This window comes from Scyliorhinus canicula, chromosome 4 (genome assembly GCF_902713615.1).
Source record: "Scyliorhinus canicula chromosome 4, sScyCan1.1, whole genome shotgun sequence".
NCBI classification, from domain to species: domain Eukaryota; kingdom Metazoa; phylum Chordata; class Chondrichthyes; order Carcharhiniformes; family Scyliorhinidae; genus Scyliorhinus; species Scyliorhinus canicula.
Window position 1 is genome coordinate 35,702,911 of NC_052149.1, and position 72,089 is coordinate 35,774,999.

Consider the following 72,089-nt stretch of genomic DNA (forward strand, 5'->3'; position numbering starts at 1 on the left):
AAACCTTTTACCTCGTCGCCAATGTGGTGGCTCGAGAAACACTCTGGAGACTTCCAGTCGCAACACTGGGGTTATTTAAGGAAAGGAAAGGCTGGGAACAATGCAGGCACAGAGCACAATAGAACGGATCTTGTTTCTTCTGCTCTGGGGTCCACACTGCCCGGGTCCCTGCTTCCAGGGCCCCGGAGAATACCGGGTCGGGCCCCGTGAATTATATACAAACGGTGTTTACTGTACGTGCGTTCTGTACTGCATTGACACCGCTAACAAAGTGACGGAGAATAGCAATTTGGCGTCCAATTGGCGCCCGCCGCAATTTTAGTGTTGGAACCGATTTTCCGCCCAATCGCATCTTTTGCCATCTCCATTTCCACTACTTAGGCTTCCAGTGCTGCATCTTTACTCAGATTGCTCTCTCTTCCATGCTGCTCTATTTGTGAGGCTTCCACATACAGCCAGACACAGTGCAGCAGTTTGTGCATATGGGCTTTATTTAAATGAACAGATTGCCCTGTTAATACAATTGAAGTATCTGAACAGCAATTCAGATGCTCAATTACTTAGGAAAGTCTTTAAGTTAAAGAATTCAATCTATTGGAATGATTCTGTCTGTAGCTGCTATGTTTCTTTCCACTGATTACAACACCAACAATTTACATTGATAATGCCTTAATCTAGAAACACATTCAAAGATGCTCCAGAAGGTGTGACGAGAACACAGACAGAACAAATTCCTCTGTCTGCCACTTTAATGCAGCCATTAACCAGTAAAAGCAGGCAGAGAACATTCATTTGAATGTGTTAAGCATTCTAGCCTTTAATGTCCCTCCACTTGTTCCCCTCCAAATGTGATTTTGATGACAGTAATTGTATGACTCACATTCAATGGGCCAGGTTTTCTAGTTAGAGCACTCTTGAGTTGCTTGGTAAGGGTACATTGTTTCGAATGGGGAATGGACGAGAGCATGCTGATCAATGTAGGTTGGAGCTGGGTTGTTGATTAGCATAGAGAAGACTGGGGCTGCTCAATAATGTATGCTGGAGCTGGATTTGTAATTAGAATGGATGATTGGAAACACTGCTTTGAGTAAGTGCCGTGAGATGACTGGTTAGGCTGGGGGCAAGGAGAGGAGAGTGGGTGCGTAGATTAGAGGTGCTGATTAACAAGAGTGGACTGTGCTACTGATTAGAGAGGGTCGATCGCAGGATGAAAAGTAGGTTGTCATTTATGACGGATAAGTGGAGTAGTTCTTCTTTGACCACTTACCTCACTGACACAAAAATATACTATTGCATTATATATGATTGATGTTCTCTCATTTTCTCAAAAGCTAGGTCGGGATCTACAGCTGCTCTGGTGAGCCCTAAAACATTAAAATGATTAACTACGTGCTGTCCTATTTGTCGGTTTAGTCGTTCTGCTTCAATATAATAATAATAATCGCTTATTGTCACAAATAATGACTTCAATGAAGTAACTGTGAAAAGCCCCTAGTCGCCACATTCCACGCCTGTTCAGGGAGGCCGGTACAGGAATTGAACCTGCGCTGCTGGCCTTGTTCTGCATTACAAGCCAGCTGTTTAGCCCACTGTGCAAAACCAGCTCCTCATAGAACTGTTTGTTCCGTGGAAAAGGTAAAATTCTAAGTTACGGCTTCTCACAACTCTTAACCCTTATTTCCACCCCATTTCATCACAGTTACTGATCAGAGAAAGTCGACAGATTCTACAGGAATTCTGCAATTTGAAATAAAACTTTGCCAAATCGTCTGATCTCAATCTTTCAATTAGGGAAAATGCAATGATACACCCTGTGGGAAATCTACAGAGCTGGTGGATCAAAGAGTTTACGAGAATGAGGGACAGAGAGAAGAAAGAAAGGCTTGCATTTATATAGCCCCGTTCATGACCACCAGTTTTCCCCAAATGCTTTGCAGCCAATGATGTACCTGAAGAGTAGCCATTGTTGTAATATAGGAGACACGTAAGCCAATTTGAACACAGGAAACTCATATAAACAACAAATCAAAATTGACTGGATAACCTGCTTTTCAATGATGTTGGTTGAGGGATGAATGTGGGCCAGGACAACTCTCCTACTCTTCTTTAAAATAATGCCATGAGATCTTCCATATCCCACCGTCAGGGGAGATGGACCTTGATTGAACTTCCCATTTGAGCGAGTGGAAGTAAAGGAAGGAGGATTCAATGTTGCATTTAGAATCATAGAATCCCCACACTGCAGAAGGAGGCTATTCGCTCCATCAAGCCTGCACCGACCCCCCCGAAAGAGCACCCTACCCAGGGTCAGGCGCCCACCCTATCCCCATAACCCCACCTAACCTTTTGGACTCGAAGGGGTAATTTAGCATGGCCAACCAATCTAACGTGCACATCTTTGGACTGTTGGAGGAAACCGGAGCACCCGGAGGAAACCTATGCAGACCAGGGAGAAAGTGTAAACTCCATCCAGACAGTCACCTGAGGCCGGAATTGAACCCGGGTCCCTGGAGTTGTGAGGCAGCAGTGCTAACTACTCTGCCACCCCAATTTTAGAAATGGGCAAAATTTCCGAAACACCACGTATTAGATGATCTGGTTTGTTGATGAATATCATCAGGTTAATTTCAAAATAACATTGTTTAAATTAGCAAACTCGGTCTAATACAGTCTTCATTCTACAGGCCTGATCATTTCCATATTTCCCTTCATACGGACATGGCTGCAGTACAATCAGATTCTACCATTTCTGGGTAAGGTGAAACTTTAATGTAAAGAACAGCTGTGGCAATACATTTTTGTTTCCCTGTTAATTATAATTCTTTCTCATATTGGCCTGAGATGAATGGTAATAGGAATTTAGGTTTAGTTTTGTTGAAGGTGGCTCTGCCTTATAATATTTCATGCATGATTCTCTAGTGTCAAAACCACCAGGATTGCAAACACCACAGCTGCCCCAAATTATTATTTTTTTAAAATAATTAAGAATGTATTAGATTAAAAGGAATTCACTAAATAGAACCAGTTCCCTGCACCTGGATATAATCCACAGTCCAAAAATGTGCAGGTTAGGCGGTTTTTACATGCTAAATTGCCTCTTAGGGTGAGGTTGCAGGGTGGGGGATTGGGCCTAGGTAGGTGCAGACCCGATGGGCCGAATGGCCTCTTTCTGTACTACATAGATAATAGAACATACAGTGCAGAAGGAGGCCATTCGGCCCATTGAGTCTGCACCGACCCACTTAAACCCTCACTTCCACCTGATCCCCGTAACCCAATAGCCCCTCCTAATCCCCTACTGTGGGGATTCGATGATTCTATGAAATCAGGGAGGCGGTGGAGTAGTGGTATTGTCCCTGGATGAGTAAACCAGAGACCCAGGGCAAGATCTGGGGACAGATCTGGTGAAATTTGAATTTAATAAAAGTATCTGGGATTAAAAGTCATAGATTCCTACAGCACAGAGAATGCCCTTGAGCCCATCCCATCTGCATTGGCCAAAAACAGCCACTTAAATATTCTAGTCCCTGCTGCCTCATGATGCCGAGGGCTCGAGTACAATATCTGTGTGGAATTTTCACCTTCTCCCGTGTCTGTGTGGGTTTCACTCCCACAATCCAAAATGATGTGCAGAGTAGATGGATAGCATCATTTCAGATGGATCTAGACAGATATATGAACGGACGGGGAACAGAGGGATGTAGACCGTGGAAAATAGGAGACAGGTTTAGATAAAGGATCTGGATCGGCGCAGGCTGGGAGGGCCGAACGGCCTGTTCCTGTGCTGTAATTTTCTTTGTTCTTTGTTCTTTGATTGGCCACGCTAAATTGCCCCTTAATTGGAAAAAAAGAACTGGATACTCTAATTTGTAAAAAAGTGTTCTAATCCCATTTTCCATGATTTAGCCCATAGCTTTGTATGCCACGGGTCCCGACAGAATTCCATCTCGCTGGGGGTGTGACCCAGTACCAGGCTGACCTTGATGAGGTTCTGCGGGACATGTCCCGCTCTCAGATGGGAATGGCTGAGACGCTGCAGAGCTTGGCCCAGTCACTGAGGAGCACCGCCAAGGGTGTCATCATGATGACACAGGCATTGGGAGCCGCCAGGACTGACAGAGCCAGATGATGCAGGGGCAGCCGGGGCGCGAACCAGCTTCACCTCCGTCCCAAGGTGAACCCCAGGGCCCTATGGGCACTGTGTGGGAGGAGGGGCCCTGGCTGGAAATCTGGAACCGTCTCATTGAGTGGCGATGGTGGCCACAAAACCCCTCTGATGAGGCTGCGTCTCACACTCAGCATCTGGAACAAGGCGGCACGACTGTGTTTGTGCCGTCGACAACTGAGACAGAACCCTCCGGCCCCAGAGCCCCACAGAGGAAGCCCACCAGGGTCATCGAAGGCCATGGGATGAGGTCAGCAGCTGGCTGCCTCCACCTCAGATGTGCAACCTGGGGACACACCTAGATGTAGCGGTAGAACTAAGGAGGCAAAACACATTGAGGTTCACTGAGGGCACCGGGAGAGGGGTTGGGGGGGGGGGGGGGGGGGGGGGTTGAATCACAGTCCGTGTAATTCACACTGTTATTATATATGATGTACTGTGTCTATGTAAGCTCAGTATACGAGCAGTTGCGCGGCTCTGCCCATAGAGGGAGATGAGGAGTTTGTACTGGGCTCCACCCTTGGCTCCGCCCATGGCTCCTCCCACTAACCGGAAGTATAAAGCTTGGCAGTCGTGAACCTGCCTGCCAGTTCATCTCATCGCAGGCAGGCTCTGTTGTAAGACTATTAAAACCACTGTTCACTTCCAACCACGTGTCATGTGAATTGATGGTCACATCAGGGGGGAGTATGTAGGGGTAAATGAAGGGGGGTTGGGGGGGGGGGGTGACACCATCGGGAGAGTGGGACATTGTTGAACACCTGTGAAACATTAAAACCCCTTCACCACACCAGCATGATGCCTGTCACTTTCCTCCGCAATGGGGCCGACCTCCGCATTTCCCCAGCGGTGATGGGCCATCTCCCCAGGCAGTTCCCTCCCCCGGCACGCCATATGATGCAGGTAATGGGTGTGAGTGGGCACTTAGCAGACAGGCTAAGACAGGGTCAAACTATGGCATAGATTGAAGAGCACCGGCGCTCCGCACTCTGCGGGTTGCCATCATCCCCCTGCCCTCGTCAGTGACCCACTGGCAGTGCCGACACAGTCCCAATGCCCTGGTGTGATGGGACTTATACCCTGCTTCTTGCAGCATGTGCTGTCCCTCATCTGTTTGAATGGCCAACGATGCCTGTACACCCTGGGCCATCGCGAGACTCCCTTTCTGAATCCCTCCCTAGCTGGGTCCTTTGGGTGTGGGGCTGGGTTCTCCATGTGAACCACCACCTCAAGCATTTGCTGACACTGCTGCTGCCGTCGTCGTTTCTGGCTTCTAACCATCCAGCCTAGCAGCAGCACCACTAGGGCAAGTTCTGGGTCCAAATTCCCTGCCATCGCGTTCAATATCTGTAAGGAATTGTGAGTGGGTGTTAGACTGACAAATAGCAATGTCTCCCGCCCTGGGACCCTCCATTCATCCATTGTTTCCCCCACTCCAATGCACCCGGAATGCCCTACCCATGCACTCCCAGCCGTAGCACTGCCCCCCCCCCCCCCCCCCCTCACCAGACCCAGACCCTGTACCCCGGACACCCGCTCATAATGTCACCTGGATCAGGTGCTGGTCCCCTCACCGTGACACTCACCCACCCTCCAACCGTGGACATTTCCCCGAAGCTATCTCCCATCCCCTTGACGTTTGAACCTTGGCGGTTGCGTGTGTGGTGTTGCTTCCTGCAGTGTCCAGGCATTACGGTCTCATTGAGATGCTCGGCTTTTCAAAAGGAGTACTAATCAGCGCCAGCGTGACCACTTGCTGAGGAGGCCGGTGAATGACAGGAGGCCGTTGGTGATGGGGTGGCTCTCGTCAATTGTATGGAAATAGGGCTCAAGTGGTGATGATTGATTTCTCGCTACACTACGGCGAGATCCCGATTTTGCCTACGGGAGCGGGCTGGTTACATCGCAAACTGTTTGGCACCTGGGGTGGTTCTCATTTTCGGCCTCTCCCGCTATTCACCGGCCTCCTTTCACATCGGCGAGAGCGCATCAAGGCTGGAAAATCGTGCTCCGTGAGTTAAAGTTGTAATTAAATTGTCAGTTTGGTTTGAGTTTTAGTGTTGGATCTGCTGCCTGTGTGCTTATCCTTGACAGGTCCTCAGTCTATTTCAGAGAAAGATCCTTTGCCTTACTCTGATGAATGTCGGAATTTCAGATACATTGCATTATATATATTTGGGCAGTAAAGGTCAAAAGCCTGGGTTGGTGGGTGTATGACTGCTGTAATAGTGTTTTTAATAATCCTGGTTTGAAAGACAGCTAGGCTTTTTTGGAGCCAGTAGTGCAATTAAAGCATCGTAAAAGTTTGGGCTAATGGACTTTTATTTATATTAAGGGGATTACCTTGGGAGGAGATAATTAGAGTCATTGTGTTCGGCTTAAAAGGTTGATATAGTTAATGGGAGAAGCCAAGGGTTGAAGCAGTCAGCTGTTGGTTTTCATGGTAAGTTTCTTACCTGGAAGGTGAACTGAGCAGGTTTCCAAAGAAATACAGCCAGAGATTCTGTATTATTCTGACAGGGTGACAGGTCTCTTTAAGAAATCTCAAAAGATCTATTTCTCTCAAAGTGGAGTATTCAAGACATCTCAATACAGTAAGTATTCCTGAGTGCTAACTGTAATTAGAAGTGGATTGGGGTCAGAAATGATACTGTTTGAGTGGGAATAAAGATAGCAGTTAAGGGTTATTGTGCCACTGTTGATTGTCATTGTTTAAGGCGTAACTGTTAGTTATTTTCTTGTGTGATGTTAAAGAAATGTTAATACTGTGTTAATAATAAAATTTGTTTGAATTTTCTATGTCCCTATTTTGTGTGAAATCACTCCTGGAGTGAGGTATCCTTTAGTCACAGTCTTACAAAATTAAAATATTGGTGATTCTGTCCTGATCCTAGCAACTGTTGAGGTCTGGTCCGGGATCGTAATATCACTTACAGACTAAATAAATAAACAGCATAAAATCAGTTATTCACTGGTGGTCATTTGTTATGTAAATACTGTGCTTTAATTTCTCGGTAACGGTTCAATTCAATAAGAGGTGAGGCTGGTTTCATCAGTATATTTAAAATCCACTGGCGGACGACAATATAGCAAACATTGTAACGTTATAACAAAACAATGCTGATCAAAAGTCAGAAATTACTGTATCTACAGAAAGCACTGCAGGAACTCACATTGATGGCATCTCTCCATGTTGAGAGCTCTATCATTGGAAAGAACAAAAGCAGCTATTATCCCCTAGAAATCACACAACGTCTTAATTTGACCATACAGCACCAGTCCTTAATTGATAAAGGTCAGTACCCTGGAAGCCTATGCCTACCAACATTGTAAAAGCAACATCTTATGGGGCTGGTTTAGCACAGGGCTAAAGAGCTGGCTTTTAACGCAGACCAAGGCAAGCCAGCAGCAAGGTTCAATTTCCGTACCAGCCTCCCCGAACAGGCGCCGGAATGCGGCGACTAGGGGCTTTTCACAGTAACTTCATTAGAAGCCTACTTATGACAATAAGCGATTTTCATTTCACACAGATTCCATCAGTACTGAGAAAAAGCTCACTAGCCCTTTTCAAGGCAACTGAATAATAATTGTATCCTTGCTGGTGTCACCCATATCTGAGAGCAAATTAAATACAATTGAGAATTCAAATAAATGCTCCTGCATTCAAAGCAGCAGTGGCAGCGTGGATGCAGAACTGATAAAGGAAGAGGGAGGTTGGTACGGGAGGTATGCAATGGTCTGCAGCAAGATAATCTGCAGATTCAACTAGTGCCATGGCTGATATTTTGCACCAGATGTTTGTGTGGGACAAAACTGTTTCGATGGCATTGTTTACTTTGGTGGTTGAGGTACTTATGGGAATTAAGAGATAAAGGACAGTATTCTCCCAAACAATGACAAGGATTCTCCATTTTGCGACGTTGGAAGCGAGAATCGCGATCGGGTGGAGAAACACACAAAATGGATGTGATGAATGGTTACTGTACCCTTAATACCATGTAGGTGATGCCCCTTTAAGACCGGGTTTGGAACCTTGGGGGACTCCGCCTCCGGCTCCGCCCACCAGGGAGCCGTATATAAGGTGACACCCTGTTGGCGGCACTCAGTAAGCACACGTCTCTGTAGCTGGCTAGTTCTCTGCTTATTAAAGCTTTCATTTACCATTCCGCACTCTCGTGTCGTTATTGAGGGTACTACAATGGAGAAATTCCATTTTGCGCCAGGCGTTGATTCCTATTCCATGCTCCGGTCCCTCGCTGCCGGCAATATCCATGTTTGCGCGCCGGTGGATCCGTGAAAAACCCTCATCTACATGGATTTTAATACAATTTGAGGCTTGGACACTTCATGTTCCACCCACCCCCCCCCCCCCCCCCCCCCCCCCCCCCCCCCCGCCCCCCGTGATGCTCCGGCCCTCTTAGGTGAAAGTCATGTGGGCATGAATTAGTGCAAGTATTTACGAGTGGAGCCTGGGCGCCAAGGCTATGGAGGGGAGCAGGAGACTAAGAAAACCCTGAAAAAGCTTCAAAAAGCTAGCTGGGGGAGTGGCTGCCTGAGCTGGGGGGTGGGGGGGGGGGGGGGGCGTAGCAGGGAAGAACTTGGTGCCAAGTCTATGGACTTGGGAATCCTCCTCGGGATCAGCGTGACCTGGCTCAGACCACCATTGTTGCAGTCTGTCTTTTAAATGCATCCCTTTGGTGCTGCCTACAGGCTCCTGGCTGCTCACACTGCCCGTGTCCTTTAAAAGCTCAGAGAGCCTCTGGTAATCTGTGAGAGCCCACTCAGCCCACCCCTCTGGACACCCTCATGCTCCAGCTGTATCGTCAATCGGATGGGTGTCGCCAAGCTCAATCAGTGGCCCACTAGATGCTGGAACTGCTCAGAAGCACTGCTCCACTGCTCACCCTAAACTGAGCTTTGTGGCTTTTGAAACCCTCCCTGGCACACTGCCCCTCTCAGGGCAGAACGCACAACAGTGAGCACGTTAAGCCACTTGTTTCCCGGCACGCACAGTGCTGAGAAACACATGGCTATTCAACGCGACTCACTTTCAATAAAGGGGCTTGAACAGGGAACGCGTGGCTGAGGCCACACATAGCCCTATTTTTTTACAATGGGGAGCTCCACTCGCCGGAACTCCCCGTTGTAGCGAGAGATCGGGACAACATTGTTAATTGCCGTTCTGATCTCCGAAGCCCAGAAAAGAATCCCCCCCCCGCCCCCCCCACCCAGTCCGACCGCAATATGTCAGGTCCCTCCACCCCCCCAACACGTACACCAGACAACCCCAGTCAAATCACCACGTTCAAAAAATGCCAGCTTGGCAGTGCCACGGCCAGCTGGCAGTTCCACCTGAGCACCTTGGCAGTGCCAGGCTGACACCCAGGTGGCACTGCCAGGATGCTGGGTTGGCACTGCCTGATGCCAGACTGGCACTGCCAATGGTGCCCAGGTGGCACCAGTAGTGCCAGGGCACCATCCTGCCCAAAGGGCATGCAACTGGTGGCCTCCAATCCTCTTGGAGACCCCCATGAGTGCTCTTGAAAATGAAATGAAATGAAAATCGCTTATTGTCACAAGTAGGCTTCAAATTAAGTTACTGTGAAAAGCCCCTAGTTGCCACATTCTGGCACCTGTTCGTGGAGGCTGGGACAGGAATTGAACCATGCTGCTGGCCTGCTTTAAAAGCCAGCTATTTAGCCCTATGCTAAACCAGCCCGTAGGGAAAGAGTATGGCCCATTAGGGACAATGGGGGCAATGTTAGAATGTTTTAGTACCCTTTTAGTATTTTGTATCCCTCGATCAGATCCCCTCTCACCTGTCTAACCACCAGTGAATATAAGCCCAAACTGTGTAATCACATTAACCCCTTCATCCCCGGGATTAGTGTAGATTTGCCGGTGCAGTTGATGGGCTGAAGGGCCTCTTCTATACTGTATGACTCTATGATTTTTACTGAATTTATTTTCCGCCATGTCATGGTGGGACTGGAACCCATGTGCCCAGGGCATTAGCCTCTGGATTATTAGTCTAATGCTTCAAATTGATTTAAAAACAAAGGTCACACATTTTTTATTTAAACTGCAAAAAGTAATCGCAATTCTTAGCTGAAATCTAATTAAAACAAATTGCTGTCAAAAGTTCAAACTGATACTATAGCAACTGTAGCTTCAAGGCCGTATAGTGGCCGGGATTCTCCGTTGCCTGACGCCGATATCGTAATCCGTTGGAACGGCATTGTCGCATCATCGGAAGTCCCTCTTCCGAAGCTCTGCCCTCGATGGGCCGAATTCCCGAATGGTCGGGAACCCGACATGGCAGCCAGGGACTGTGTCTAGCGCCTCCGCAGTTGGCCGGGAGCCGTGCCGCTGGCCGGGGGGGGGGGGCTTCCACCATGGCAGTGGGGACTGGTGGAGGGTAGCCAGGGGTTGTCGCGTGGGGCTGTATTTGTCGGGTCGGGTCCACGTACAGCTATTGCCATGTTGTATGGCGCGACCATTGCAGGTCATTGCCCTGCGCATGCCACGGACCTGGCCATGCTCCGGCCATTTTTGGCGCAGGAGCCGTGAGTTTTACCCGGCGCTGCTGCTAGCCCCTCGCCGATCCCAGGATCGGTGAGAGGTCGGCGTCGATTTTGGCATCGTAAAACACCAGAGTTCTCACGCCGCATCGGCACTTAGCCGCAAAACCGGAGAATGCAGCCCCTTATCGTTTTGGAAAATTTCACAATTGCTCAAGCTAAGCTTAAGTCAACAGAACGACATAGGAACAATTTTTCACTTCACATCCAATTCAGAGTTTTTCTCAGTTCTGGAAGCAGAATTTTAAATTGAAATGAACATATTCAACAGCTACATTCACATTTCATGCAACTTTGAAATATAAATTCAGAACTAAAGTTCCTTGATCATGTGACCGAAGAAATCTCACACCGCTTAAATCAGTTCCAAATTAAAAACACGACGCAAAATGTCTCAAGAACAATTAGAAATGTCCATAGATGCACTGAACAATTACTATACTTGAAACAGCATGTAATAGTGGAAAACTAATTAAGATGATTAAAACACTTACAACATCAAAGACAAGACTAACTTGAGTTAAACTGCCTTTTGCACTTTGAACAGAACTGAGGTTGACTCTGCTGGTTGATAGACCGGTCTCTTCAGCTAATGTTCCTGCAAGACAAGGGGCAGAGTTTTAGTACATGGTCTGATCAAGGGTTGGATTACAAAGAACTCATTTGAGACTGATCATCTGGAGGAAGGTGCAATGGCTCCTAACTTTTCTCTCAAAGGCCCACCTCGCTCTTGGCGCAGGTTTACTCTTGCCCCTCCCCTGTGAGCTCCTTGGCTCTCTCCTTGTATGGAGTCAGGATCCTCAGCTCGGACATCCCACTGCCCTTTTTCTCTTGCTCACGGTGTTTGTGGGCAAGCTTCTCCTGCAGGAACACAAGTAGGTTAATGTGAGCTGGATGCCGGGTGGGTCAGAGGTCAATGACACCTGGGCACTGCGCCTAAGCAGGGATAGGGTTCTGATGAGAAGTGCCAGGAGGGGTTTGAAAATTTCTGGTGTGAAATCGGGTCCTGGGGCCCTGCGAGGTGGCGGCATGTGCGATCGAGGTGACATTTCGGGGAGGGGGGTGTGACAGAAGGGTGGACTGCAGAGAGGAGAGAGGGAGGCTTATCCTGGCTGATTGGAGTAGGTCATTCATCTGTTTCTGACAGGGCACATCTGTCCTCTTGGTCAGGCTGCTGGCACTGACCAGTGCTGCCATCTTCTCCCAGGTGGGATTCACCACCTTGCTGGAGGGCCTCCTGCCAGCTCGAGGGTATATTGTTGCCTGCATTTCCGCCAAGGCATCCAGCAAATGGCTGAGGGTCTCCTCTGTAAATCTCGGAGCAGGTTTCCTAGCTGCTATCTTCTGGCTTGAATAAGTGCAAATTCTATGGAGTCATTTAAATGCACCGCTCCCTTAACTGAAGAGCCCGGAGTGGGAAAATCAGATGTTTTGCGCCTCAGTTGCGGCGCTTTTCACATGGAGAAAAAAACGTGCCTGAAAATTGCGTTCTGAATCCCGCCGCCAGGGCCGGGGTGTATCGCACCGACTTTCCCATCGAAAATGACACTAATTCTTTTCAGAAAATTCCACCCCTTGTCTCAGGTTTGCTCAACACCACTTGAGTTTGCCATTGTAGGCCGGCACGGTAGTGCAGTGGTTAGCACTACTGCCTCACAGTGCTGAGGACCCGGGTTCAATCCCGGCCCTGGGTCTCTGTCCAGGTGGAAATTGCACATTGACCCCGGGTCTGCATGGGTCTCATCCCCACAACCCAAAGATGTGCAGGGTAGGTGGATTGGCCATGCTAAATTGCCCCTTAATGGGAATTAAATAAAAAAAAGATTGCCATTGTTGATGAACTGTGACTGCACATTTTCTGTCATTATACTCACAAAGGGTTCCTTCCTTAACCAACCAGATGAGCAGCCGCATTAGTCCCTCAGATTTAAAAAAAATAATTATTATTGTCACACGTAGGCTTACATTAACAACGCAATGAAGTTACTGTGAAAATCCCCTGGTCACCACACTCCAGCGCCTGTTCAGGTAGACAGAGGGAGAATTTAGAATGCCCAATTCACCTAACAAGCACGTCTTTTGGCACTGTGGGAGAAACCAGAGCACCCGGAGGAAACCCACGCAGACACGGGGAGAACGTGCAGTCAGTGACCCAAGCCGGGAATCAAACCCAGGCCCCTGGTGCTGTGAAGCAACAGTGCTAACCACTGTGCTCCTGTGCTGCCCTTTACTAAAGTATGTCAATTGCTATTTTCCAATGCCCTGTTATGGTGGGCAATTTGAAGTTCACTGGGATTCTATGATCAATTATTCAATACTGATACTTTATTGATTATATTTATGACTTTACTTGACATACACAAGACTTAATGTATTAGAATTAGTCTTTTCCTTCAACAGAAACTTCCAAGCCCCTGACTTCTAACATCTAGATTGGACAGTCAGCAGCAGATGCATGGGAACACCACCACTTGCAACTTCCCCTTCAAGGAATACGCCATCCTGGTGTGAAACTATCACCATTTGTTCACTGTCTCTGGGTCAAATCCTGGGACTTCCTTCCTTCTTTTAAAAAAATTTAGAGTACCCAATTAATTTTTTCCAATTAAGGAGCAATTTAGCGTGGCCAATTCACCTAGCCTGCACATCTTTGGGTTGTCGGGGCGAAACCCACGCAAATACGGGGAGAATGTGCAAACTGCACGTGGACAGTAACCCAGAGCCGGGATCGAACCTGGGACCTCGGCGCGGTGAGGCAGCAGGGCTAACCCACTACACCATCGTGCTGCCCTCTGGAACTTCCTTCCTAACAGCACTATACACCACATGGCCTGCAGTGGTTCACGAAGGTTCCTCACCATCGTCTTTTCAAGGCCAATTGGGGATGGGCAATGAATACTAGTCTAGCCACTCATATCCAAACAAATAATTTTTTTTTAAAATTAGGTATTCGTTTCCAAAGTACAATTGTGAACTACATTATCCCCCTATTCTTTGGGTAGAAGATGTTACCCACTCTCTCTACTGTCTATTCACATTTGCTACTTCACTATTCTCATGCCTTCCAGAAATCTTCTGCACTGACAAAAAAGTCCCAAGGCTTCGATGTTACACCCCAAGAAAGCAGAATTAATTCAGGAACATTTTCCCAATACTCCAATCCAATCACAGGGTCAACGGTTTGATGTCCAGGCCCAGCCAACATCTTATGAACCCTTGAAATAGATTTACAATTCAAGGTCAGGAACCCGATGCCTGGATAATCCCCGAGGTCCTGACCCCTCATCGTGTCAGCGTCAATGGTGCCACACGATTTCAAATGGAGCGGGGGAGTGTGACGCCCAATCCGTGATGCCAGCACTGGCATGAAAATGGGCAGTAGATACGCTCCGCAATATTTAAAAGCAGATGGCTGCCATGACTTGGATCACTGCTGCCTTGCTGAATAGTGGACAGACTGCGTAAGTTCAGGGGCAATTAATGATGGGCAAAAAATCATGGCTTTACCAGAAACACCCATAATCCAAGAAAATAATAAGAGAAGTCAGGTAGTTGAAAAATAGTTTATGTTGTTCAATAGGGCAGCATGGTAGCATAGTGGTTAGCATAATTGCTTCACAGCTCCAGGGTCCCAGGTTCGATTCCTGGCTTGGATCACTGTCTGTGCGGAGTCTGCATGTTCTCCCCGTGTGTGTGGGTTTCCTCTGGGTGCTCCGGTTTCCTCCCACAGTCCAAAGATGTGCAGGTTAGATGGATTGGCTATGCTAAATTGTCCTTAGTGTCCAAAATTGCCTTAGCGTTGGGTGGGGTTACAGGGTTATGGGGATAGGGTGGAGGTGTGGGCTTGGGTAAGGTGCTCATTCACAGAGCCAGTGCAGACTCGATGGGCCAAATGGCCTCCTTCTGCACTGTAAATTCTATGAAACAATTTCATGGAACAACTGTTCCAGCTACAATTGTAGTTTCTTAACCCTTTTGAGCCAAAACCCTCCAAATATTTTCCTATTCCCTTACTTTTTTGCTGGTTGTATAAATTATAGCCACAAAAACGATGTTTAGCCTGGGAGAGGCTCCTGAAGCAGCGTGTTAGACTGCACTAATGGGACGTTTCTGCTTTCATACCTTTTGTAATGCAAGGCTGTTGCTGCCCTCTAACACATCTAAAATCAGTATAAATATTCTCAGGAAGTAGCTGTTCAAGTTGCTAGCAATTCCTGCGACGAATACACACCTGATTCATGAAATACTTCTGAGCCTATCCCGTTCTTTTAATCAGATGCTTTGGAAACACAAATAACTGCAATGTGCCAAAATCTGAAAATTCCTGAGTTTAATGGTTTAGTTCAGAGATTGATTTACACAAATACTCTGCACAATACTCTGTGAGCACCTTTCAAACCATCCATTCACTTACCTAATTGAACACCCCAGCTTTAAAGAATACCCTCGAGCGCTAACTATCTAATTACATGCTGTTCAAAAGTTCAAGCATTTTATTAATGAAAATTATGAATAGAGTTTTACACAATTTTTTTACTGTTGTAGGAAACATGAGAATCCATCCCCAGCAAGCAAGCATTAATCCAGAGTTAGCATCTGTCAGTTACACAAGAGAAGGTAATTTGACAATTATGATGTTGTTGTTTATCTCCGTGATATTATTCTTAATAGGCTTTATAATTTACAGATATAAGGGAAACAGTTTCTCCTGTTAGGTTTTTACTGCATTATAATGCAACTCGTCATTTCCTCTGTTCAGTATTTTTACTACAATCAGAAATGCCTTTTAAATATATTTAGCTTTATTAGAAACAGCGATTAGAGGATATCTTCCCAAGTCAATTGATGTTGTTGCTGCATCAGATTCTGTCCTCTGTAATATGGTGGTGCATGAGTCTTTTGCGCTAAGCCATCTGTTGTGGTGGTTGGGACGGGACTGGCCGGAATTCTGCAACCTTTGGGATTATCTTTTCCCGCTGGTGGTGCCCTCCCCTTGCCTGTCGCATCCCCCCCCCCCCCACCCACCCCCCCCGCCCGCCTTTAGATTTCCCGGTGGCATGGGGTATCTTCAATGGGAAATCCCATTGGCAAGCAGTGAGAAGATAAAATCCCACCACCAGCAAACGGCCCACCACCGGGAAACACACGGCTGGGGGACCGTCAAATGCAGCCCACCCTATTTGGTGAACTGAAGATTACAAATGATTTACGGAAGATCACATCAGGTGCAAATGTCTTAAAATAATATCCCTGGGTGTGGTCCAGATTAACACATTTAAATTAACCGTTAGGGAGGAGAATGTGTGGGTGGGGTTATGGTTGGAAGGGTCGGGGCAGAGGGAGAGGCAGATCAGGTAGGGGAGAGGGTGAACTGGTGGGGGAGGAACGATGGGTGGAAAGAGGGGAGGGGGGGTGAGATGATGGCCTTGTCCAATGAGAAGCGGGAGAGGATGAGGGGCACCCTGGTCCTCCGGGCATGCCTGACCCTTGCTCTCGCCTGTCCTCAATCCTCCGGCTGCTCCCACTGTCCTCTCCTGGCTCGTCCTCCGGTCCCTCCTGGTCTGGCTACTTCTCTACTTCCACCCATGACTAGGCTACACGTTCCTTGTCCTCCACCTCCAGCATGTCGCCCTGCTGCTGTGTCAGGTTGTGGAAGGCACAGCAGAGCACCACAAAGCAGGTGATGCTGCAGGAGGTGTACTGCAGTCGGAGCAGCTGAGGCATCAGAATCGCATATTCAACAGACTGATGCACTGCTCAATGACAGTGCGGGTGGCCACATGGGCCTCATTAAATCGGGTCTCTAGATTGGTGGCCAGCCTCCGACTGCCATCATTAACCAGAACCTCAGCGGGCACCCCTTATCCCCCAAAGGCCAATCGGTAATTCTGGGATGTCCCTTTAAGACGTCAAGGATTTCTGACTGCCCCAGGATGTAGTTGCCGTGCACACTCCCTGGGAAGTGTGTACACAGGTGCATGGTCTTGAAGTGGTGATCATACACAAGTTGGACGTTCAGGGAGTGGAACCCCTTCCTGTTAATGAAGGGCGCTTCCGGACCGCCCGGTGTGCGCAAGGCCATCTATTACCCCCTGGATGAGGGAAATCCTGGCGATGGTGGAGAATCCTGCTGCCAGGGCATCTTGATTGGCTTAGTCCAGATCAACGTTTATATAGTCAGGGGCCCGGGCAAATAGGGCATCCGTGGCTTCATGGATGCACTGTGGGCTGTTGGCTGGGATATTCCGGAAAAGTGCCCACTCAAGCCCTGGAATGAACCTGAGGCATAAAGGTTCAGGGCTGCGGTGACCTTGATGGCTAACAGGAATGGGTATCCTCCTGCTCCACATGGTGCCAAGTCTGCAAGGACATGGCACAGGTTCCGCACCATCCCCTTGTTGAGGCGGAGCCTCCTGCGGCACATGCTGAGTGACAGCTCCTCAAACGACCAGTGAATCCTGTACACTTTGGGTCGTCGCTGGTCTCCCCCTCTGAGTCCCTCCCTGGCCTGATGGGTGGCCGAGTCCTCAGGATGGCAGGTCCCTGCACATGGGCTGCCACCTTGAGCCTCTTTCCATGCTGCTGCCACCACCTGCTCAGGCGTCAGGCCACCTGGATTGCCACCGCCACTGTGAGGACAGCTGCTGCGGGGTCAACAATATCATCCATAATGTGAGATCTGTGAGGAATTGGAGAGGGTGAGAGACCCACATTCATTTAGGGTACCCATCCCAGACCCTCGGGTCCCCCAGGCCTCCCCCACACTTACATTCGCTGCCATCTCTCAGGGTGCCATCCAATGAGTTGATTGGAGACCCCACCCTGCACCCCACCCGCCACAACAGGGGTCCCTGGACACTGGACCCCAGACCCCACCGGGAACATTACTTGGACCGGGCTCAGGTTCCCTCCCCGATCAATACACCCACCCATCGCGAGGATATCCCCAGTGCTGAGGCCAAACTCTTGGGTGTTTGATTGTTGGCTGCTGCATCTGTGGTGTTGATGCCTCCAGTGTTCAGGCAAAGTGTCCTGGCCTCACAGTCTGATCGGAATGCCAGGCGTTAACACTCACCTCCAACATAGCACAGCTACCCACGGGAATCCACTTGGGTATATTTTAGAATCATAGAATCCCTACAGTGCAGAAGGAGGCCATTTGACCCATCAAGTCTGCACCAATACTCTGAAACCCTATCCTCGTAACCCAGAAACCCAACCTAACCATTTTTGGATTCTGAGGGGCAATTTATCATGGCCAATGCACCTAACCTGCACATGTTTGGACTGTGGGAGGAACCCGGAGAACACGCACACACGGGGAGAAAGTGCAAACTCCACACAGACAGATACCCTGGTCGGAATTGAATCCGGGTTCCTGGTGCTGTGAGGCAGCAGTGCTAACCACTGTGCGATCATGCCGCCAGAATAACAATTCCTTTTTACAGGAAATAGGCGATAATGTTGCATATTACTGGTAAGCAAACATACAAAAGGATAAAAGGGGATAAGACCAAACCATATACAAACAACAATGAGGTGCCATCAGACACAGACAGAAATATCTGCAGCAGTCTATAAGAGCACATTGCCAGCAGTCTGAAAAAAAACCATACCTCCTGCACCCCCATCGGGCCACACAGTCCAAGCGGCCACCTCCAGTGCTGACAGCAGGTTGGCTCACACTCAGTTTGTAAGAGCACATCGCCAGCAATTTATAGGAGCAAGCCTCCAATGTCACCATCGCTCTTCGCAGTCCAAGTAGACTATCCCCGGCACAGGCTGGGTCGTCCTCCAGACCCCCAAGGTGGAAGCCACGATGGCAATCAACCAAGCGACCGCTTGGCATTAATACCTCCCAGCATGAGCAGGCAGCAAGGAGGACCACAACAATCTACAAAGGAGCGAAACCTTCAATCAAATAAACAAAAGTAAAGAAAATGATAAACAAACAAAAGGGCCGTCCCTGATAATCGCACTGCCCAAACTAAAACAAAGATCAACAGAAGCTTAAAAAAGATGGTCAAAGGGGTCTATAAAGGATCGCAGACCCTATGGTGCCCACCGAACACGGAAGGCAGGGAGTGCTCACATAACTGACATTGCCAATTCCCCATGAGCAATAGCCTTCTGCTGTGCAGCCAGGAGCCACCATGGTCAGAGGGGGTTAAAGTGACCTGCAGCATATTACCACAGACAGAGCTCCGTCCTGGGGGTGTTCAGTGGGACGGACAGGCAGCAGCTGAAATTGCCACTGATATGGGGATACATGATCCAGGGGGTGGCATGTTGGACCCGCGGGTGCTGAGCTCATCAATACCTAGTCTGGGGGCACCTCCCCACCGATGGTGGCTGACCCACCCTGACCCACAACCTCTGGTGGCTCCCCCACCCAGCCCTGGTGTCTCCGCGCTGATTGCTCGGTTTCAAAGAAGGCTACTCATCTCCACCAATCCCCATAGCAGCCATTGCGCTAGCCTCACGTTTTTAAAGAGGTGTGCTAAAGGGCACCCACTTGACCACTCGCCGGGGAGACGGTTAGATGATGGAAGCTTGTTCGATAGACGGTCCTTCCTATGAATGGGAAGAGGTTGACCTTAATTGGTGATTATTGGTTCCTCACGACATCACAACGGGATTCAGATCTTGTTAATGGGAGCGGGCTAGTTAGATCTGAAACTGATCCCTCATGGTAGACTGGTACAAAAGGTGAAGTCACACGGGATCAGGGGTGAGCTGGCAAGGTGGATACAGAACTGGCTAGGTCATAGAAGGCAGAGAGTAGCAATGGAAGGGTGCTTTTCTAATTGGAGGGCTGTGACTAGTGGTGTTCCACAGAGATCAGTGCTGGGACCTTTGCTGTTCGTAGTATATATAAATGATTTGGAGGAAAATGTAACTGGTCTGATTAGTAAGTTTGCAGACGGCACAAAGGTTGGTGGAATTGCGGATAGCGATGAGGACTGTCAGAGGACACAGCAGGATTTAGATCGTTTGGAGACTTGGGCGGATAGATGGCAGATGGAGTTTAATCCGGACAAATGTGAGGTAATGCATTTTGGAAGGTCTCATGAAGGTAGGGAATATACAGTGAATGGTAGAACTCTAAAGAGTATTTAAAGTCAGAGATATCTAGGTATACAGGTCCACAGGTCACTGAAAGGGGCAACACAGGTGGAGAAGGTAGTTAAGAAGGCATACGGCATGCTTGCCTTCATTGGCCGGGACATTGAGTATAAGAATTGGCAAGTCATGTTGCAGCTGTATAGAACCTTAGTTAGGCCACACTTGGAGTATAGTGTTCAATTCTTGTCGCCACACTACCAGAAGGATGTGGAGGCTTTAGAGAGGGTGCAGAAGAGATTTACCAGGATGTTGCCTGGTATGGAGGGCATTAGCTATGAGGAGCAGTTGAATAAACTCGGTTTGTTCTTACTGGAACGACGGAGGTTGAGGGGCGACCTGATAGAGGTCTACAAAATTATGAGGGGCGTAGACAGAGTGGATCGTCAGAGGCTTTTCCCCAGGATAGAGGGGTCAATTACTAGAGGGCACAGGTTTAAGGTGCGAGGGGCAAGGTTTAGAATAGATGTACGAGGCAAGTTTTTTTACACAGAGGGTAGTGGGTGCCTGGAACTCGCTGCCGGAGGAGGTGGTGGAAGCAGGGACGATAGTGACGTTTAAGGGGCATCTTGATAAATACATGAATAGAATGGGAATAGAGGGATACGGACCCAGGAAGTGTAGAAGATTGTAGTTTAGTCGGGCAACATGGTCAGCACGGGCTTGGAGGGCCGAAGGGCCTGTTCCTGTGCTGTACTTTTCTTTGTTCTTTGTTTTTTGTTCTTTGATCAGCACAGTTCCCGATCCTTCATCTAACTAGCTCGTGCGACCACTTAAGGGCCTTTTCCTACACAGTCTCAATTTCAGGCAGGCGGGCGCTGAGTACCGAGGGTAGGAAAGTTACCTGTCATAACCCCATAAGGACCATGGGTAAACTATCATGGATCTTCCAATGGGACCCGTGGAGTACGAGCTGCCCAGATAGAGAGTGGAGGCCACCCGCCTCGGGTTTCTTATGTACTGATATAAAAGCCGGCCCAAAGCAGGGCCTGGGCAGACTTGTCCTCCCAACAAGGATTGGACTGGGAGAAAGATGCTGCTTTTCACAGAACTTTCTATATAGTTAAAATAAATTAATGTTCAATTTTCACCTGCTTCCTGAAGTTACTAAATTAACATTCTCAATATTTGGTGGGTAGGTATGTGGGTGCCACCCTCATAAGCCCCCTCCTGACCGGGGACACTCACTTGGACCAGATACCTCTGGACCACCCTCACCCTGGCTTGTCCTTGATAACTTAATCGCACCCCCATCATGACCCCCCACTCATGGCAACCCCTCCCCTCTTCCCCCCCCCTTCCCCCCCCCCCCCCCCCCCCAAGGAACCCCAGTACTTACCTTCACACCAGCTCCCTGCATTTATACTATAAGACCATAAGACATAGGAGCAGAATTAGGCCACTTGGCCCATCGAGTCTGCTCCGCCATTCAATCATGACTGATATTTTTCTCATCCCCATTCTCCTGCCTTCTCCCGACAACCCATGATCACTTTATTAATTAAGAACCTATCTATCTCTGTCTGAAAGACACTCAGTGATTTGGCCTCCACAGCCTTCTGCGGCAAAGAGTTCCACAGATTCACCATCCTTTGGCTGAAGAAATTCATCTACATCTCTTTTTAAAGGGCCATCCCTGTTGTCTGAGATGGTGTCCCCTGGTTTTAGTTTTTACGACAAATAGAAATATCCTCTCCACATTCACTCTATCCAGGACTTGCAGTATCCTGTATATTTCAATAAGATTCCCCCTCACCCTCCTAAACTCCAACGAGTACAGATCCAGAATCCTCAACTGTTCCTTATACGACAAGCTATTTATTCCAGGGATCATTCTTCTGAACCTCCTCTGGACTCTTTCCAAGGCCAACACATCCTTCCTTTAGATACGGGGCCCAAAACTGCTCACAATACTCCAAATGGGATCTGACCAGAGCCTTATATAGCCTCAGAAGTACATACCTGGTCTTGTGTTCTAGCCCTCTTGACAAGAATGCTAACATTGCATTTGCCTTCTTAACTGCCGACTGAACCTGCATATTAACCTTAAGAGAATTATGAACAAGTACTCCCAAGTTTAGTTCCAGGTTCAGCACTGCAGTGCCACTTCCACCCACTGTAACTCTGTGCCTGTATGGGTTAGAGAGCTGCCAGCCAACTAGATTGTCTGGCAGTTCTCCAAGTGGGACTTCCTTCCAAATACGGACATAAGTCGTGCCTGTTGCCAATCAGTGCTTAATTGAGTGTAAAATGGCAGCCGATTGGTTGACAGGGTTACACTTCCCTCCAACTCTCCAAATAATTCAGGCCAACTCTTTTACATATACAATGTGATTAACTCTTAAATAGCCTCTGAAATGGCCTGCTAAGGACTGGGCAAATGCTGACCCACATCCCATGAATGAATTATAAAAAACACAGGACAAATGGTAAATTTACTTTAAATTGTAGCTGCATACCTGATTCATGTCTCCATGTTAAATCTGCTTGTGTTTCAAATTGAGTACGGTAGCGCAGGAGCTAATGTTTGAAGTAACATGAGCTTCATAGCTAATGGAGTTTAGGCACACTCATTCATAGTATTTGCACACTCTTTATAAATAGTGTGCAAATACCTTGGCCATGATAATTGCATTTCATCAAATTTGGCACAGAGTCCAGCCTGGCCGTCCACTTGGCTGTAACACTTGCAGCAACATGGTTCAATGGAACTTCTGCCCAGTCAAGGGCAGCATGGTAGCATTGTGGATAGCACAACGGCTTCACAGCTCCAGGGTCCCAGGTTCGATTCCGGCTTGGGTCACTGTCTGTGCGGAGTCTGCACATCCTCCCCGTGTCTGCGTGGGTTTCCTCCGGGTACTCCGGTTTCCTCCCACAGTCCAAAGATGTGCATGATAAATTGCCCTTAATGTCCAAAATTACCCTTAGTGTTGGATTGGGTTATGGGGATAGGGTGGAGGTGTTGACCTTGGGTAGGGTGCTCTTTCCAAGAGCCGGTGCAGATTCGATAGGCTGAATGGCCTCCTTCTGCACTGTAAATTCTATGATATATGCACAGTTCACCTCAGCTAATTTTCTGGATAATGTTGGAGGGGGTTCTTCTGTTAGAGTCCCACAAAGGATCGCCATTTTACAATAGGGATGGAAAACTTTGAGCTGCACCATTTCTTTAATTCACCTGTCATGGGAGCTCCTGTCCAGGGTGGCACGGTGGCACGGTGACGCTGTGTTTAGCACTGCTGCCTCAAGGTGGCAAGCACTCGGGTTCGAACCCCTCACTGGGACACTGTCTGTGTGGAGTTTGCACATTCTCTTTGTTTCTGCTTGATCTGGCTCCCACAACCCAAAGATGTGCAGGGTAGGTGGATTGGCCGCTATAAATTGCCCCTTAATTGGAAAAAAAATGTTAAAAAATTTTTTTAAATGGAAGTTCCTGTCCGTGCCTAAAAATGGACCTTCCCTTCCTCCAATAGCTTAAAGGGGCAAATTATTAGAAAGCAATGAGAGGCGATCAGAGCCATTTGTGGGCACGAGGCATTAAATTGTCATGGCAGTGGGCTAGAAGTCCTCTGTCGAGACATGGGCTGAGATACCAAAAGCAATAAGCAACATCTCACTATCTCCTAGACATGCTGAGATGGATTTAACAACTCTAGGCCGAGTGGCCACGTGATGATGAGCCTACTAAAAGAGTTATGTGACAGGAGCACAGGAGTTCTCCCCAGAGTCCAAGCATGGAGTAGTTTCTCAGCTGGTTAATAAAGTATTGTCTGTTGCATGACCTTGTTGTTAGTGTTTGAAAACCCAGCACTTTAACAGTGACCCTTATGAGAATGGTCAAGAAAGGCTGACTGTAAACTTAGTGCATTGGAACTCTGTGTCTAGATCAGAACGTTGATGAGGTACCAGAGAACTTTAGAAGGCTAGCAGCAGATGTGATGCCCATGAAATGGGAATTTCTACCTGTCTCCTAACAGGTTGATTGATAATCGTACACTTTCTTTCCCCAGAACCATCAAAGCAAACTCGACCGAAAAGCATAAAACTTCCCGACAAAAAGACTGCCGACACCAATTCACCAGACGAAGGGTAATCCAATGATTTTAATTGACATGGGTAATGTAGGAATAGTACTGTTTTCAGCATCATTAGTCCATTAGATTGACTTGTCCAAACTCCCCATCAGGTTCCAGAATCAATGAAGGGAGTTCCAATACCCTAGCAGGAAAGCAGCTTGTTGAGTGGCTGGTCTGTTCTGCAACGCAACCTGAGGCACATCTGATTTTAACAGCCTGCTTCCATTCACATGCAGCGGGCCGATTGATATTGGTAGGAAGGGGGTGTCCGGCCGTGAAAACTGAATAGTTCAGAAACTTTTGGATGGGCTCAAAATAGATGTTAGGATGGAGAGAGGGAATGAGGGAACGGGATGTTCAGAGGTTTGGGAAGGGAGGTTGGGGGGGGGGGGGGGGGGGGGGGGGGGTGGAGCACTACCCTCTTCTTTGGTGCTTAGGGGAGTAATCCTGCTCCTACTGTCCCAAAAGGAAGAAAATACACAGACCTCGGGATTCTCCTCTTCGACTAATCATCCCCCAGTCTGCTTTGGCCCAGCTGCTTCCACTCGAAGGCCAATAGTGAAAAAGCAATTGGACCTGATTTGTATCATTGGGACACATTTAGTGAATGACCCAGGGATTTTGGGGTCATCGAGCCACCTGCAACCCACCTCATAAGGGCAGGGCACCCTTGGGCCCGATCCCTGGTGTGAGCAAGATGCCACCTTGGCATCCTGGCACCCTGGCAGTGTCACCTGAGCTTTAACCTCCATTCCACCCAGTTTCTGTCAGGTGAGGGGAATTAGTCTTTTCACCAAGATCCTGAATTCCATTTATTAACGCAATTTCATCCACTTCTTAAACATTGCTACAGTTTTAGGTTTCATCAGCTCCTTTCCTCTCCTGCGATCTGTTTTGTGTTGCTATCACTTTTTGAACAAATAACTCAGTCTATAATTCCTATTTTCATTTGATATCTTTAACTAAACAATATCTGCTAGCTCTCATGCCCTGACTGCAACAGAATAACTTTCCTGGATCCGTCTCTGGGTTACCAGGGAGGCAAAGGCCAGGACATCGACCTCTCTCACCCCCTGGGGCTCCTGGATCTTCCGACACACATAAGATCGCCATTTCTAGACTCGGCACCATCCTCACCTTTAAAGCCTCTGACATGTCAGCAAACCCCTGCCAGAAGCCCCCTCAGCCTTGGACATGCCCTAAACATATGGACATGGTTCGCCGGACCCCCCCGTACAGCGCCCACACCTAATCTCCACCCCCTCAAAGAACCTGCTCATCTGGGCCACAGTCATGTGTGCCCTGTGGACCACCTCAAATTGTATCAGGCTGAGCCTGGCACAGGACGAGGATGCATTGACTCGCCTCAGGGCGTCCTCCCATAATCCAGCCTCCAACTCCCCACCCAGCTCTTCTTCCCACTTTCTCTTCACCTCTCCTATCGGGGCTCCCTCCCACTCCATCAGTTCCTTGTAGATCTCTGAGACCCTCCCCTCTCCTACTCCTGTTCTCAACACCACCTTATCCTGTAGTCCCTAGTGCGGCAAGTGCTGGAAGGTCAAAACCTGCCTCCGCACAAAATCCCTCACTTGCAGATACCGGAACCCTCCCCCCCGGCAACTCTAACTGCTCCTCTGCCTCCTGCAAGCTCAGGAAGCCCTCATCGACAAAGAGATCTCCAGATCTCTCGATCCCAGCCCGCTGCCACCTCTGAAATCCCCCATCCAGCCACATATCGGTGCTCACACTGCCGTCCCCTCCAACCCCATATGCTGCCGCCACTGTCCCCATACCCACAGGGCAGCTACTACACCAGACTTGTGGAGTACCTGGCCGGCGAGAACGACAGGGGTGCCGTTAACAACGTCCGCAAACACGTGTCTTTACATGAGGCAGCCTCCACCCCCTTCCCAACTGACCCCTCTCCAACTACTCAGTGGGCCAGACAGCTGGTTTGTGATGCAGAACAAGGCCAGCAGCGTGGGTTCAATTCCCGTACCAGCTGAGAATTCTGAATTCTCCCTCCGTGTACTCGAACAGGCTCTGGAATTTGGATTTTAACAGTGACTTCATTGCAGTGTCAATGTAAGCCTACTTGTGACAATAAAGATTATTTATTTATTTACTACCCACTTCCTGACCAGCACAATATTCGCAGCCCGATAATAATTTATAAAATTTGGAAGAGCCAGTGAACCTCCCCCCTCCCGACCCCCACCCCCCCCACACCCCTGCTCCCTCCCACCACCTTGAACGGCACTCCTCCAATCTCTTCTCCTGCCCCCTCGCCTGAATCGCAAAGACCTCACTCTTACCTATATTCAATTTATACCCCGAAAAACCCACCAAGTTCCTCTAATATCCCCATAATCCCTCCAATCCTCCCCCAGCGGGTCTGAAATGTATAAAGGTAAATTGACCGTGTAAAGTGAGCCCCTGTGCTCCAACCCCCCCCCCCCCCCCCCCCCCCCCCGCATACTATCCCCTGCCAGACCCACGACGTTCTCAGTGCCATTGCCAATAACTCTTTGGCCAGGGCAAACAGCAGTAGGGAAAATAGACATCTCTGCCTCGTCCCCCGGTGTAACCTAACATTATCTGATCTCACCCGGTTCGTCCGCACACTCGCCACCGGTGCCTGATACAACATCTGGACCCAATCCACAAAACCCTGCCCAAACCCAAACCGCTCCAGGACCTCCCATAAATATCCACACTTCACTCGATCAAAGGCCTTCTCTGCGTCCATGGCCACCACCACCTCTACCTCACGTCCCTCTGGAGGCATCATGATCACATTGAACAACCTCCTGATGTTGGCCGCCGGTGCCTCCCCTTAACGAACCCTGTCTGGTCCCCCCCATTACCCCTGGGACACAGTACTCGCTCCTCGAGGCCAAGATCTTCCTCAGCAGTTTAGCATCTACATTTAACAGAGAGATTGGCTATATGACCCAAATTGTTCCTGATCCTAATCTCGCTTTCGAATGAGGTAGATCAACGCCTGTGACAACGTTGGGAGAGTACTCCCAGCTCCTTTGCCTCATTGAAAGTCCTTACCGCCAGCGGTCCCAACACCCCTGAGAACTTCTTATACAATTCCACCGGGTATCTGCCCAGCCCCGGGGCCTTACCCGATTGCATCACCTCCAGCCCCTCCACTACATCTGTCAGCCCAATTGGGGCCCCAAGACACTCCATCAACTCCTCATCCACCTTCGGGAACGCCAAACTTTCCAGAAACTGCCTCATCGTCTCTTCCCCAGCTGGGGGTTCCAACTCGTACAATTTACTATAGAAGTCCCTAAACACCCGTTCACCCCCGCCGGGTCCATCACCATATTCCCACCTGTGCCCTTCACTTTCCCAATCTCCCTCTCTGCCTCTTGCTTCCTCAACTGATGCGTTAGCATCCTGCTCACCTTCTCCCCATACTCATACATCATCCCTCTCATTCTTCTCAACTGCCCCACCGCCTTACCCATAGCCTAAACTCCATCTGCAACCTCTGCCGTTCCTTTAGCAGCCCCACTTCCAGGGCCTCCGCATATCTCTTGTCCACCTGCAGGATTTCCTCCACTAGCCTTTCTATCTCCGCCCACTCCGCCTTCTCCCTATGTGCCCGAATCAAAATAAACTTCCCCATGACCACTGCCTTCAGTGCCTCCCAAACCGTACCTGCCGAAACCTCCCCCGTATCATTTAATCTCCACATATCCCGGCCTTCCTCACCTGCTCACACACCTCTTCCTCCGCCATCAGTCCCACATCCAGCCTCCGCTGCGGGCGCTGGACCCCCCACTTTGTTCACTTGTAGGGCCACCCAGTGCACGGGATGGTTCAACACCATTATTGCCAAATACTCAACATCAGCCACCCCTGCCAACAACATCTTGTCAAGCACAAAAAAGTTTATTCGGGAGTACACCACCAATTTAAGGTGGTCTTCCTCAGGCCTGCCCTTGGGCGCCCACCATCATCGATCCTCCTTTACCTTATTGAAACTCGCTCTCCTCTTGGCCAGCTCTGCACCCAGCTCCTGATATATTTGGAGTTCACTGCCCTCCCAGATTCAGCGCTTCATCTGCCTGGCCCACCTCATAATCCGCTCCTTGTCCAGGAAACGGTGGAAATGTACCTCCGTCACCCTCAGTGGCTCATTCCCCTGGGGCTTCCCCATTAGCGCCCTATGCACTCAATCCACCTCCAGAGGCTGTGTGAATGCACCCTCTCTCCATATACATGCCAGCATCGGCTCCTTCACTCCCCTTCGGCAGGCCCACAATCCTAATATTCTGCCTGCGTGACCGCTTTATCCTGGAGCCGCCTCTGCTGATCTCACATCAGCCCCATTTCCGCTGCCATCAAGGTGAACTGCTCCTCATGTTCCCCCTCCACTTCCTCCATCTTTTGGATCACCTGACCCTGGGCCTCCAGCTTCGTCCCCATGCAGTCGATCACCGCCTTAATTGAATCCACCGCCTGGACCAGGTCCTCCAGGTTCTCCTTGCGTTGCTGGGTGAACATCTCGGTCAGGAAGCCCACCAGCTGCTTTGTTGACCACTGAGCCAACAGGGCCGCTCCCAGAACCTCCGCCATCTCCACTTGCGAGGCAAGCACCGCACCAACTCTTGCAGTCTAATCCCCTCTTTTGCGACCGCTTCTGGCACTCAGCTCCATACACCAGTGGGTCAATCTCTTCCACTCACTCTCCTGCACCTTTTTGCCTCTTCACATCCACCCATTAACCGGGGAAAAGATCTGAAAAAACTGCCATGAGTGGGAGCCGCCAAATGTGCGACCACTCACACCATGGCCGCCACCAGAAGTGGGTTGACCATTACTGCAGACAGGCCAGTTAACCATCACTGCAGACAGGCTTGTTGAACATTAGTTGAGACAGGCTGGTTGACCATTACTGCAGACAGGCTGGTTGACCATTACTGCAGACAGGCTGGTTGACCATTACTGCAGACAGGCTTGTTGAACATTAGTTGAGACAGGCTGGTTGACCATTACTACAGACAGGCTAGTTGACCATTACTACAGACAGGCCAGTTAACCGTACTGCAGACAGGCCAGTTGACCGTTACTACAGGCAGGCCAGTTGACCGTTACTACAGACAGGCCAGTTGACCATTACTGCAGACAGGCTGGTTGATTGTTACTACAGACAGGCCGGTTGACAGTTACTACAGACAGGCCGGTTGACAGTTACTACAGACAGGCTAGTTGACAGTTACTTCGGACAGGATGGTTGATCATTACTACAGACAGGATAGTTGATCGTTACTGCAGACAGGCCGGTTTGCCGTTACTGCAGACAGGACGGTTTGCCATTACTACAGGCAGGTCGGTTGACCATTACTGCAGACAGGATTGTTGATCGTTACTGCAGACTGGCCGGTTTGCTGTTACTGCAGACTGGCCGGTTTGCCGTTACTGCAGACTGGCCGGTTTGCCGTTACTGCAGACTGGTCGGTTTGCCATTACTGCAGACTGGCCGGTTTGCCATTACTGCAGAAAGGCCGGTTGGCCATTATTGTGGCTCGGCCAGTTTGCCGTTACTACAGACTGGCCGGTTTGCCGTTACTGCAGCCAGGTCGGTTGACCATTACGACAGACAGGCCAGTTTGCCGTTACTGCAGCCAGGTCGGTTGACCATTACGACAGACAGGCCAGTTTGCCGTTACTGTGGACAGGCCAGTAGCCAATACTGCAGCCAGGCCGGTTTGCCATTACTGCAGCCAGGCCGGTTTGCCATTACTGCAGCCAGGCCGGTTTGCCAATACTGCAGCCAGGCCGGTTTGCCATTACTGCAGCCAGGCCGGTTTGCCATTACTACAGACAGGCTGGTTTGCCATTACTGCTGCCAGGCCAGTAGCAATTACTGCAGCCAGGCCGGTTTGCCATTACTACAGACAGGCTGGTTTGCCATTACTGCTGCCAGGCCAGTAGCCATTACTGCAGACAGGCCGGTTTGCCAATACTACAGACTGGCCGGTTTGCCGTTACTGCAGCCAGGCCGGTTTGCCATTACTGCAGACTGGCCGGTTTGCCGTTACTGCAGACTGGCCGGTTTGCCATTACTACAGACAGGCCGGTTTGCCGTTACTGCAGCCAGGCCGGTTTGCCATTACTGCAGGCTGGCTGGTTTGCCGTGCCTGCGGACAGGCCAGTTTGCCGTTACTGCAGACTTGCCGGTTTGCCAATACTACAGACTGGCCGGTTTGCCGTTACTGCAGACTGGCCGGTTTGCCAATACTGCAGACTGGCCGGTTTGCTGTTACTGCAGACAGGCCGGTTTGCCATTACTGCAGCCAGGCCGGTTTGCCGTTACTGCAGACAGGCCGGTTTGGCGTTACTGCAGCCTGGCCGGTTTGCCGTTACTGCAGACTGGCCGGTTTGCCATTACTGCAGACTGGCCGGTTTGCCATTACTGCAGCCAGGCCGGTTTGCTGTTACTGCAGCCAGGCCGGTTTGGCGTTACTGCAGCCTGGCCGGTTTGCCGTTACTGCAGCCTGGCCGGTTTGCCGTTACTGCAGACTGGCCGTTTTGCCATTACTGCAGCCAGGCCGGTTTGCCGTTACTGCAGACAGGCCGGTTTGCCATTACTGCAGACAGGCCGGTTTGCCATTACTGCAGACTGGCCGGTTTGCCAATACTACAGACTGGCCGGTTTGCCATTACTACAGACAAGCCAGTTGGCCATTACTGCAGACAGGCTGGTTTGCCGTTGTGGTGGTATGATTTGCATAGCTGTCTGCCATTGGTGCAGAACACTGGCTTACCATTGGCCCTGGTCGGTCATGTGCCTCTCGACTGATTGGTTGAGACCAGTCATGTGACGTCTCCCCGATTGGTCGAGAGTCTGAGTTAACCCCGCCTCCAGAGCGAGGTATAAATACCCAGAACGCCCGGCGGTCGTCCATTTACTGTAGTCGACCGCAGGGCTAACTTCTAGCTTATTAAAGCCTAACTTTTGTACAGCAACTCGTCTTGCGTTCGATTGATGGTTCATCAATTTAATAAGCTAGAATTTTGAGGGTGGAGCTCCGGATCAAGCCCAAATGCCTCCGCATCAGCCCGCAAACTCAGAACGCTTCAGAAATCTTTAAACATTGGCTGGCATGTTTCGAGGGATACCTGGCGTCCGCAAACAGCCCCCCCACCATGGCACAGAAGCTTCACATCCTCCACTCCAGTGTGGGCACGGCGGCCTACGCGATGACTGCGGAGGAAAAAGATTATGACGTGGCCATGCTTAAGCTGAATAGACAGTTTCTTAAACCAGTCAACAGAGTATTCGCCCGACATCTGCTGGCCACCAGACAACAGCTCCCCGGTGAGTCATTAGACGATTTTTACCAGGCCCTCGCTGTCCTGGGGAGGAATTGCTCCTGCCTCCAAGTTTCAGCCACGGAGCACATGGAACTTCTGATTAGAGATGCTTACATGGCTGGGGTGCAGTCTGCCGCTATCCGCCAGCGGATGCTGGAGAAAGACGACCTCAGCCTAACTGAGGCACAGACTCTCTCCACCTCCCTGGAGGTCGCCGATTTAAACGCCCGCGCCTATGTCCCCAGCCGCGCTGCAGCACCCTGGGCCTCCTGGCACGCTTCCCCACCGCCATCCGCCGCTCCCGACCTCCCTCAGGCCTGCGCCGCGGGACACCCCGACAAGTCCGCGGGGCCCCGCTGCTATTTCTGTGGGTTCGCTAAACACCCTCGCCCGCGCTGCCCGGCCCGTTCTGCCCTCTGTAAGAGTTGCGGGAAGAAGGGCCACTTTTCATCCGTCTGCCAGGCCAAATCGGTCGCTGCTGTATCGCGCAGCGACCGGGGATCCCCCCTCTCCAGGCCCTTGCGGGCCCTTCCAGTACAATCTCTCCCCTCTGCCCCCGGGCCCCTGCGCCCGGCCTGCGCACCTCCCCCTCTCCTCCGGGCCTTCCGGGCCCTTCCAGCGCACCGCGCAAGTCTCTCCTTGCCGCCCCCGGGCCCCTGCGCCTGGCCTGCGCGCCTCTCTGCCTCCGCTCTCAGCCGCTCCGATCGCCCCGCCGGCACCGCTAACCCTGCCCCAGCAACCACGAGGGTCCTGCGGGCGCCGCCATCTTTGGCCCCGGACGCCACGTGCGGGTCCTGGGCGCCGCCATCTTGGGCCCCGGACGCCACGTGCGGGTCCTGGGCGCCACCATCTTGGGGCGCCGACTCCACGTGCGGGTCCTGGGCGCTGCCATCTTGGGACCCCGACTCCACGTGCGGATCCTGGGCACCACCATCCTGGACTGGCACGCAAGGTTCTGCCAGCTACTACTCGGCCGCCGCCGACTACGGCGATGGTTCTTCTCCACGGCTCGCGGCCATTCAACTCGACCAGTCACTGCCACGCACGCTCGCCAAAACAACGACGCTGATCCACCTCAACAGCCACGAGAAGGACTGCCTGCTGGACTCGGGGAGCACGGAAAGCTTTGTTCACCTTGCCACGGTAAGACGCTGCGCGCTCCCTGTCCATCCTGTAAAACACAAAATCGGGTTAGCCTCAGGTTCGCACTCCATCCGCATCAACGGCTGCTGCATCGCGGACCTCACGGTCCAAGGGAAGGTTTTTAAAAATTACAAACTCCTTGTCCTCCCTGACCTTTGCGCACCGGCACTCCTAGGACTGGACTTCCAGTGCAACCTGCAGAGCTTGACCTTCCAATTCGGCGGCCCTATTCCCCCCCTCACTGTCTGCAGCCTTGCGTCCCTCAAAGTGGACCCCCCCCTCCTTGTTTGCTAATCTCACCCCCGATTGCAAACCCGTCGCGACACGGAGCAGACGGTACCGTGCCCAGGACCGGACCTTCATCAAGTTTTAAACTAATGTGGCAGGGGGATGGGAACCAGATTAGGAAGTTAGAAGTCAGTAAAGAAGCAGCAACTAAAGCCAGTAAGGTACGAGACAATAAACTCAATGTGACTAAGGGGAAGAGTAGACAGGGAAGAGATGATGAACGATAAGGTGGTTTGAGGTGCATTTGTTTTAATGCGAGAAGTGTAGCAGGTAAGGCAGATGAACTTAGGGCTTGGATCAGTACCTGGGAATATGATGCAATTGGTATTACTGAGACTTGGTTGAGGGAAGGGCAGGACTGGCAACTGAATATCCCAGGGTATAGATCAGGGGTGGGCAAACTACGGCCCGCGGGCCGCATGCGGCCCGCCAAAGGTATTTCTGCGGCCCACCAAGTCATTAAAAAAAAAAAAAAAAAAATTTTTAAAAAAAAATTTTTTTTTTTTTTTTAAGGTTAATGGGGGGGGGGGGCTGTTGGGTTACTTACTGGTATAGGGTGGATACGTTGACTTGAGAAGGGTGATCATTGCTCGGCACAACGTCGAGGGCCGAAGGGCCTGTTCTGTGCTGTACTGTTCTATGTTCTATATGAGGCGCCCAGAATCATAACCGGGTGAAGTAATTATTTTACTTAATATACTATGCGGCCCTTTGTGAATTGTGAATTTCTGAATGTGGCCCTTGCACGGAAAAGTTTGCCCACCCCTGGTATAGATGCTTCAGGAGGGATAGAGAGGGAGGTAGAAGGGGTGGAGGAGTTGCATTACTCGTCAGAGATGATATCACAGCTGTGATTAAGGAGGGCATGATGGAGGATTCGAGCACTGAGGCAATATGGGTGGAGCTGAGAAATAGGAAGGGTGCAGTAACATTGTTGGGACTTTACTACAGGCCTCCCAAAAGCGAGCATGAAGTAGAGGTACAAATATGCAGACAGATTATAGAAAAATGTAGGAGCAATAGGGTGGTTGTGATGGGAGATTTTAACTTCCCCAACATTGAAAGGGATTTGTGCAGTGTTGGAGGCGTAGATGGAGCAGAGTTTGTAAGGAGTATCCAGGAGAGTTTTTTAGAGCAGTATGTAAATAGTCCAACTCGGGAAGGGGCCATACTGGACCTGGTATTGGGGAATGATCCCGGCCAAGTGGTTGATGTTTCAGTCGGTGATTACTTTGGGGATAGCGATCACAATTCCGTAAGTTTTAGAATACTCATGGACAAGGACAAGAGGGGTCCGAAAGGAAGAGTACTAAATTGGGGAAAGGCAGAGTATAACAAAATTCGGCAGGAGCTCGGGAATGTGGATTGGGAGCAGCTGTTTAAGGGTAAATCCACATTTGAAATGTGGAAGTCTTTTAAGGAAAGGTTGATTAGAGTGCAGGACAGACATGTTCCTGTGAAAATGAAAGATAGAAATGGCAAGATTAGGGAACCATGGATGACGGGTGAAATTGTGAGACTAGCTAAGATGAAAAAGGAAGTATACATAGGATCGAGGCAACTCGAAACTGATGAAGCTTTGGAGGAATATCGGGAAAGTAGTACGAATCTCAAACGCGCAATAAAGAGGGCTAAAAGGGGTCATGAAATATCTTTGGCTAACAGGGTTAAAGAAAATCCCAAAGCATTTTATTCGTATGTAAGGAGCAAGAGGGTAACTAGAGAAAGGATCGGCCCACTTAAAGACAGAAGAGGGAATTTATGCGTGGACTCAGAGGAAATGGGTGAGATTCTTAATGAGTACTTTGCATCGGCATTCACAAAGGAGAGGGACAAGACGGATGTTGAGGCTAGGGATGGATGTTTAAATACTCTCGGTCAAGTTGTCATACGGAAGGGGGAAGTTTTGGATATTCTAAACGACATTAAGGTGGACAAGTCCCCAGGACTGGATGGGATCTATCCCAGGTTACTGAGGGAAGCGAGGGTCGAAATAGCTGGGGCCTTAACAAATATCTTTGCAGCATCCTTGAGCACGGGTGAGGTCCCGGAGGACTGGAGAATTGCTAATGTTGTCCCTTTGTTTAAGAAGGGTAGCAGGGATAATCCAGGGAATTATAGACCTGTGAGCTTGACGTCAGTGGTAGGCAAACTGTTGGAGAAGATACTGAGGGATAGGATCTATTCACATCTGGAAGAAAATAGACTTATCAGTGATAGGCAGCATGGTTTTGTGCAGGGAAGGTCATGTTTTACAAACCTAATAGAATTCTTTGAGGAAGTGACAAAGTTAATTGATGAGGGAAGGGCTGTAGATGTCATATACATGGGCTTTAGTAAGGCGTTTGATAAGGTTTCCCATGGCAGGTTGATGGAAAAAGTGAAGTCGTATGGGGTTCAGGGTGTACTAGCTAGATGGATAAAGAACTGGCTGGGCAACAGGAGACAGAGAGTAGCGGTGGAAGGGAGTGTCTCAAAATGGAGAAGGGTGACAAGTGGTGTTCCACAGGGATCCGTGCTCGGACCACTGCTGTTTGTGATCTACATAAATGACCTGGAGGAAGGTATAGGTGGTCTGATTAGCAAGTTTGCAGATGATACTATGATTGGTGGAGTTGCAGATAGCGAGGAGGACTGTCAGAGAATACAACAAAATATAGATAGATTGGAGAGTTGGGCAGAGAAATGGCAGATGGAGTTCAATCCAGGCAAATGCGAGGTGATGCATTTTGGAAGATCAAATTCAAAAGCGGACTGTATGGTCAATGGAAGGGTCTTGGGGAAAATTGATGTGCAGAGAGATCTGGGAGTTCAGGTCCATTGTACCCTGAAGGTGGTAACGCAGGTTGATAGAGTGGTCAAGAAGGCATACAACATGCTTGCCTTCATCGGACGGGGTATTGAGTACAAGAGTTGGCAGGTCATGTTACAGTTGTATAGGACTTTGGTTCGGCCACATTTGGAATACTGCGTGCAGTTCTGGTCGCCACATTACCAGAAGGATGTGGATGCCTTGAGGGTGCAGAGGAGGTTCACGAGGATGTTGCCTGGTATGGAGGGTGCTAGCTATGAAGAAAGGTTGAGTAGATTAGGATTGTTTTCCTTGGAAAGACGGAGGTTGAGGGGGGACCTGATTGAGGTCTACAAAATTATGAGAGGTATGGACAGGGTGGATAGCAACAAGCTTTTCCCAAGAGTGGGAGTGTCATTTACAAGGGGTCACGATTTCAAGGTGAGAGGGGTAAAGTTTAAGGGAGATGTGCGTGGAAAGTTTTTTACGCAGAGGGTGGTGGGTGCCTAGAACGCTTTACCAGCGGAGGTGGTAGAGGCGGGCACGATAGCATCATTTAAGAAGCATCCAGACAGGTATATGAATGGGCGGGAACAGAGGGAAGTAGACCTTGGAAAATAGGAGACAGGTTTAGATAAAGGCTCTGGATTGGCGCAGGCTGGGAGAGCCGAAGGGCCTGTTCCTGTGCTGTAATTTTGTTTGTTCTTTGTTCTAGATCCGAGGTCCAGAGGTTGCTGAAGGAAGGGGTCATCGAGGCCAGCAACAGTCCATGGCGAGCCTAAGTGCTGGTGGTCCGGACTGGGGAGAAAAACCGGATGGTCATCGACCATAGCCAGACCATCAACCGGTTTACGCAATTGGACGCGTACCTCTCCCCCGTATTTCCGCCATCGTAAACGATATCGCGAAATACAAAATCTTCTCCACTGTGGACCTTAAGTCCGCTTATCACCAGCTCCCCATCCGCGCGAGTGACCACAAGTACACCGCGTTCAAGGCTGATGGGCGCCTCTACCACTTCCTTAGGGTTCCATTTGGTGTCACAAATGGGGTCTCGGTCTTCCAACGGGAGATGGACCGAATGGCCGACAAGTACGGATTACGGGCTACCTTCCCGTACCTCGATAATGTCACCATCTGCGGCCACGACCAGCAGGACCATGACGCCAACCTCCGGATATTTCTCCAAACCACAAAACTCCTTAACCTCACATACAATAAGGATAAGTGCGTGTTAGCACCAACTGTCTAGCCACCCTCGGCTACGTCGTGCGTAACGGAGTGATAGGCCCCGACCCCGAATGCATGCGCCCCCTGATGGAACTCCCTCTCCCCAATACCCTCAAATCCCTCAAACGCTGCCTGGGTTTCTTCGCTTACTACGCCCAATGGGTTCCCAATTACGCCGACAAGGCCCATCCCCTCATTCAAACCACGACCGTCCCACCGTCGACAGAGGCCCGCCAGGCTTTTAGCCGTATCAAAGCGGACATTGCAAAGGCCACGATGCGCACCATCGACGAGTCCCTCCCCTTCCAGGTCGAGAGCGACGCATCAGAAGTAGCTCTGGCGGCCACCCTGAACCAAGCGGGCAAACCCGTGGCCTTCTTCTCCAGAACCCTCCAGGCTTCCGAACTCCGCCACTCCTCTATGGAAAAGGAAGCCCAGACCATAGTCGAAGCTGTGCGACATTGGAGGCACCATTTGGCCGGCAGGAAGTTTATCCTGCTCACAGACCAACGGTCAGTGGCCTTCATGTTCGATAATGCACAAAGGGGCAAGATTAAGAATGACAAGATCTTACGGTGGCGGATCGAGTTGTCCACGTACAACTATGAGATTTTGTATCGTCCTGGGAAGGTCAATGAGCCTCCTGATGCCCTGTCCCGCGATACCTGCGCCAGCGCGCAGATAGACCGCCTCCGCTCCCTCCACGCCGACCTCCGCCATCCAGGGGTGACCCGTTTCTACCATTTCATTAAGGCCCGCAACCTGCCTTTCTCCATCGAGGAAGTCAGGACAGTAACCCGTGACTGCCACATCTGCGCAGAGTGCATACCGCACTTCTACCGCCCCGAGCGCACACATCTGATCAAAGCATCCCGCCCCTTCGAACGTCTCAGCATTGACTTGAAGAGGCCCCTTCCCTCTAGCAACCACAACATTTACTTCCTGGCTGTAATCGACGAATACTCCTGCTTCCCCTTCGCCATTCCCTGCCCCGACATGACCACATCGACCGTCATTAAGGCCCTCCTCTCCATCTTCTCCCTGTTCGGCTACCCCGCATACATACATAGCGATCGGGGGTCCTCATTTATGAGCGACGAGCTGCGTCAATTCCTGCTCAACAGGGGCATTGCCTCTAGCAGGACGACCAGCTATAACCCTCGGGGTAACGGACAGGTCGAGCGGGAGAATGGCACCATCTGGAAGACCATACTACTGGCCCTCCGGTCCAGAGATCTCCCTATTTCCCGATGGCAAGAGGTTATCCCCGATGCCCTACATTCTATCTGCTCCCTCCTCTGTACCACAACAAATCAGACACCTCATGAACGTTTTCTTGTTTTCCCCAGGAAGTCGTCCTCCGGATCCCCTCTCCCGACGTGGCTGGCCGCCCTCGGACCCATCTTGCTCCGGAAACATGTGCGGGTGCACAAGTCCGACCCGTTGGTGGAACAAGTCCAGTTACTCCACGCTAACCCGCAGTATGCGTACGTGGAGTACCCCGACGGTCGGCAGGACACGGTCTCCCTCCGGGACCTGGCACTCGCCGGCGTGCGGCCTTCCCCCCCTTCACCACAGACCCCCCCTGTTTTTTTCCCCCAGCGCCCCACCCAGGCTACCCCTTCCCCATCCATGGCGTCTCCACCAGCAGCCCGGGTGACGGAGACAGTTCAAGGACCATCGCTCTCGGACTCCAGGACATCAGCGGAACCGCCACCATCGGCTGAACCAACGTCACCAACTCCACTGTGGCGGTCTGCCAGTACGTCACGGGCAACAAAAAGGCTGATCGACTCTATTTAATTTTCAACAACACCATGGACCTTGTATGGACAATATGTACTATTATTAATTGTCTGAGCCAGTGTTACTGCAGCCAGGCCGGTTTGCCATTACTGCAGACTGGCCGGTTTGCCATTACTGCAGACAGGCCGGTTTGCCATTACTGCAGACTGGCCGGTTTGCCATTACTGCAGACTGGCCGGTTGACCATTACTGCAGACTGGCCGGTTTGCCATTACTGCAGACAGGCCGGTTTGCCATTACTGCAGACAGGCCGGTTTGCCGTTACTGCAGACAGGCCGGTTTGCCATTACTGCAGACTGGCCGATTTGCCATTACTGCAGACTGGCCGGTTTGCCGTTACTGCAGACAGGCTGGTTTGCCATTACTGCAGGATGGCCAATTTGCCATTACTGCAGACTGGCCGGTTTGCCGTTACTGCAGACAGGCTGGTTTGCTGTTACTGCAGACTGGCCGGTTTGCCATTACTGCAGACTGGCCGGTTTGCTGTTACTGCAGACTGGCCGGTTTGCCGTTACTGCAGACTGGCCGGTTTGCCGTTACTGCGGACAGGCCGGTTTGCCGTTACTGCAGCCAGGCCGGTTTGCCGTTACTGCAGACTGTCCGGTTTGTCGTTACTGCAGACAGGCCGGTTTGCCGTTACTGCAGACTGGCTGGTTTGCTGTTACTGCAGACTGGCCGGTTTGCCATTACTGCAGACTGGCCGGTTTGCTGTTACTGCAGACTGGCCGGTTTGCCGTTACTGCGGACTAGCCGGTTTGCCGTTACTGCAGACTGGCCGGTTTGCCATTACTGCAGACTGGCCGGTTTGCCGTTACTGCGGACAGGCCGGTTTGCCATTACTGCAGACTGGCTGGTTTGCCGTTACTGCGGACTGGCCGGTTTGCCGTTACTGCAGACTGGCCGGTTTGCCATTACTGCAGGATGGCCAGTTTGCCGTTACTGCACACAGTCCGGTTTGCCATTACTGCAGACTGGCCGGTTTGCCGTTACTGCAGGATGGCCAATTTGCCATTACTGCAGACTGGCCGGTTTGCCGTTACTGCAGACTGGCTGGTTTGCTGTTACTGCGGACTGGCCGGTTTGCCGTTACTGCAGACTGGCCGGTTTGCCGTTACTGCGGACAGGCTAGTTTACAATTACTGCGGACAGGCCGGTTTGCCATTACTGCGGACAGGCTAGTTTACAATTACTGCAGACTGGCCGGTTTGCCATTACTGCAGACTGGCCGGTTTGCCATTACTGCGGACAGGCTAGTTTACAATTACTGCGGACAGGCCGGTTTGCCATTACTGCAGACTGGCCGATTTGCCGTTACTGCGGGCAGGCCGGTTTGCCATTACTGCAGACTGGCTGGTTTGCCATTACTGCAGACTGGCCGGTTTGCTGTTACTACAGACTGGCCGGTTTGCCGTTACTGCAGACAGGCTGGTTTGCCATTACTGCAGACAGGCCGGTTTGTTGTTACTGCAGACTGGCCGGTTTGCCGTTACTGCAGACTGGCCGGTTTGCCGTTACTGCAGACTGGCCGGTTTGCCGTTACTGCAGACTGGCCGGTTTGCCGTTACTGCAGAATGGCCAATTTGCCATTACTGCAGACTGGCCGGTTTGCCGTTACTGCAGACTGGCCGGTTTGCCGTTACTGCAGACTGGCCGGTTTGCCGTTACTGCAGACTGGCCGGTTTGCCGTTACTGCAGACTGGCCGGTTTGCCGTTACTGCAGACTGGCCGGTTTGCCGTTACTGCGCACTGGCCGGTTTGCCGTTACTGCAGACTGGCCGGTTTGCCGTTACTGCGGACAGGCCGGTTTGCCGTTACTGTGGACAGGCCGGTTTGCCGTTACTGCAGACTGGCCGGTTTGCCGTTACTGCACACAGGCCGGTTTGCCGTTACTGCGGACAGGCCGGTTTGCCGTTACTGCAGACTGGCCGGTTTGCCGTTACTGCACACAGGCCGGTTTGCCGTTACTGCGGACAGGCCGGTTTGCCATTACTGCAGGCTGGCCGGTTTGCCGTTACTGCAGATTGGCCGGTTTGCAGTTACTGCAGACTGGCCGGTTTGCCGTTACTGCGGACAGGCCGGTTTGCTGTTACTGCAGGCTGGCCAGTTTGCCGTTACTGCGGACAGGCTAGTTTACAATTACTGTGGACTGGCCGGTTTGCCGTTACTGCAGACGGGCCGGTTTGCCGTTACTGCAGACTGGCCGGTTTGCTGTTACTGCAGGCTGGCCGGTTTGCCGTTACTGCGGACAGGCTAGTTTACCATTACTGCAGGCAGGTCAGTTTGCCGTTACTGCAGGCAGGGCAGTTTACCATTACTGTAGACAGGCCGGTTTGCCATTACTGCAGACTGGCTGGTTTGCCATTACTGCAGCCTGGCCGGTTTGCCGTTACTGCGGACAGGCCGGTTTGCTGTTACTGCAGACTGGCCGGTTTGCCGTTACTGCAGACTGGCCGGTTTGCAGTTACTGCAGACTGGCCGGTTTGCTGTTACTGCAGGCTGGCCAGATTGCCGTTACTGCGGACAGGCTAGTTTACAATTACTGTGGACTGGCCGGTTTGCCGTTACTGCAGACGGGCCGGTTTGCCGTTACTGCAGACTGGCCGGTTTGCTGTTACTGCAGGCTGGCCGGTTTGCCGTTACTGCGGACAGGCTAGTTTACCATTACTGCAGGCAGGTCAGTTTGCCGTTACTGCAGGCAGGGCAGTTTACCATTACTGTAGACAGGCCGGTTTGCCATTACTGCAGACAGGCCGGTTTGCTGTTACTGCAGACTGGCCGGTTTGCCGTTACTGCAGACAGGCCGGTTTGCCATTACTGCAGACTGGCCGGTTTGCCGTTACTGCAGACTGGCCGGTTTGCCGTTACTGCGGACAGGCTAGTTTACAATTACTGTGGACTGGCCGGTTTGCCGTTACTGCAGACGGGCCGGTTTGCCGTTACTGCAGACTGGCCGGTTTGCTGTTACTGCAGGCTGGCCGGTTTGCCGTTACTGCGGACAGGCTAGTTTACCATTACTGCAGGCAGGTCAGTTTGCCGTTACTGCAGGCAGGGCAGTTTACCATTACTGTAGACAGGCCGGTTTGCCATTACTGCAGCCAGGCTGGTTTGCCATTACTGCAGACTGGCCGGTTTGCCGTTACTGCAGACTGGCCGGTTTGCTGTTACTGCAGGCTGGCCGGTTTGCCGTTACTGCGGACAGGCTAGTTTACCATTACTGCAGGCAGGTCAGTTTGCCGTTACTGCAGGCAGGGCAGTTTACCATTACTGTAGACAGGCCGGTTTGCCATTACTGCAGACAGGCTGGTTTGCTGTTACTGCAGACTGGCCGGTTTGCCGTTACTGCAGACAGGCCGGTTTGCCATTACTGCAGCCAGGCCGGTTTGCCATTACTGCAGACAGGCCGGTTTGCCGTTACTGCAGACTGGCCGGTTTGCCGTTACTGCAGACTGGCCGGTTTGCCGTTACTGCGGACAGGCTAGTTTACCATTACTGCAGGCAGGGCAGTTTACCATTACTGTAGACAGAGTAACTATATGTTGTAAGACTTCTTACTGTGCTCACCCCAGTCCAACGCCGGCATCTCCACATCATAATTTTAGTGCCAAGTGATCTAACATTCTGGACCAAGAATTCTCACTGTTTCACTTTGGAATTAGTTCAGACTTTCACACCCAATTTGCACTTCATTACAGTTGGCGTGAACCTGAAACCATTTTGCCCTAACACATAAACGTAGAGTGTGAATGTGCCATTTGATGCCCATTATACGAAGAGATATGGTAATATAGAAATTGTAGGTGGCAGTAAGAAGAATTTGAAGTATGTTTTTATTAGATAACAGGTAAATCTGCAAAAGGACAAGAGATAAAAGATTAGGAATAACTGAGGTATTAAATTATTTAATGAGACTTGACTTTTGAATTTCTGTGTATCCCTTTTGATATCTTGCAGTACATCAGCCGACGCTCAACAACCAGACATCATTCAAAAAGGGAAATTTATTCAGCCATCTGGAGAGTAGACTGAATACAGAACATACAGGAGTAACATATCAGATACAAAAGACAATTAGCGCGAAGTGTTTATGTGTACACTTATGTATTCGGGCATATAGGTCTGTAAGTGCACAATCGCCATGCATGCAAATTTGTAAATGCATAAATGCAGATTGTAGCTCATATTGTATGTATGATATGTGCACAAATTGATACCCTGCCATATAAGAACCAAACTGTTCTGGAAACCTGCAAACCTTTTTGGGAAGAGCAAGGCATCCTTACTGCAACTATATAGGGCGTTATTGAGACTGCATCTGAATTACTGTATACAATTTTGTTCTCCTTAATAATAACTACTGAAGGGTAGACAAGCCTTAGAAAGGATGCAATGAAAGTGCATTGAATTAATTCTTAGTATTAGAAGGTCGTTCTGTGAAGTGAGATTGAGTAGAATGGACCTGTATTCTCTAGGGTTTTGAAGATGGAAAAGGAATCTCACTAAAGCATATAACATATATTGAGATCACGATAGGGAAGTTTTCCCGAGCCGGGCAGTCTAGAACTAGAGGTCATGGAGTCAGAATAAAGTGTCAAACTTTTAGGACTGAGATGAAGCAGAATCCCTTCACTCAAAGGGTTGTGATTCTTTGGAATTCTCTACCCCAGAGAGTTGTAGATACTCAATCAATGGGTATATTCAGGAATAAGCTTGATATTTTCCGGCCCAAAGAAATCAAGCTATATGGGAATAGGGCGGGAAAGTAAACCTTACATAGAAGTTCAGCCATGATATTACTGAATGATGGTGCAGGCATAATGGGGTGTGAGAGCTACGCCCGTTCCTATTTCTTATGCTCTTATACTTTATAACCCACTACAAAGACAACCACACTTTCTAGTGTGCCTATGACATTTTTTTCACATGGTTTTGGCTTTGACATGTTTGGTATGTGGAAATATGTTTGTGGTGATGACTAGACTTTGAACCACAAGATTTGGTTATTTCCTATGATATGTAGTTTGTTTTTGAATAAAGGATTAACAATTGGCCCTAACTTCTGTGGAGAGGCAATCAGAGTTGTTTTGGAATACACTGCTCCTAGTTACTTACCCTAAAATGAAGCCGCTCCTTCGCCATCCAATCTTGCGATTGGGGTCGGGTGAGAAAGGTGCATCGCAAGTTCCTGAGGCCTTGTGTCCCATGGCAGTCAGGGGGTCCCACGGTGTGTCGGTGGGAGGAGGAGTCCTGTGGCGGGGTCGGGGAGGGGTGGGGGGGGGGGAGGTCAGATCTATAGTCACCCTGAATTTATAAGTTGTTTTAATTCTTCTAACTTTTTCTGGATAACTATTCATGCAAGACAATCAGAACAATCCAAAGTTTGCAATTTAAGTAGCATTTTCGGACGGTTCCCAGAGCAGGCCAATTGTTGACAGAAATTAGATCTTCCTGATCAATTGCTATGCAATCCTTACCTTGGAATTTCCGGGGAGGGGGATTCCCAGTGTATTTTTGGGGTGCCCCCTCCCCAGGTGCAATGGCCTGGAAGCTATGGGCCATATTTCTGTTTAGACAGCCCCACAGTATATTGCAGGTGATGGGGTTCAAGGAAACTAAAACAGTTCTCCATTAGAGTTTAGTCTTGGCATAGGCATTCTGAAAAATCCCGAGGATTTCTTTAATGTCAGCACAACAACCAGGAGTTGCGTGAATGTGACAGATAGATGGGATGCATCAAAACAAGACATAGACGCTATGTTGCAGTACAGGAGCAGGTTATCGGGCAGTAGCAATGAGTCATAAGGCCATAGGGAGCAAGCCACTACACAACACAGGAACAAGACGCTAGAGGCAGTGTCAAGTTACAGAACAGCAATAAGTCATAGATAGGGCTAACAAAAAAAATCCATACCAAACTGGGGTGACAAATATCTGAAGGTGTCCATAACCTGATTATGACAAATTATGTTGTCTTCTTGTTTTAATAACTGACGTCCTAATCCATTCTTGGCGTAATTATAGTGAGTATTGGAATTCAGACATGAAGAAGGTGTTATGGTGGCTAACTTTCACTGACTGTCAGTGTGTGGTCAAGCTTTAGCACCTTATGAGAGTTATGTGCCTTATCCCATTAAAATGTGGCAAACCACATAGTGACACATCTAAAAGCACCAAATTTCAGCAATAGTCTAACACTGCTTCACTCTCCAGGCTGCCTGCAAGCCATGTTGTCAAGAGTCGCTCCGTGCTATGTGTCTTACACCTTATATGTTCTGATTAATTAGAGAGATGGTATTGAAAGACCTGGGGCTCAGGTATTGTTGAACAACTGCGCCGATACAGGAGCTCTCCTGAATTACTGTATCCGCAGCAAACAACCAAAGTAACAATAAATGCAAATGATTGCCCCCTGGAGTTTCGAATAGCCCTCTGATTGGAATTAAACCTAACAACAACTGTAATAGCTCACGTATTTCAATTTAGTTGCTCTGTACAGATCCAGACAACCAGTGAGTAAAGATCTAGAGGTCTTCTCAATGTCTTTATTGTGCAGATTGGGCAGAAATGATTATGGGTGGGATTCTCCGACCCCCCGCCGAGTCAGTGAAGCGCCGGGGGGGGGGGGGGGCGTCGTAAATCCCGTCCCCGCCCCCTGCGGAATTCCCCGGCGCCGGGGATTTGGCGGGGGCGGGAATCGCGTCGGTCGGTTGGCGTTGCGTCGGGAATCGCTGAGTGGCTGCCCGTTTTTGGCCAGTCCCGCCAGCATATGCTACACCGGGTATTTGCCGGCGGGACATGGCTGCGCGAGCAGCCTCCGGGGTCCACGTGGGGGGAACTGGTCCCTGGGGTGCCCCCATGGTGGCCTGGCCCCCAATCAGGGCCCATCGATCCGAGGGCGGGCCTGTGCCATGGGGGCACTCTATTGTTCCGCGTCGGCCGCTATGGTCCTCCGCGATCGCCGACGCGGAGATGAACCCCCCCTGCACATGCGCTGGGATGACACCAGCATGCACTGGCGCTCCCGCGCATGCGGCAACTGAGGCCCTTCGGCGCCAAGACCCTTCTCGACCAGCCAGCGTGGTGCAAACCACTCTGGGGCTGGCCTAGCCCCTGAAGGTGCGGAGGATTCCGCACCTCTGGGGCGGCCCGGCGCCGGAGTGGTTCACGCCACTCCTCGGTGCCAGGACCCCCCGCCCCGCTGGGTAGGGGAGAATCCCGCCCTATGTCTTGCTATTCTCTGCCTTTGGTTTGCATAGCTGTTAAAAACCTGAATAAAATTTCAATTAACAATGTCATAACAGAATTGTATTGCTATCATGTGTTAACTTAGTTTTTCACAAGTTATCACTCATTACTGTTACTGAAGATGTCCGTGCAAAGAAATATAGTGTCTTCACAATTTCAGGATGTTCTGAAACATTTTACAGTCAATTCAGTACTTTTGAAATCTAATCAGTGTGAACTGAGTTTTGACGTACCCAGCTGTGAAACTAACAGAAACCACTTAACTTCCTTTGATGTGGTCCAGAAGCTGTCAATCATAGCTAAATATTTATAAACATTGTGATTAGTTTCACAGCTGACTACTCCAAAGCATGGAGGGATTAGAATGAAACAACGCAAACCGCTGTGTGTGTGTGTGTGAAAGCTGTCAATCACAGCCTAGGAAAAGCAATTTCACACAGAAATGAATGAATGGCTTGCAGATCAAAGCTGTGAGAGGGTTTAAATCCAGCTGACCGATTTTTTTCTTTTCAGTAAGATGTTTACACCACCAGTTTAAAGTCCAACAGGTTTGTTTCAAACACTAGCTTTTGGAGCACTGCTCCTTCCTCAGGTGAATTCTTTCCAGGAATTGACAGGTGCTGCTTCCTGTGCCTGAGCCAGTAGGTGTATTGCATAAATGAGTTTCAAAGCAGTCATTTTCTTCACTGCTTTTATATGGACTGCTCTCCAGCATCCAAGTACATATATCTCTTATGGGTACTTTCAGGCAGGGGTCTCTCGTGTAGGGGTCTCTAGTGGGAATCTCTTTAATTAGTGGTCTGGTGGGGGTCTCTCGAATTCGGGGGTCTCTGTTGGGGGGTGGTGGGCAGGTCTTGTATTGTGTGGGGAAGGGTAGCCCTCTGATGGACTTTGGAGAAAACTCCCTTAAAGAGTTACCTCCTTGGCCCGTCAAGACCTGAACCAATTCCCGCCGACGTAATTCCCGGCCCTGTTAATAGTCTAATTAACCAATTTGCATCCTCCCATTGGCATGGGGTATGAACCTCGATCCCGACGCCAGCGGGGGACCAGAGCATCAGAATGCCAATCCCGTTTTCTACCCGACACTGGATTCTCCGCTGCTGGTAGCAGAGTTCCTGATGTGGCGGAGAATCCTGCCAATGCTCCATTTAAGGCCAAATCAATGTTTTATAGACGCTCACTACAACAGCTTTACTTTTGTACTCTATGTTCTTTCCAAGGGCCGATGCAGAGTCGATGGACCTAATGGCCTCCTTCTGCACTGTAAATTCTATTATTCTATGCCTCAAGTTACAAAGTCTAGGGTTCCGTAAGGCTTATTTACCACTTTTTCAACTTGCCCAACTTGCCCAGCCATTTTCAATGCTTTTTGCACGATTACCCCCCCCCCCCCCCCCCCCCCCCCCCCCCGCTTTTTGCTCCTACAACTCCTTTACAATTGTATTCTTTAGTTTCTATTGGCTCTTCATTCTTCCTCCCTAAATGTTTCGCTTCACAGTTCTCCATATTAAATTTAATCTGCCGTGTGTCCATCCATTCTACCAACCTGTTCCTGTCCCCGCGAAATCTATCGCTATCCTCCTCATAGTTCATTATACTTCCAAGTTTTGGGGCAGCTGCAAGATTTGAAGACATGCCTGGTGCATCAAAGTCTACATCATTATGATCATGAAAAGAAGCTATCCTGGTACCTTCCCCTGTTCACTACTGCCCTCTGTTTTCAATTACTCAACCAATTTTGTATCAATGCTGCCTCTGTTCAGTGTGAGAGGTGTAAAAAGTTGTCATTCTCTGATCTTGATTACTTATGTGAGGCCCCTGAAGTGTTTTGGGCACTTTGTAGGCACGAGACTCAGCGAATTGAAGTCCATGGTCACCTGTTCCCATTGCCTTCAATCAAGGTCCATCTCCCCTGATGGTGGGATATGGAAGATCTCATGGTACTATTTTAAAGAGTAGGAAAGTTGTCCTGGCCCACATTCATCCCTCAACCAACATAATTGAAAAGTAGATTATCCAGTCATTTTCGCTTTGTTGTTTATTTGAGTTTCCTGTGTTCAAATTAGCTTACGTGTCTCCCATATTACAACAATGGCTACTCTTCAAGTACATCATTGGCTGCCAAGCATTTTGGGACATCTGGTGGTCATGAACGGGGCTATATAAATGCAAGCCTTTCTTTCTTCTCTCTGTCCCTCATTCTCGTAACCTCTTTGATCCACCAGCTCTGTAGATTTCCCACAGGGTGTATCATTGCATTTTCCCTAATTGAAAGATTGAGATCAGACGATTTGGCAAAGTTTTATTTCAAATTGCAGAATTCCTGTAGTCTCTGTCAACTTTCTCTGGTCAGTAACTGTGATGAAATGGGGCGGAAGTAAGAGTTAAGAGTTGTGAGAAGCCGCATCTTAGAATCGTACCTTTTCCAAGGAACAAACAGCGATATGAGGGGCTGGTTTAGCAGCTGACTTGTAATGCAGAACAAGCCGAGCAGCGCGGGTTTAATTCCCGTACCGGCCTCCTCGAAGAGGTGCCTGAATGTGGCGACTAGGGGCTTTTCACAGTAATGTCATTGAAGCCTACTTGTGACAATAAGTGATTAGTATTATTATTATTCAGAGCCCTCTGGCCCCCTGTGGAAACAGTACCTCTCCTCTACTCGACCTCCTGCACCATATCAGAGAACCAGAGAGCCCCTTCTGTGGCCTGCCGCGCCTTTGCAGTCTTATTGCTTCCATCAAAGATTTTTGAAACATCTGTTGCAGCCTGAGTGCACTTTCCCATTAAGTGGGATGCCTTCAAAAGTATTGGGTTAGCTATATGCCACATTAGCCACTTCTCGTACTGGGCCCCCACTGAATATGCACCCCGTCAACAGCAGAATCCATGCTAGGCAGCATGCTGTAGTCATGGTGATAATCAGCCAGCAGGTTTGTCTGCTGCCTGCTTCAACTTGACTGGGTGATGGGTAGTCGATCATCGTGATACCTGTGCCTGAAAACAAGCATGATCCAATTATTATCCCTTCCCCAAACTGGGTGAGAGCAGATTTTCTGTACCCAGAAATGACACAACGTTCCCTTCTACTGATCCGTAGCAGCATGGGAAAGGAGTAGGCCACTGAGCCCCTCAAGTCACTCAATTGGATTATGGTTAATCCGTGACTTAACTAAATGTTTCCATCCTGGTTCCATAGTGGGCGGCAAGGTAGCACTGTGGTTAGCACTGTTGCTTCACAGCGCCAGGGTCCCAGGTTCGATTCCCGGCTTGGGTCACCGTCTGTGCAGAGTTTGCACGTTCTCCCTGTGTCTGCGTGGGTTTCCTCCGGTTTCCTCCCACAAGTCCCGAAAGACGTGCTGTGAGGTGAATTGGATATTCTGAATTCTCCCTCTGTATACCCAAACAGGCGCCGGAATGTGGCGACTAGGGGCTTTTCACAGTAACTTCATTGCAGTGTTAATGTAAGCCTACTTGTGACAATAAATATTATTTATTTAATTAGTCGTGCCTACATATGGCCGGGGAAACTGCCAATCTGCAAAAGAGGCTTTGTACCTAACATGTATTATCTGCCATTTCTTTTTGTGCTTAGCTACAATGTGCTCAGAGGATTCTAATACTTAAATGTGTGCTAAATGCTGTCACTTTTACTTAACATGTTCACCCCTACATTTTGACAAAAGGCAGATGCATCTGCATCTGAGGCTATCTGATATGCACTGTTGCCAAGGAGGAACATTTGTCTCTTTCCATCGTGTTTCATCTCATCCCATCTGCGTATCCTTTCATATCTTTCTCCATCATGTGTTTATCTAGCTGCCCCTTAGTTAATTGAATCCTCAGCTACCCCTTGTTGCTGTGAATTCTGTATTTGAGCCACTCTTTGGACAATGAGATTTCTCTCAAATTCCCCATCGGTGACTATTTATAAAAGCCAGTTCCGGCCTGTTTGATAAGTCAACACACCTTCTCTCTGTCCATCTATGTCACTGGGCTTTCCCTGTCAAACCCTGTCTTCACTTCTTTCCCTGTCTTCACTTCTTCACCAAAGAAACTGTGGCAGAGCTCTGCTGATTCCTGCAGATGATCTACAAACTGTGCATATTATGGAGGTAGCTCGACTGAAAGTCACTATTTCTATCAACTGCTATGTAATTGATTTTGTTCAATCTGCCTATGCTGACCTTTGTCAGGGCAGTAAATCTGCAATGCTAATGATTTGATTTCCAGAGGTAGATGTTCTATCTCATTTTTACAACTAATGTGTGCCTAAACATGTTGAATTCAAACCCCTTATCCATTGTTTGCAGGTTCCTTCAAGACCCTTGCCCACTTTCATCTGCAAACACCTCACAACCCAATCCCCTTCAGTCCTCTGATGTTGGCTTCCTGTGTGCCTACTTTTTCTTGTTCCAATGTTGGTGGTGGAACTCCCAATATTTTGGCCCTTGTGTTTGGAACATCCTCTCTAAATCCCTCACCTTTAGAAAGCTCCTTAAAACACATGGGTGAGATTCTCCGCAAATGCGGAGAATCGTAAAGGCTGCCGTGGGACAGGCTGTGACCCACGGCAGCCTTCACGGCCACTTCCGGGGCTGATTCTCCCCCCACGGGCGGGGCTAGGAGCGCGGCCCCGTGCGTCACGGCGGCGCTGCCTTGACGACGGTCGTCAAGGCCGCACGTCAAGCATCACGGCGGCTGATGCGGCCGATAATGTCAGCCGCGCATGCGCAGGTTGGACAACGCCAACCCGCGCATGCGCAGTTGGCGTCTTTCTCCTCAGCCGCCCGGCAAGACGTGACGGCTTGATCTTGCCTGTCAGAGTGTGTCTGTTTTGGTGGGCACCGATCGCGGGCCTGTCCCCTCCCGAGCACAGTCGTGGTGCTCCCGTGCTAATCGGGCCTCTAGGTGCCCTAAATGGGCATCTGGCGCCCGTTTCACGACGGCAGCGAGCAGGTGTGTTTGCTGCCGTGTTGAAACGGGCGTGAAGGCCCGGGCGCTCGGCCCATCGGCCTCGGAGAATTTCCGCTCGCTGTAAAAAACGGCAAGCAGCGATTCGTGCGCGTGGGTTGGGCGTGGGGGGGGGGAGAATAGCGGGAGGGCGTGAAAAATGTCGGGAGGCCCTCCCGCTATTCTCCCACCTGGCGTGGGGGGTGGAGTATCACGCTGTTTTCAAATGAGTTGCAATATTGCACAGCTGTTCATCAATGCACAGCATTGCTCTTGTTATTTCTCACAACTCATTTGAAAAGAATTCTGTTTATAACACTTTCAATATGGACCTAATGGAAAATGTATATGCTTATTGTTATGCCCACACTATATAAATGTGAACTTATGTAGTATATACCCCAAAATGGACAGTTTCCTGTAAAACACAATGGAGTTGAGAGATCAGGTGACCTTTCCTTTCCTTCCAATACACATGGAACTGCAAATACTCTGAGTTAATCTTCAGACAAGTCCTGACAAAGTCTGGACTCTGGGCATAGCTGAGAAATCATCAAAGTATAAATAATTCCTCATGTTGTTACTGGCTGTACTCTCCAACTAATTAAAGGACTGCCTATCACAATGGGATTTGAAGACTCTTCAACTCCACTGTTGAAGTCCAGAAAATCAATATGAATAACTCTATTTTATCAAGTTGATATGTGGATAGGGGTACCCAAATGTCATTGTCTCACATTGGCCCACCCATCAGAAAGTATTTTTAAGGACAATACAAAGAGATGCTCTGGTACATGTTAGAATCTAGATTTCTGATAAGGGTTTTTAATAAAACATATCCCTCTCAGACAGTGACAGAAGCATCAAGACCAGCGAGGAAAAATAACTTCTGCTTTAGAAGCACCAGTGGGCAGAGACTGAGATTGACCTTGGCCTCTCTACCTGAGGAACTACAGGGGTCTTTGCTACGGGGTTTTGCAATTGCAGCCTGACTGGAGTGGAACATGAAAAATCTGCTCTGAGAACATCAAATAACAAGTAAGTCTTGCTAAACCTCCAGATTCTTTTCTTCAGTGGCCAAATAAAAGGTTTACAGACCTGAATCGTTTCAAGTTTTCACCCCAAGGAAAAGCAAGTGTATCTGAGAATCTTTTCTTGTGTGTGTGCATGCGTGCATCTATAGGAGTGTGAGAGTGGGTGTAGTCAAGTGTACATTTGCGTGCTGAATAACAAATATTTATCTTTCCTATAATTTATGAGAAAACCCGTCATTTGTCTGTTGCTGTCAGTTACAGTATTCAGAGTTTAAAACTGTTAAGGAGAGGAGCAGGGTTAATTTAAACGGCCCTGATTTCCTCTCTCACCACCCTGTCTGGAAACAGAAAGGTGTTTTGATTTTGATTCCCCCCCTTTATAAGCAGTGGCGTATTTCCCAACCTCCCAGTTTTGGTGTGACTGACTTCTGTTAATAACCCCACAGATAGGATAAGCCCAGAAGGGTAGTTTATTTGCCCACACTCAAACAAGAGAGGAGGGTCACAATGCAGCCTCCTTTGTCACTCATAAAACAAAAGAGGGGTGGGTGGGGGGGGGGGGGGGGGGTCAAGAAATAAGATTTACAGGGCCAAGACCACAGAATAAAAAAATATTCTTTCACATATATCCAGAGTCAGTATCGAATGGTGCATTCCTTCACCATGGGCAGACTGAAAACTGATGCTGCATCGTTCACTTTTCTGGTAGAGGTGAATTCCACAATGCAATAAGCATGAAGAGATGAATTAGTGTTGCAGGCAATAATGTAGAAGTTCAGAATTTTCAGTATAAATAGCGTAGATAATGGGGGTGGGGTGGGGGCGGGTGCAGATATTCAAATCTGGACATAATCCTTTTCCAGAGCTGCTGCTTGCTAAATGCAAAATGACAAACTGTTTGGCAGTACTACAGGTCCCTCCAGCTAGGGGGTCATGTCACGTGACTCCTATCTGTCCTTTTTGTTTTTGACAAAAGATGCATATTCCTTTGTCTGTATTCCTGAGATTGCTAATGTTCCAATAATTAAGAATTTAAAAAGAAGTTGCAGGGTCCTATGTCTTGGCAGACAGGCAGCTATTAGCTTTTGTAGAATTCAGAATTATTTTGAATTTGATCTCTGCAGCCACAGGTTTCATCAGAGAAGCTTCTGAGATAACGAGGTATCGGCTTCTCCGATACTGCCTTTGTTTGGGCGGCACGGTAGCACAGTCCCAGGTTCGATTCCCGGCTTGGGTCACTGTCTGTGTGGAGTCTGCACGTTCTCCCCGTGTGTGCGTGGGTTTCCTTCGGGTGCTCTGGTTTCCTCCCACAGTCCAAAGATGTGCAGGTTAGGTGGATTGGCCAGGCTAAATTGCCCTTAGTGTCCTAAATTGCCCTTAGTGTTGGGTGGGGTTACTGGGTTGTGGGGATAGGGTGGAGGTGTGAGCTTGGATAGGGTGCTCTTTCAAAGAGCCGGTGCAGACGCAATGGCCTCCTTCTGCACTGTAAATTCTATGTTGAGTTGTTAGCACTGTTGCTTAACAGCACCAGGGTCCCAGGTTCCCGGCTTGGGTCACTGTGCAGAGTCTGCACGTTCTCCCCGTGTCTGCATGGGTTTCCTCCAGGTGCTCTGGTTTCCTCCCACAAGCCCCAAAAGACGTGCTGTTAGGTCAATTGGACATTCAAATTCTCCCTCAGTGTACCCGAACAGGCGCCAGAGTGTGACGACTGGGGGATTTTCACAATAACTTCATTGCAGTGTTAATGTAAGCCTACTTGTGACAATAATAAATATTATTATTATAGTAGGGACTACAGGCATACATAGCTTCAGCCTTTTTAAAAACTCTGCCCAATTTTTAAAATGTATTGAATTAGCCCTGATGATATGTGTATATAATTTAATAAAAATATAGGACGTGATTGAATGGCCTCGTTACACCCAACTTTGTGATGCGACAAGGCCGTTAAATCTCATGAACAGTCTCTCACGAGATTTGCAATGCTCACAACGCCCCACGAGATCTGGCACCTGGGCACCTTGGCACGGCCAGCCTGGCACCTTGGCACTGCCTGCCTGGCACATTGGCACTACCACCTGGGCACCCTGGTAGTGCCCTGCCATTATGAGGTGGGGAGGGGTGGGGGGGCTCGAGGAGCCCCAACAGGTAAGTTGGGGCTTTGGAAGGGTGTTTGGATGCCGCAGTGGGGAGTCCAAGGGGGGGTTGAGAGATCGGGCGGCATTTAAAAATGGCGCCCTGATCTCTTCCTGCACTCACCAGTGCAGGAAGCGAGGTAAATGTGGCCTCCGTGTGACGTTCCTTGCCGAGTGTCCCATTTGATAGCGGGGTTGTTCTTAATGCTGCAGGTGCCGAGAAACACCCAGCTAAACAGAACCAAAGCAAGACCTCCCCCCCCCCCCCCCCCCCCCCCCCCCACTAAATCGAGCCCATAGTGTGAGCTCTTAGCTCCATTACAAAATAATTTTTTAAAAACATGCTGCCTTTGGACAGTCAAGAGCAGAAAAAGGAAAACATAGGATCTAGGACTTTGGAGCAGAAATAGGCGATTCAGCCCCTCAAGCCTACTCTGCCATTCAATCAGATCATGCCAGATCTCTTCCTGGTCTCAAATCCACTTCCCTACCTGTTCCCCATATCCCTTTAACCCATTTTTAAAATCGAAAATATTTCTATCTCCTTGAATCGTTTTAATGACGCAGACTCCACTATGTTATGGGGCAGCGAGTTCCACAAATTTACCACCCTCTACGAGACGTAGTTCATCCTCATCTCAGTTCTAAATCTACCGCTTCTCAACTCAACCTCATTCTCGGTTTCCCCACGAGTGGAAACATTTGGTGTATGTTTACTTTATCAATCCCTTTTTAATATTTTATGTACAAACTGTTTAATCTCTCCTCATACCCTTACATCCTCGGAATAAATCTGGTGAACCTCCTCTGAACTGCCTCCAATGCCACCACATCCTTCCTCAGCTAAGGAGACCAAAACTGGACACAATACTCCAGATGTAAGATCACCAACACCCTATACAATTGCTTTTACAGTCCAGTCCTTTTGCAATAAAAACTAACATTCCATTGGCCTTTTTAATTACATGCTGTGCCTGCACACTGACTTTCTACGATTCATGAACAAAGACACCCAGATCCCTCTGCCCAGATGCATCTTTAATCTGCTTTCCATTTAGATAATAATTTGCCTTTCTACTTCTTTAGACCAAAATGGATAACCTCGCACTTATCTACATTAAACCCCATCTGCCAAATTTTGGCCCAATCCCGAGCCTATCAATTATCTGTCTGTAAAATCTTTATGTCCGTCTGGTGGTGACATGCAGGTTTCATTTCTTTGGCCCTTTTCATCCAGATTTTGGGGAAAATGTTATATGATTGATTGTTAGAACAGTTGCAGCAACCAAAGGATGTTGAAATCCCAGAAAAAGAATCCAGGAAGAAAGGATGCGAGCGATAGTCCACCGGATAGCTCGGCGGGGAGTTCAGTGGGAGGAAAGATGGTGGGAGCAAGCTCGCCGGGTGGGGCGGTACCGATAACAGTGGGTAAGCCGGCCGAAGTGATAGCGGGGGAGTTTGAGCGGCTGTTTGGCAAGCATTTCGACGGGCATCAAAAGGAGATGATGGCCTCACTCAAGGAGTGGGTGGATGAGACTCTTGCCCCGATAAAGGAGGCTGTGGCAAATATGCGACGGAGGTGCGGGAGCAAGGGGGTGGAGGTGGCATTGTCGCAGCACAGCGCCCAGTTCACCTTGATGGGTGAGGAGCTGCGGAGGGTGGTGGAAAGTAAAAAAAGACTGAGAGCCAAAGCGAAGGAGCTGGGGAACAGGTCTCGAAGGCAGAATCTGAGGATCGTGGGACTGCCTGAGGTGATGGAGGGCTGGAGGCCAACAGAGTATTTTACGGAGATGTTCGCCAAGTTGTGGGGATGGGGAAGAGGACCCCTCTCTCTATGATCTGGACAGGGATCACTGGATGGTCCAGCCGAAACGAAAGGCGAATGAACCACCAAGAGAAGCGATAGTTTTCTTTCATAGCCACCAGGTGAAGGAAAAGGTGTTGAGGTGGGCAAAGCTGAAACAAGAGGCAGTGGGATTTGTTTATACCAGGATCTCACGGCAGAGTTGGCAAGAAAGCGGTCGACCTTTGGTCAGGCTAAGGCGGTGTTGTATAAAAGTAACGTGAGGTTTGGGGTGGTCTACCCGGCAAAGCTGAGGGTCACACCAGGGACTATTACTTTGAGATGGTGGAGGAGGCGGAGGCATTCATGAAGACTGAATGACTGGGACTAAATTGACTTTAGACTTTGTTGTTAACTTTTTATCTATTTTCTTTCTTACAGATTGTATTTGGGAGTTTGGAGTAATTTGTTGGATTTATTTCTTCTTGGTTTGGGGTTTATTTTGTTGGAGGTTTGGAAGGTCTGGGTGTGGGGGGCCTTTGTTTTGGTTTTCTTTTTGATGTTGGGTAGGGGCCCTGGCAGGGGCCACCTCGCTAGCAAACATATGTTGGCTAGTGAACGGGAGCAAGGTGGGGTTAGGGTCCGCGGTTTTTAGAAGCTGTATGGACAGGTTTCGATGGGCCTTGGAGGTGTGAATGGTGGGGGAATGGGGACAATATTGGGAGAAGTGGTTGCGAGAGGACGTGGCTGGGGGTGCTCATGGGAAGGGAAGGGGGGATGGGTAGGTGGCTGACGGTGACTAGGGGTAGGGCTGCATCCGACTGGCCGTGCAGGGCCAGGAGTAGCAGTTATGACTGATTAGAGGAGAAGGACGGGGGCAAGGTGGGGGTTTGTGTTATTTTTTCTTTGCTATGTTGTGTGTTTAAAATGTTAAAATATCAAAAACTTGAATAAAAATATTTTTTAAAAAGTCTTCACTGCCTGCTTTCCCACCTATTTAAGTATCATCCACAAATTTTGCTATGTTGCACTCTGTCCCTGCTTATAGATCATTTATGAAATGAAAATGAAAACAAAAATCGCTTATTGTCACAAGTAGTCTTCAAATGAAGTTACTGTGAAAGGCCCCTAGTCGCCACATTCCGGCGCCTGTTCGGGGAGGCTGGTACGGGAGTTGAACCGTGCTGCTGGCCTGCCTTGGTCTGCCTTCAAAGCCAGCGATTTAGCCATGTGCTAAACCAGCCCCATTTATTATAGATTGTAAACCGTTGAGGTCTGAGGACTGCCTCCTGGGGCACGCCGCTAGTTACAGTTCGACAGCCAGAGAAGAGCCCATTTATCTCAACCCTCTGCTTTCTGTCAGTCAGCCAATCTTCAGTTCAATCTAGTACTCTATCCCCCAATCCCCTGCGATCTCACCTTCTGGATCAGTTTTTAATGCAGCACCTTGTTAAATGCCTTCTGGAAGTCTAGATATACCACATCCACAAGTTCCCCATTATCCACCTTGCTGGTTACGTCCTCAATGAACGCCAGCAAGTTTGTCAAGCCTGACTTGCCCTTCATAAAACCATGCCAACAATGGTGGATTGAGCTTCGTCTTTCCAAATGTTCAGTCATCTCCTCCTTAATGATTGATTCCAGCAACTTCCCCCCAACAGAGGTATGCTAACCGGTCCATAGTTTACTAATTTTTGCCTGTCTCCCTTTTTGAATAGGTGCATCACATTCCAATCCACTGGAACCCTTCCAGAATCCAGGGAATTCTGACATATCATTAAAAAAAAATTTTTGTTTTTATAAATTTAGAGTACCCAATTAATTTTTTAAAGGGGCAATTTAGCGAGTCCAATCCACCTACCCTGCACATCTTTGGGTTGTGGGGGCGAAACCCATGAAAACACAGGGAGAATGTGCAAACTCCACACAGACAGTGGCCTAGAGGCGGGATCAAACCTGGGACCTCGGCGCCGTGAGGCATCAGGGCTAACCCACTGCGCCACCGTGCTGCCCGAATTCTGGCATATCATAACCAATGCATCCACTATCTCTGCTGCCACCTCCGTTAATACCCACAGGTGCAGGCCATCTGGTCCCGGAGACTTATCACACTTTAATCCTGTTAGTTTACTCAATACCACCTCCCTAGTGATGGTTATTGCACTAAGTTCCTCTGCATTAACTGCAGTTCTTGGAAAATTTTCATTATCCTCTACCGTGAAGACAGAAGCAAAATAATGGTGAAGACAGAAGAAAAATATTGGTTCAGTGCCTCCGCCATCTCTGTGTTCCCCATTATTACCTCACCAATATCGTCCTCAAAAGGGCCAACATTTGCTTTAGCTATTCTCTTCCTCTTTATATACTTCTAGAGGCTTTTCGTATCAGTGTTTATGTTTTCTGTTAGTTTCCTTTCATAGCTCACCTTAGCTCTTTTGATTTTATTTTTAGTAGCCTTTTGCTGAACATTAAAGTTCTTCTAATTCTCCAGCTTACCATTAGCTTTTGCAGTATGGTATGCCCTAGTTTTTTGCCTTTATATCTTCTTTGACTTCCTTTTTTAGCCATGGGACATTTTACTCCCTTTTACAATTCCTCTTCCTCTCAGGAATATATTTTAATTGGAAGGTATTTAATATCTCCCTGAACATAAGACCATAAGACCATAAGACATAGGAGTGGAAGTAAGGCCATTCGGCCCATCGAGTCCACTCCGCCATTCAATCATGGCTGATGGGCATTTCAACTCCACCTCCCAGCATTCTCCCCATAGCCCTTAATTCCTCGCGACATCAAGAATTTATCTATCTCTGCCTTTGAAGCCATTTAGCGTCCCGGCCTCCACTGCACTCTGCGGCAATGAATTCCACAGGCCCACCACTCTCTGGCTGAAGAAATGTCTCCGCATTTCTGTTTTGAATTTACCCCCTCTAATTCTAAGGCTGTGCCCACGGGTCCTCGACTCCTCGCCTAACGGAAACAGTTTCTTTGCGTCCATCCTTTCTAAGCCATGTATTATCTTGTAAGTTTCTATTAGATCTCCCCTTAACCTTCTGAACTCCAATGAATACAATCCCAGGAACGCCAGCCGTTCCTCATATGCTAGACCCGCCATTCCAGGGATCATCCGTGTGAATCTCCGCTGGACACGCTCCAGTGCCAGTATGTCCTTCCTGAGATGTGGGGCCCAAAACTGGACACAGTACTCCAAATGGGGCCTAACCAGAGCCTTATAAAGGCTCAGTAGCACATCGCTGCTTTTATATTCCAACCCTCTTGAGATAAATGACAACATAGCATTCGCTTTCTTAATCACGGATTCAACCTGCATGTTTACCTTTAGGGAATCCTCGACTAGCACTCCCAGATCCCTTTGTACTTTGGCATTATGAATTTTCTCACCGTTTAGAAAGTAGTCTATGCTTGGATTCTTTTTTCCAAAGTGCAAGACCTCACATTTTCTCACGTTGAAATGCATCAGCCATTTCCTGCACCACTCTCCCAAACTGTCTAGATCCTTCTGCAGCCTCCCCACTTCCTCAGCACTACCTGCCTGACCACCTAACTTCGTATCATCAGCAAACTTCGCTAGAATGCCCCCAGTCCCTTCATCCAGATCATTAATATATATGGTGAACAGCTGCGGCCCCAACACTGAACCCTGTGGGACACCGCTGGTCACCGGCTGCCATTCCGAAAAAGAACCTTTTATCCCAACTCTCTGCCTTCTGTCAGACAGCCAATCCTCAACCCATGCCAGTAGCTCACCTCGAACACCATGGGCCCTCACCTTACTCAGCAGCCTCCTGTGTGGCACCTTATCAAAGGCCTTTTGGAAATCCAGATAGACCACATCCACTGGGTTTCCCTGGTCTAACCTACTTGTCACCTCCTCAAAGAATTCTAACAGGTTCGTCAGGCACGACCTCCCCTTACTAAATCCATGTTGACTTGTTCTAATCCGACCCTGCTCTTCCAAGAAATTAGAAATCTCATCCTTAACGATCGATTCTAGAATTTTACCAACAACCGAGGTTAGGCTAATTGGCCTATAATTTTCCATCTTTTGTCTTGATCCTTTCTTGAACAAGGGGGTTACAACAGCGATCTTCCAATCGTCCGGGACTTTCCCTGACTCCAGTGATTTTTGAAAGATCTCAACCAACGCTTCCGCTATTTCTTCAGCCACCTCCCTCAGAACTCTAGGATGTAGCCCATCGGGGCCAGGAGATTTGTCAATTTTAAGACCTTTTAGCTTTTTTAGCACCATCTCTTTTGTAATGGCAACCATACTCAACTCAGCCCCCTGACCCTTTATAATTTTTGGGATATTACTAACGTCTTCCACTGTGAAGACAGACGCAAAGTACTTATTAAGTTCTCCAGCCATTTCCTCATCTCCCATCACTAGCCTTCCAGAATCAGTTTGAATTGGCCCAATGTCTACTTTGGCCTGACGTTTTTTTCTTATGTATTGAAAGAAACTTTTACTATCATTTCTTATATTACTGGCTAGCCTGCCTTCATATTTGATCCTCTCCTTCCTTATTTGTCTCTTTGTTAACCTCTGTTTGTTTTTGTAGCCTTCCCAATCTTCTGATTTCCCGGTGCTTTTGGCCACTTTATAGGATCTCTCTTTTTCTTTGATACATTTCCTGACCTCCTTTGTCAGCCATGGCTGTCTAATCCCTCCCTGGATAATCTTTCTTTTCTTGGGGATGAACCTCTGTACAGTGTCCTCAATTATGCATACAAACTCCTGCCATTTTTGCTCTACTGTCTTCCCTGCTAGGGTCTGCTTCCAGTTGATTTTCACCAGTTCCTCTCTCATGCCCTCGTAATTACCTTTATTTAACTGTAACACCATTACATCCGATTTTGCCTTCTCTCTTTCAAACTGCAGACTGAACTCAACCATATTATGATCGCTGCTTCCTAAGTGTTCCCTTACTTTAAGATCTTTAATAAAGTCTGGTTCATTACATAGCACTAGGTCCAGAATAGCCTGCTCCCTTGTGGGCTCCATGACAAGCTGTTCCAAAAAGCCATCTTGTAAGCATTCCATGAATTCCTTTTCTTTGGATCCACTGGCTACATTATTTACCCAATCCACCTGCATATTGAAGTCCCCCATGATCACTGTGACCTTGCCTTTCTGACATGCCTTTTCTATTTCCCGGTACATGTTGCGCCCCTGGTCCTGACCACTGTTAGGCGGTCTGTACATAACTCCCATTATGGTTTTTTTGCCTTTGTGGTTCCTCAATTCTACCCACACAGACTCCACATCATCCGACCCTATGTCGTTTAGTGCCATAGATTTAATTTTGTTCTTAACTAACAAGGCAACCCCACCCCCTCGGCCCACCTCCCTGTCTTTTCGATAGGTTGTATATCCTTGGATGTTTAACTGCCAGTCCTGAACCCCCTGCAGCCATGTCTCTGTGATGCCTACCACATCATAATCATTCACGATGATCTGTGCCATTAGTTCATCTACTTTGTTACAAATGCTACGAGCATTCAGGTAAAGTGCCTTAATGTTAACTTTCTTATCAGTACAGATATTGGAAGTCCTAAGATGTCCAAAGTTATCCTTCCTTTTTGTTGCATTCCTAGTCTGCCTCAAGCTTAAATCCACCTGCCTACATGTTATCCTCCTGCGTATCTTGCCATTTAACTCCCTGCTCCCTGTCGCTTTCACTTTCCCTTCCCCCCAACTCAGAAGTTTAAAGTCCTACTGACCACCCTATTTATCCTCTTCGCTAGAACATCTGCCATTGTTCCTCAACTGTCCTACCCTCAAGTATTTGTGCCCAGTATACTTGGGCCAACTCTTTCCTCAGTCCTGTATAATTACCTCTATCCAACGCTAAAATTATCGTATGGCACTCTGTCTTTCCCTCAATCTGAATTTGAAATTCTAGCAGGCTGTGACCACTCCTTCCAATAGGATCCTTAACAACAAGACTTTTTATCAACCCTTCTTCATTAAATCTAAAATAGCCTGCTCCCTGTTTAGCTGCATAATATATTTCTCTGAGAAACAATCCCTATTACACTCTATGAAATCTCCCTCGAGGCTACCCTTGCCAATTTGATTAATCCGGTCGCTATACATGTTAAAATCACCCATGATAACCTTTGTGCCCTTATTACAAGCCATTTCTATGGCTTGTGAGAAACCATTCCTATCATCTCTCCTCTGTCTGTAACATTATAGCTGGTGATTTTGCAGCCAAAGAATATCAATTCCAAGTTGCTTTACACCATCACTTCCCATTGTGAAGGAATTTTTCCTCACGGATGTTATTCAATGACTTCCTGTCACATTAATGTGACATTCTGCAGCAAAATCCCATTATAATTATAAATTCTTAACCTTAAAAGCAACATAGTAAGAGATTGTTGCCAATTAAGTCTGAAAAACAGCCACAGGGCAAAATAAAGGAACACATGTTCACGTTACATTTCCATCAGCCCAGAGGCAGGAGGGGGTCTCTTGTTACTTTAAAAAAAAAACATTTTATTGAAGGCATTTTAAAATATTTACAAACATAAAACACAAAAACCAAAAGACCAAAGGAAATACAGACCCAACCACCATACCAGGCCACAAAACCCGTCCCTCTCCTCAGAAACTACCCACCTGCCTGCCTACTGCCCCGACATCCACCTTCTTTTTCCAACTTTTTGTCTTTTCCCATGCAGAAATTCCCATCCAAACAAAAAAAAACACCACCCCCATCCCTCCCGCTGATGACTTAATCCTCCTTGAAGAAGCCAATAAACGGTCTCCTTCCAAACAAAATTCCTAACCTGCAGATACCTGAATCCATTCCCCTTTGGTAACTGATACATCCCCTCGAAGTGAAACCCTCCTCCACCCCACGAATGGTGAACTTGATCTTTTCCAGCTGCAGAAATCCTGCCATGTTGCTCACCCATACCTTGCCTTCGGCGGCTCCGAAATCCGCCAACACAACAAAATCCGTCTCCAGGATATCAGCGAGGCAAAGGCCAAACATCGGCCTCTCTCTCCACCTGCACTCCTCGATCCTCTGATACTCGAAATATCGCCATTTGCCCTAACCTCCTAAAAGGCCTTCAAGAATCCCCTCAACCTTTGGCAAGCCTAGAACATATATGAACATGGTTCGCCTGCCCCCGCTGCCCACACCACCCACACCTATCCTCCACTCCAGAAAAGAACCGACTCATCCTTGACAGCTTCATGTGGGCCCAATGCATCACTTAAACTGAATAAGGTTTAGCCTCGCACATGACAAGGATGCATTCACCCTCCATAAGGCTTCCCTCCACACTCCAGCCCCCAACCCCGCTCCTAGCTCCTTCTCCATGGGGCACTCTCCCTCTCCATCAACTCCCCATACATGTCCGCCACTCTGCCCTCCCCAATTTCTCCCTTGGATAGAAGCTAAACCTGCAGCCCCGGGGCTGGCAGTGTGGGAAATGACGGCACGTCCTTCCAAACAAAATTCCTAACCTGCAGATACCTGAATCCATTCCCCTTTGGTAACTGATACATCCCCTCTATCTCCTCCAAGGCTGCAAACATTTCCCCAACGAATAAATCCCTCAAACATTCTATCCCTGGAAACTCATGTCCAGCTCCTCCGGCGCAAACCTATGATTATCACAGATCGGTGCGCACAAAGACATGCCTTCCAAACAAAAGTGCTGCCTACACTAGTTCCAGACCCTCAGCACTGATACCACCACTGGGCTCATGCTGTACCTGACTGGCGAGGGCAGAAAGGATGCCAACAACAGTGCCCTCAAATTGGTTCTCCTACACGAGGCCGCCTTCTTCTGTCCCAAAACTAAACGCTCCCCCCACTGCCCATTTCTTCACCACAGCAATGTTTGCTGCCCAGTAATAGTTCATCAAGTTTGACAGTGACAACCCCGCCCCCCCCCCCCACGCCACCCCGCCCCATGTCGCACTCTTTCCAGGCACACCCTCCTAATCCGCCATGACTTCCCTGCCCACACAAACTTCAAAATCATACCGTTCACCTTCCTAAAAAAGGACTTGGTGACAAAACCCCTGGAGGTTCTGGAACACAAACAAAATCTTTGGCAGCACCATCATCTTCGCTGTCTGCACCTGGCCCGTCAACAACAATGGCAACACAGCCCACTTCATTCCCTTCACCAGCCGTGCCAGAGTCAAATTCTGCAGCTGGGCCCAACACTGCGTCACCTGTACCCGATGGTAGCAAACCTTGCCCCCACCAATCGAAACAGCAATTCCCCCAGCCTCCTTTGCTACCCCCATGCATTGATTGGAATCACCTCGCTTCTCCTCAAATTCAACCTATACCCTGAGAAGCGGCCAAAAGCCCCCAGCATCCCCATGATCCTTTTGAACCGCCGAACCGAAATATGCAAAAGGAGGACGTCGGCATACAACAAAACAAAATCTGGTACCCGGCACCCGGTACCCACCGCCAACACCGCCAACCCCGCCCCCTCAGCTCGATGCCCCTCCACCCCCTTGAATTCCTAAATGCAAACGGCTCAATCCCTAAGGCAAAGAACAGCAGGGCAAGCGGACACCCCTGCCTTGTCATCTGGTACAACCCAAAATAACCCAAGCTGAATTTGTTTATTCGAACACTCACCCTAAGCGGATTATACAACAGGAAAACCCACTCGACAAACCCCTATCCAAACCCAAACCTACCCAACACCTCAAACAAATACCCCCATTCGACTCAGTTGAACTCCTTTACCGCGTCCATTGTCACAACCACTTCAACCACCCGCCCCTCCAAGGGCATCATAATGACATTGCGCGACCGGCGCACAATCGCTGACAACTGCCGCCCTCTCACGAAACCCCTCTGGTCTTCCCCTACCACCCCGAGCATATACTCCTCTGTTCACGTGGGCAACACCTCCGCCAACACTTTTGCATCTACATTCAGCAGCGAGATTGGACGATACGACCCACACTGCTCCAGGTCCTTATTCTTCTTTAGGATAAGCGAAATTGAGGCCTGAGGCTGCTTGGTGGGGGAACTCTCCCTTCACCCTGGATTCATCTAACGTCTCCACCAACAGGGGCCCCAGCTCCATCCCAAACCTTTGATAAAACTCGACTGAGAACCTGTCCGGGCCTGGGGCCTTCCCCGCCTGCACAATCCCACACAGTCAATAATCTCCCTCAGCCCAATCGGGACCCCCAGTCCCTCAACCTTCACCTCCTCAACCCTCGGAAAGTCCAACCCATCTAGAAAACGTCTCATCCCTTTATCCCAATCAGGGGCTCCGACTTATACAGCCTTAGATAAAAAGCCTCAAAAACACCATTTACCCCTTTCAGCTCCGATACCACCAGCACCCCATATCCCTCAGTGTTCTTACAGCTTTCACCAACCAATACTTCGTAATTTGGGTGGAAAAGGACAATAGAATTCCACCTCAAGCGGGAGCCACCAAATGTATGATCACTCACTACATGAAAGCCATCAGAAGTCGGGGTCCATTATTCGTGTTTGCATTCAGAAGATTGCTAAAGTGGATGGAATTAGTCAGAGGATATCAATAAATTAGTGGGGCAAGTTTTGTAGCTCAGTGATTGCATCCCTACCTCTGCACCAGAAGCTATAGGCTCAAGTCCAAATATGATCAGACCATTAGACATAGGAGCAGAATTAGGCCATTCGGCCTATTGAGTCTACACTGCCATTCAATCATGGCTAAAATGTTTCTCATCCCCATCCTCCTGCCTTCTGCCCATAACCCCTGATCCCCTTATTAATCAAGAACCTATCTATCTCTACCTTAAAGACACTCAGAGATTTGGCCTCTACAGCCTTCTGCGGAAAGCATTCCACAGATTCACCACCCTCTGGCTGAAGAAATTCCTCCTCATCTCTGTTTTGAAATATTGTCCCTTCAGTCTGAGCCTGTCCCCCCTAGTTTCTCCTACTGGTGGAAACATCCTCTCCAGGTCCACACTATCTAGGCCTCTCAGTATTCTGTAAGTTTCAATAAGATCCCCCCTCATCCTTCTAAACTCTATCGGGTACAGACCCAGAGTCCTCAACTGCTCCTCATATGGCAAGTCCTTCATTCCCTATTGTGAACCTCCTCTGGACCCTCTCCAAGGCTAGCATATCATTCCTTAAATATGGGGCACAAAACTGCTCACAATATTTCAAATGGGGTCTGACCAGAGCCTTATACAGCCTCAGAAATACATCCCAGCTCTTGTATTCTAGCCCTCTCTACATGAATCCTAACATTGCATTTGCCTTCCTAACTGCCACCTGAGCCTGCATTTAACCTTCGGAGAATCCTGAATGAGGATTCTAAGTCCCTTTGTGCTTCTGATGCATTTTTCTACTTAGAAAATAGTTTGTGCCTATGGGCGGAATTCTCCGCACTCACGACGGGGCGGAGAATAGCGGGCGGCGTAAATTTTTACGGCCACGTTGGTCCGACGCCCTCCCGCTATTCTCCCCCCCCCCCCATGCCCGCCTCCCGACACAAATCGCTGCCCGCCGTTTTTTTACGGCGAGCAGCGATTCACCCCTGGCCGATGGGCCGATTTCCAAGGCCTTTACGACCGTTGTTATGAACGTAAAACACACCTGGTCTGACCGTTCGTAAAAACGGCCGTAAAGTCCCGATCTGGGGCCCATGGCACCGATTGGCATGGCAGTACCATGGCCGTGCCAAGGGTGCCATGGGCCCGCGATCGGTGCCCACCGATCGCGGGCAGCGGGTACTTACCCCGCGTACTCTTTCTCTCTCCGCCGCCCCACTGTATCCATTCGCGGGGCGGCTGAGGGGCATACCGGCCCGTGCATGCGCGGGTTTCATGCATATGCGTGATGACGTCATCCGCGCTTACACGGGTTGGAGTCGTCCAATCCGCGCATGCGCGGCTGACGTCATCTGACACGTCAGCCGTCGCTAACTCTGGCTAGCGGGCCCGCTATGCCGGAGGTCACGGCCGCGCGATGCTCGCCCCGACCGGGGAGCAGAATCGGTTCCCGGTCGGGGGGGGGCAGAGGCTGGCGTCAAACCCGCCCGTTTTTGACGCCAACTTCGCGATTTTTCGCGGGTGCGGAGAATCACGCCCTATATCCTTCCTACCAGAATGCATGACCTCACAATTTTCCACATTGAAAAAAAAAATTGCTTTATTGTCACGAGTAGGCTTCAATGAAGTTACTGTGAAAAGCCCCTGGTCGCCACATTCCGGCGCCTGTCCGGGGAGGCTGGTACGGGAATCGAACCGTGTTGCTAGCCTGCTTGGTCTGCTTTATAAGCCAGCGATTTAGCCTTGTGAGCTAAACCAGCCCCTGTATTGTATTCCATCTGCCACTTCTTTTCTCACTCTCCTAGCCTGTCCAAGTTCCTGTGCAGTCTTCCTGTTTCCTCACCACAGGCTGTCCCTCTGCATGTCTTTGTATCATGTGCAAACTTAGTAACAGTCCCCTCAGTTAGAACCCCTTCAGACTCTGGCTGAATATATTCAAATAGCTGCTTCAACTGGGTTGTTTCAGCCTCTTCCCTGTCTTCAGACACATCTCTTTTCTTTTAACTTTGATCCAGCAGAGGGCAGCAGAGCAGAGCTACTGATCAGCTGTTCTGGGGAAATTTGCATACGTGCAGTGCGGTCAGCCTAAGTTGAAGGTGGAGCTGCGAAGGAGACCCGAGGAGTTTGAGTGAAGGCAATCATCCAGCAGAGGGCAGCAGAGCAGAGCTACTGATCAGCTGTCCTGGGGAAATTTGCATACGTGCAGTGCGGTCAGCCTAAGTTGAAGGTGGAGCTGCGAAGGAGACCCGAGGAGTTTGAGTGAAGGCAATCATCCAGCAGAGGGCAGCAGAGCAGAGCTACTGATCAGCTGTCCTGGGGAAATTTGCATACGTGCAGTGCGGTCAGCCTAAGTTGAAGGTGGAGCTGCGAAGGAGACCCGAGGAGTTTGAGTGAAGGCAATCATCCAGCAGAGGGCAGCAGAGCAGAGGTACTGATCAGCTGTTCTGGGGAAATTTGCATACGTGCAGTGCGGTCAGCCTAAGTTGAAGGTGGAGCTGCGAAGGAGACCCGAGGAGTTTGAGTGAAGGCAATCATCCAGCAGAGGGCAGCAGAGCAGAGGTACTGATCAGCTGTTCTGGGGAAATTTGCATACGTGCAGTGCGGTCAGCCTAAGTTGAAGGTGGAGCTGCGAAGGAGACCCGAGGAGTTTGAGTGAAGGCAATCATCCAGCAGAGGGCAGCAGAGCAGAGCTACTGATCAGCTGTTCTGGGGAAATTTGCATACGTGCAGTGCGGTCAGCCTAAGTTAAAGGTGGAGCTGCGAAGGAGACCCGAGGAGTTTGAGTGAAGGCAATCATCCAGCAGAGGGCAGCAGAGCAGAGCTACTGATCAGCTGTTCTGGGGAAATTTGCATACGTGCAGTGCGGTCAGCCTAAGTTGAAGGTGGAGCTGCGAAGGAGACCCGAGGAGTTTGAGTGAAGGCAATCATCCAGCAGAGGGCAGCAGAGCAGAGGTACTGATCAGCTGTCCTGGGGAAATTTGCATACGTGCAGTGCGGTCAGCCTAAGTTGAAGGTGGAGCTGCGAAGGAGACCCGAGGAGTTTGAGTGAAGGCAATCATCCAGCAGAGGGCAGCAGAGCAGAGCTACTGATCAGCTGTTCTGGGGAAATTTGCATACGTGCAGTGCGGTCAGCCTAAGTTGACGGTGGAGCTGCGAAGGAGACCCGAGGAGTTTGAGTGAAGGCAATCATCCAGCAGAGGGCAGCAGAGCAGAGGTACTGATCAGCTGTTCTGGGGAAATTTGCATACGTGCAGTGCGGTCAGCCTAAGTTGAAGGTGGAGCTGCGAAGGAGACCCGAGGAGTTTGAGTGAAGGCAATCATCCAGCAGAGGGCAGCAGAGCAGAGCTACTGATCAGCTGTTCTGGGGAAATTTGCATACGTGCAGTGCGGTCAGCCTAAGTTGAAGGTGGAGCTGCGAAGGAGACCCGAGGAGTTTGAGTGAAGGCAATCATCCAGCAGAGGGCAGCAGAGCAGAGGTACTGATCAGCTGTTCTGGGGAAATTTGCATACGTGCAGTGCGGTCAGCCTAAGTTGAAGGTGGAGCTGCGAAGGAGACCCGAGGAGTTTGAGTGAAGGCAATCATCCAGCAGAGGGCAGCAGAGCAGAGGTACTGATCAGCTGTTCTGGGGAAATTTGCATACGTGCAGTGCGGTCAGCCTAAGTTGAAGGTGGAGCTGCGAAGGAGACCCGAGGAGTTTGAGTGAAGGCAATCATCCAGCAGAGGGCAGCAGAGCAGAGCTACTGATCAGCTGTTCTGGGGAAATTTGCATACGTGCAGTGCGGTCAGTCTAAGTTGAAGGTGGAGCTGCGCAGGAGACCCGAGGAGTTTGAGTGAAGGCAATCATCCAGCAGAGGGCAGCAGAGCAGAGCTACTGATCAGCTGTTCTGGGGAAATTTGCATACGTGCAGTGCGGTCAGCCTAAGTTGAAGGTGGAGCTGCGAAGGAGACCCGAGGAGTTTGAGTGAAGGCAATCATCCAGCAGAGGGCAGCAGAGCAGAGCTACTGATCAGCTGTTCTGGGAAAATTTGCATACGTGCAGTGCGGTCAGCCTAAGTTGAAGGTGGAGCTGCGAAGGAGACCCGAGGAGTTTGAGTGAAGGCAATCATCCAGCAGAGGGCAGCAGAGCAGAGCTACTGATCAGCTGTTCTGGGGAAATTTGCATACGTGCAGTGCGGTCAGCCTAAGTTGAAGGTGGTTTGTGGAGAGGCTGTTGGCAAGAGACAGTTAGAACAAATGTTCAGAATGGAGTTCAGTTACGAGTGGCGTACCACAAGGATCTGTTCTGGGGCCGTTGCTGTTTGTCATTTTTATAAATGACCTAGAGGTGGGCGCAGAAGGATGGGTGAGTAAATTTGCAGACGACACTAAAGTCGGTGGAGTTGTAGACAGTGCGGAAGGATGTTGCAGGTTACAGAGGGACATAGATAAGCTGCAGAGCTGGGCTGAGAGGTGGCAATGGAGTTTAATGTGGAGAAGTGTGAGGTGATTCACTTTGGAAAGAATAACAGGAATGCGGAATATTTGGCTAATGGTAAAATTCTTGGTAGTGTGGATGAGCAGAGGGATATCGGTGTCCATGTACATAGATCCCTGAAAGTTGCCACCCAGGTTGATAGGGTTGTGAAGAAGGCCTATGGTGTGTTGGCCTTTATTGGTAGAGGGATTGAGTTCCGGAGCCATGAGGTCATGTTGCAGTTGTACAAAACTCTAGTACGGCCGCATTTGGAGTATTGCGTACAGTTCTGGTCGCCTCATTATAGGAAGGACGTGGAAACTTTGGAACGGGTGCAGAGGAGATTTACCAGGATGATGCCTGGTATGGAGGGAAAATCTTATGAGGAAAGGCTGATGGACTTGAGGTTGTTTTCGTTAGAGAGAAGAAGGTTAAGAGGTGACTTAATAGAGGCATACAAAATGATCAGAGGGTTAGATAGGGTGGACAGCAAGAGCCTTCTCCCGCGGATGGAGGTGGCTAGCACGAGTGGACATAGCCTTAAATTGAGGGGTAATAGATGTAGGACAGAGGTCAGAGGTGGGTTTTTTACGCAAAGAGTGGTGAGGCCGTGGAATGCCCAACCTGCAACAGTAGTGAACTCGCCAACATTGAGGGCATTTAAAAATTTATTGGATAAGCATATGGATGATAAGGGCATAGTGTAGGTTAGATGGCCTTTAGATTTTTTCCATGTCGGTGCAACATCGAGGGCCGAAGGGCCTGTACTGCGCTGTATAGTTCTATGTTCTATGTAACTCTGCTACTTGGAAAGAATTGTGGATCAGAGCTCAGCTTCTCTATCTCTCAATTCTTCCCCAAACTGACTATCTCTCTACCTTTCTGGGCTCCACCCAGGAAGGCCTCATCTCCCCACGCTAAAAAAACAAATTATCTCTGCAGCTGCAAAATCACATTAACTTCCCAGGGACCTCCCCAGTCAAACCACAGTCCATTAGCCTCGACTGAAAACACATTCCTTTATCAATTTCACCTTCTGTTTCCTGGAAACAAAACAAAATCCTTCTTAAACACACTATATCCCAGGCTTTTAACCTTTAAATTGCCCAATACGTAAAATCAATATTCCTAAAGTCTTTCAGTAGTCACAATAGTGAGAAATTGTTTCCACGCAAATGTACATCTAGAACTAGGGGCACAGATTCAAAATAATTGGCAAAAGGAGTAGAAGTGATATGAGGAAAAACATTTTCACCATAAGTGTGGCTGGTGTCTGGAATGAACTTCTTGATAGAATAAAGAACAAAGAGAACAAAGAACAAAGAAATTTGCAGCACAGGAACAGGCCCTTCGGCCCTCCCAGCCTGCGCCAATCCAGATCCTTTATCTAAACCTGTTGCCTATTTTCCAAGGATCTACTTCCCTCTGTTCCCCGCCCGTTCATATATCTGTCCAGATGCATCTTAAATGATGCTATCGTGCCTGTTAGGATGGTGGAGGCAGGTTCGATCGGGGTATTCAAAGGGGAATTGGATTGCTGTCTGAAAATAAATAATGTGTCAGATTAGGGGATAATACTAGGGAGTGGAATTAGGTAGAATGCTCTTTCACTGCGCTAGTGCAGACTCGATGGGCCAAATGGCCTTCTTCTGCACTGCATCAATTCTGCGATTCTGTGATCAAGTACCACATGACCCTCAAAACAGCTTAGAGAGGCCATGGTGACAACAAGTCGGGTTAAGGCCTGAGAAGAGTAACAGCAAAGGAGAAGCAAATCATTATCAGAAGTAATCAATGTCTGGTCACCATGATTTCTCCGACAAACTTTATGGGTGCAATCTCCCGTAACAAGCTTGTTTAGCCGGGTGTTTCCCGGCGCTCGGAGCGGCGAGAAACCCTACATTTTCAAATGGGACTCTGTTCCCATTCGGTTGATTCAGGGCCTCAGCAGGGAATTCCCCGACAAGGTCTCACTTAGTCCTACTCACTGGAACTCCTCAGCGCAGGAACAGATCAAGATACCATTTTAAATGCAATCCCAATGTCTCACCCCACCGAACTCTCCCAAAGCCCCAACTCACCTATAAGGAGGTCCCCCTGCACCCACACAGGACACCGGCAGGCCTGGTCTCCATCGTGGGGAAATGCCAATTTGGTACTACCCACCTGGAAGTGCCCTTTCCAATGCCACCTGGGCAGTGCCAGGCTGGCACCTAGGTGGCACTGCCAGGGTATCAGTCTGGCAATGCCAGGGGACCAGACTCGCAGTGCAAAGGTGCCTGGGTGGCACCAACAGTGCCAGGGTGCCATCCTGCCCAGAGGGCAAGTATCTGGGAGCCTTCAATCCCCCAAGGAGACCCCCAC

At 49.3% G+C, this 72,089-nt stretch overlaps 1 long non-coding RNA gene across 1 annotated transcript; it reads left to right on the forward strand.

The window, feature by feature from the left end:
* Positions 1 to 15,291: 15,291 nt before the first annotated feature.
* LOC119964137 lies at positions 15,292 to 42,645 on the forward strand. The gene is made up of 3 exons (XR_005460258.1): positions 15,292 to 15,363; positions 23,880 to 23,958; positions 42,496 to 42,645. It is a non-coding gene; the product is annotated as an uncharacterized LOC119964137 (long non-coding RNA).
* Positions 42,646 to 72,089: the final 29,444 nt, after the last annotated feature.